We start from the raw sequence: 72,089 nt of genomic DNA on the forward strand, positions 1-72,089 counted from the left end.
AAAGGCAAAGGCAGTTTTCAGAAACTAGAGACTGGAAGGCTTGTGGTTCGTTGTTGGCAAGATTCCAGAACAGATGGAACACTTATTGGTCAGCTCGGTCTTTCCTTAGCATCTTCATATATTCTCACCTGGAAAGCACCAACAGTTGAGAACCTATCCTAAGCTCTTACAGCCTCAGGTGACCATTTCTAAGGAAGCCGCTTAACACACTGCATGCTGGAACTTTTATAACCAAGCCATTGGACTACCTTTTAACATCTTTGCTAGAGAAGACTTCTGGGGAGAGACAAGCATGGACAGTGTAGAGATAGTCTAGCCCCAAACTTAAGTGAATCTCCAACTCTTTCTCTCTATTCCCACCAAACTGGGTATCTGTGGGTCAGGGCTGTTGGCCTTGGAAAATGCCAGTACCATAGCCACACTAATAGGAAATTTGTCATAGAAGGCCTATAAAATAATACAATCTTCTAGGTTTATAACCTTGACATTCTCAACTTCCCAGTCTCCTTCATTCCACATATCCAATCAGTTGCCAAATATGTGACATCTCTCATATCTCTGTTGACATGTGAATACTCATTACCTCTCATCTCAATTATTGCATTGGTCTCCCAGTTGATCTCCCTACCTCTGGTTTCTCCATACTTCAATCCATCTACCACACGGCAACCAAAGTTATTACTACTAATGTCATCTCAACTAAATTAACTCCAGTGGCTCCCTGTTACCACTAGGATAAAACGTAACCTTCTCTGTTTCACTTTTAAAGTCCTTCACAACCTAGACTACCTTTTTTCTAGCTTCACTGGACATTACTGCCCCTCCCATGCTCTACAATTCAACCAAACTGGCCAGATCTCTATTCCTCACACTTGACACACCATCTCCTATCTTTTTGCCTGTGTACTGGTCATTACTCAAGTTGAAACACACTCCTTCCTTATTTCTGCCTCAGAGAATCCCTCTCTTCCTTCAAGGTAGAGTTCAAGCACCATCTTCTGCATGAAGACTTTCCTGATCTCTACCCCGACCTGCAACAGCTAGTGTGTTAACTCCCAAACTACTGTGAATTGAATTACTTTTGTAATTATTTAAATATGTTTCTTTATATGTATTCTGTATACACATTGATGTTGTCTCCCCCATTCAAACATAAGCTCCTTACAAGAAGGGATATTCCATTTATTATATTTGCATTCCCAGGACCTAAACCAGTGCCCGACATTTAACAGGTGCTTAGTAAATGCTTGTTGGTTGATTGATCCATTCCTCTCCAAGCAGGATCAATGAACTATCCTCCCTTTAGCTGCAACTTCTTTTTTATTTAACTTCATTCATAAGGAAAATGTCATTTGATAAAATTCAGTTCCTTCATAAGTACACTGATTCATTGATTAGTAGAGTCATAAACTTGTACCTCGAAGGAATCTCAGTGATATCCTGTTTAGCAATCTTCCATTTTTTAAAAAAAATCACATACCCCATTAATAAAAAATAAATAAGCAATCCAACATATTTGTGTTTATTTGAAAATTATAAACCTGTACTAATAAATTGTTTATATGATAAAATATACAAAAGACATTACAAGAATGGAATAACTATGAAATAAAACAAATATTTTAACTTATTTATTCATCTATGAATGGTACAGAAACCTCTTTGACAATGAGACTGAATATGTTTCACTACTTTTAAAAATTCAGTGGTCTGATTCTAAGTTCAGTTTGTTCTTCTACCTGGTCTTAATGACTGTCAAGAGCTGAAAAAGATAACTCATGAAGATATGTAGAACCAAACAGAAGAAGTGAATGATTGTCTGTACTTATTAAATCATGCTACTCATTTTTTCCAAGCCCATTTATCAAATGTTTTTGATAAAATTCAGCTAATAAATTTTCACCTTCCCCTATGTCAATCAATTGTTCTTATAAACTAGTCAGAAGGCATTGCACACATAATATAATATAATAAAAATATATAATATGTTTATATATGTATATGTGTATTTTCATGTGTGTAAGTATATGTATATAGACATATATACAGTGCCTTCTGACTAGTTTACAAGAACAACTGATTGACACTGGGAAAGATGAATACACACACATATGCACGTACGTGCACACACACACACACAAACATATATACATAAAACAAATGAGTTTAAAACCAGCAGAAATTAATGCTTTGAGATAATTTCTAAAAAAGTTAAAAAATTCTATTTCCAAGTTTTTAAAGCACAAAAATGTGGGAATTTTTACAGTTGCTACACCACTTTTGAGAACAAAAGCTTGGTTTTTTAATGCCTCATTAATCATAATGGCTCATTATTATCACTGGCTAATTTCTCAGGGTTCAATACACATATAGGGTGAGGTTATCACTGATGAGAGTGGATAAAAATCCATATATCAAATTATCTTGATCACTTCAATTTGGGGAGGCCAACTTCTCTGCTCTGATTAGATCACCTTTGTTTTTACAGTACTGTGTAACTGACAAAGAGTCAACTTATGAGGGCATAAGGAAAGTATTGCCCATTTTCTTATTTGCTTGGGTTCACATTATTAGTAGTACCTTCAATCCATGGTTGGGTTTTGTTTTGTTTTATTTGTCTTTGCTGGATTCTCCTCAGACCTCTACTCCATTTTGTGAGGATTAGTTTGCTACCCTTGAACTAGTTAATAATTAAGGCTATTTAACTGGGCACATGTAAATAAAGACTAAAAAGAAGTGAATGAGGAAGGTGTTTGATGTCAACCCCTCCACTCTGTGAAATTCTAAATCTTCCCTCAATATGACTAAAGTACCATATATAATGTGAAAAAGAGACTGAGGCAAACAAGGTTAAGTGACTTGCCCAGAGTCACATTACTGGTAAGTGTCTGAGGCCACATTTGAAGTCCAAAAACATGGTAACTATTTGAAAATGTTTAAAAAAAATATCTTTTCAAAAAATAGTCAAAATCTAACATTTTCTTCCCACATGCCAGTGGGTCATCCTGTGTACTCCCTGTGTAGTATGTATTTGATTTTAGTGACCACTAATCCTTTTATTTTATGGATGAAGAAACTGAGGTCTAAGGAAGTAAAAGGTCAAAGCGATGCTCTCTTAGAAATTTAATATTAGAGTTATAATGAGGACCTGGGTCTCTTTCTATCAGATCTGACTAATTACAACTATATCTAAATCTAAAATCCCCTAAAAAGCAATTGAGGAATATTATTTAGTATTACAACAAACCTTCTCATTAGTAGGTTACTGCTGGGGAGGAGGGGGTATCCATTGTTCTTTTACTTCACCTTTCTTCCTGAATATTACTCAAATACCAGTAAATGTGCGGGAGGTAAAATTAGAAATCAGAAACACTAAGCACAATCTTCAATACAAAAAAATCAAGTATTAAAGGATAGTACAATATAACTGTAATCACATCCCATAGCAATGCCTCTCTTACACAAAGAAAACTCCAGGTCCTTTCATTCTGAATGGGTAACTCAAATGGGTTCCGCTAACAATCCTGGTAAGTGTGCTGCATGAGTCAGAAGTATGACCTCTCACTTTACAATACTCTACCTGGAATTCTTTATGTATTTTTAGATTTTTCAACAGCAAGAAAAGCATTTGCCAAAAAAAAGGGGCTTCAGGAGAAAGTGAAAAATAAGGCATCACTATTTAATTAAATGCAACAAAGATTTATTAACGAGCTTCTGTGTTCAGAACACTGAAGTAGGCATTGGGGAAATAGTTTATTTAAGTCACAATTTCCAACCTCACAGAGCTTATAGTCTAGTAAGCTAAGACTTCACAGATCTTTCTTATAGACATTTTAAAAATAGAATGACATTAAACGATTTTAATCTATCACTAAAAATATGTGACAATACCCAGGTCAAATTTAATGAACATAAAAACTTGGAAGAGGAAGCAGAATTATTAAAAGGGGTGGTCCTAGTTATCTAGATTGTGCACTAGGTATACAATTTAAGACACAAAGGCAATTAATTCAATCATCCACTCAATCTATCAATCAACAAGCTTTTACTAAGTAACTAATATTTGTTAGACATAATATTAAATGCTGGGGATACAAGCAAAAAATGTGAGACAGTCCTTCCCTCAGGAACCATATATTCTACTGGTAGATATAATGTGTTCCTAGATTAGAATGAAGAAGAAATGACTGGAAAATAAATAAAGTGATAGGAGGTGGGACAGAACACTAACAACTGAGAAAATCATGAAAGACTTCTTTAAAGAGGTGGCTGAGTCTTGAATCCAAGAGGAAAAGAGAGCAAAGGGGGCAAGATGGAATATCATATAAGAGAGACAGACATAAGCCACGTTGGCTGTAGCATAGAGTACGCAATGGAGAGTAAAATGTAATCAGCCTGGAAATATGGGAGGGACCCAGACTGTAAACGGCTTGAAATATCAAACAAAGGTTTCTGTATTTAACCCCAAGGGTAATTGTTGTTCAGTCATCTTCAGTTGTATCCAGCTCTTCATGACCCCATTTGGGATCTTCTTGGCAGGCTTATTAGAGTAGTTTGCCATTTCCTTCTCCAAATCATTTTACAGATGAGGAAACTGAGGCAAACAAGGTTAAGTGACTTGTCCAGGATCATATTGCCAGTGAGTGTCTGAGACCAGATCTGAAATCAGGAGGAGGAGGAGTCTTCCTGACTCCAGGCCTGGCACCCTATCCACTGTATCATCAAGTTGCCCCAAGGGCAATGGAGAGCCATTGAAACTTACTGAGTAAGACCTGGGCTTTAGGAAGATCATTTTGGCAGTTGTTTGGAGGATGGATTGTAAATGCGGAAAATCTGGATTCCAAATCCATTTTATAAGGATGGCTTTACCTCTACACCATTGGGAAGTCTGAAGAAATTGGAACAGAAACAATACATTGTCCAGTAAGTGAAAACGATTTCAGTCTGTCGATCTGTGTGCTCCCGGGAGACCTTCCTCTGTTAATCCTGCCTACATTTTTTCATTTGATTATTGATTTTATTTTACCTCTCATTTTCTTCTTCCCCTCACCCATTCTATTTCAAAACACTCTTCTTGTAAAGAGGTGCTATGGGCTAATTCCAATCCTACTAAGTAACACTGGATGACTTTCCAATTATGGTTATTCCCCACACAAAGACCACCACACTCATGTTCACATCAAAGACTAGCACTTCAATTCTGTTACACCAGTGGATTCCACAAAGAGATACCACTGACAGATCAGGAGATAGCTGTGTTTCTCGATGAACACCCTCTGAGAATTATCCACTAATACTTTCCAAAAACTCTACCACCAACAATTACACTGAATTGAATTTGATTGCCCACTACTCTGTTCAAGGCATTGAACCATGTCATGAGAACATATCATGCTGAAATAAGATATAGAAGTTACCCTCAAAGAGTTTAGAAGCTTGTAAGGATTACTAATGCAAAGATATGACCATCAGAACATATTATTTAAGAATACACAAACATAGAGTAAAATTTCAAGGAACTTAAAAGTGCCATGAGAAATTTGAGGAAGGATAAATCATTTCTAATATGATCTATGACCCTATGATGTTTTTTTAAAAATTCTATATTTCTTTGCTCAGGACTATGTTCCAAATGGATAAAGTTGCTAGAAACATTACAGCTAGATACGTGGGGTGTTTCAGTCTATAATGATGCATGAGTACAACTCTGTCATTCTAACATGAGCTGGTGGCAGTATAGATAGAGCACTGGACTTGGAGTTTGGGAAGAAATGAGTTCAGTTCTATCCTCACAGACTTACCAACTGTGTCCCCCTAGGAAAGTCACTTAATGTCTGTTGGCCTCAGTTTTCTCAAAGGTAAAATGGGAATAATAATAGCACAGAGTTATTGTGAGGAACCAATTTGTAAACTGTTTTGCAAACCTCAAGTGCAATATAAATGCTGACTATTGATAAGGAAACCCAATAAGACAGATGTTTGTCTTCTACCCAAATAATCATTATTGCAAGATTTCATTATAATATACTAAAAAGACCTGAGTTTTCTCATTCTGTTGCTCTGGCTCCTTACAGTACAAAACACTGACCTTGAAATATAAACGTATCGATCCTTATTTTTGCTATGTCAAATACTCATAATTAGTGAAAGCCTTATATATCTCAAATACTAGGCAGCTGCTGCCAGGCAGATAAAATCTATGAGGTTAAAAAAAGAAAGCCCTCCTCTAATTAAACTCAACTCCGCCCCTGATCCTTTCCTTCTATTCTCTGTTATTTCCTCAAATAACCACCGGTTTACATATGTAATCTACCAGCTGAATTTTTTTTTTTTAACACAACACTGCTGGTTTCACTTGCAACATTGAAATTCAACTCTTTTAAACCACAGAGTAAATGCTCTGTATTTAAAAAAAAAAAAAAACATCCTAAGTTAGGTGATCATGGGTTTCTCACTGCAGGGAAAATGTATATTTTTCAGGAACATGTGAAAGTGTTTGCCAACAAGCATGTGTAGGAGAGCACCCTCAGGCAACGGCTACTTGGATTGGCAACACCACACCTTCCCTGATCCATCACATGGAGAAGGCCTACCAGGAGGGGCTCTCAGGGCAGACAGGTCAAACATGGACAAGAATAAAGAAAGGATGGGATGAACACATACAAAGAACTAACAAAGATGGACATTCAAGATCTAAAATGGTGAGGAAGAGAGGGGAAAATAGGGGGAAGGGAATGACATCATCTATAAAATGAAGGACTACATTAAATGACTGCTAAGTCTCCTTACACCTCCAAAATGGGTCCACTCCCTGACCACAGCCTTCAGCCACACATATCTTTGGTTTTTAGAACGGTGAAACAGGAGAAAGAAAAAAGAAGGAAAGAGGCCTTCTTTTGCTCTCCCCAAAGCAAATACTGAGTTACATCACCACTAATACTCCATTTTCCTCTTGCTAATCACATTATCAGGACGTGGTTTTTTTTACCAGAAGTTCTCCTCACAGCAACTCCAGCAGACAGACAGCGAAAAGTAATGAAAGTAATAAAAAGTAGTAAAGTAATATTATACTCATTCTATAAATGAGGAAACTGATTCAGAGACAGATTAAATAACTTAGATGATAAATGTAGAGTCTTTGGGGAATCACTTATTTTATAGACGTGAAAACTGAAAACTAGGGATGAGTGATTGATCCAAGATCTCATAATTCGTAAACATTAGAGACAAGATTGAACTTGGGCCCTCTGCTTCCAGAGGCATAGTACCCGGTATGTAGTAGATACTTAAAAAAGGCTGATTGATTGATTGATTGACTTATGCCAGGTTGGACTATCCTTTGCCTTTCTTCTTCTACCAGGCATAGAACTGGAATTTAACATATATATGAAAATGCTACCAGCATTCTTAATAAATTTTTATTGACAAACTCACAGGTCACACAGTTCTAGAACCCAGGTCTCATGACTCCAAGTTTAGAACACATGAAATCATATGGTTTCTGTATGTGATAGCCAAGTGAAAATACCTGCCATCTTGTGGTCTATCTGGTCTAGCTACCATTTGAAAGGCATCATGTATTCCCAAGAGAAATTCTAGAAGTTTTTTCTTTTAAAAAAAGTTCAAAGATCATAGGATTATAGAGCTACATCATTTAGTCCAGTCCTGTCATCTGACAGATGAGTAAACTGAGGCCCAGGAAGAAAAGTGACATGCCTCAGTTTAGGCAGATGGTACATGACTAAGATCTAGGTGTTCATGCTCCAAATCTAGCGTTCCTTTCACTTTTCCCCGCTGCTTCCTTAATGAAACAGTATCTCAATTTTTAGACTCAATAAGAGTGCTTATTTTATTATTAAATTCATCATTTGCTAAACCCTAAATTAAGCTTTTCTTTATGCTTTGGCAGGTCCCGTCTAATGACAGGCCAACCCCATTGCAATTGGACAACTATTCCCACTTGTGATATAACATATACCTAAAAGACGCACTAGTCAAAGGGAAAAAAAAAAGTTTCAAGCCACTTCTATATTCAATCAATGAAAACATGCCTGCTGGCTCCAGGAAAGGAGAGACCAAAAGTGGTAACAGCAATGATTGTGAAGCAATTCCTTTCCAAGAACCAAAATAAGTTTTCTCTACACACACACACACACACAGACACACACAGACACACACAGACACACACAGACACAGACACACACAGACACAGACACACACACACACACACACACACACACAGACACACACAGACACACACAGACACAGACAGACACAGACACACACACACACACACACACACACACACACAGACACACACACACACACACACACACACACACACCCCTACAGTCCATCAGTGAGAGGATGCTCTTTCACTTTTTATCCTACTTTGAGATCTGAGTCTCCATAAAGTCATGCTCAAAGTTCACAGCATCACAGATTCAGACCTAGAAGGGATCTCGGATGGCCTGCTGCTCCAACCCTTCTTATTCTATGGACCATAACATCATACAGATGAAAAGGCCCTCAATAGTAAACAGTCACAACACTCTCAATTTTACAGACAACAAAACAATCCAAAAAAAGTTGACTTGTCCCAAGTCATGCAGGTACTAGCTTATTTCCACTCTATCATTCAGTTTTCTCTATATCTCTCTGGTCACTGAATAACTGCCTTCTTCCTTTACAGCTCCACACAGAGAAACAGATCTGAATTCACACTCCCTCTTTCCATTTACAGCTCTATGGTGCAAAATGTGTGTGTGTGTGTTTGAGGAAGGGGTGGGGAGCAGTAAAGGGTTTACAGAATACAACATTAGTGTGTACCTTTCCCAGCAGAGTTTTCCCTTGCATTATAGAATGAAAATTTAGAGCTTCTTCTCATTTCATTCCAATAGATCTCTAAACCAAAAAAATTAGCAGGCTGACAAAATGCCCTCCCCATCCCTTTTAATAATAGCACTTTAAAGAAAATACTATAATTATGCTTTTATTTATGACTGAAATCCATAAGTATGAACCCTAAATCTCTGGCTAAAACCTATATTTTGAAATGATGGTTCCCCGCCCCTTGCTACTTCTACCCTCTCTCCCATTTGCTTCAGCATATCCAATTGAATAAAAAGTACTAGCTCACTGTGATTAATGGAGAAATTTTGGCCGCCTTCTCATAGTTGTTTAGACTATAGGAACATCTGAATGTGGGTCTCTAAAAATAACTCTGCTCCGTTGTCTGCATGGGTGTTTACCTCTAGTGGACTAGACATGCATAAAGTTGGTTTATTAGAACTGTGCTGGGTAAGTACTATTTACATGAGTCTATATTGTATTATGCTATACTGTATCTTCTCCCCATCCCCCTACCCCATCTCTTATTTTTCTTCCACAATGCATAGAGTTGGTTGAAGGTAGGTGGTGGGAGCTGCAGTTGGCATTCAAACAAGGATTGAACCTGAATGGGAGCTACAGGACCCAACTCTATAAAACAGTTTAAAGAAATCAAAGCCCCAAAACACAGGCAGAGCTGAAGTCACAGACAAAACCAAAAAGAAAAAAAATATGTATAGATCCTCTCACCCCACCCCTCAGCCAGAGGTACCCATTGCAGATCTCCTGATGCCCACCAAAGAAACATAACGTAACATAACAAAACCTGAAACCCACAGGGAGCCAATTAGAAAAAATCCTTATTTTTTGTTCAAAAATATTTGAAAAAAATGAACAAGAGGGTACTTCAAATTTTAAAATGATATTGTAAGTCTCTGCTGAGAGCTTGTACAAGTGACTCTATATGCTAGTTTACTTGCCATGCTCATAACATAGGCCTCAGATTTAGAATGCAGCAGAATCTAGTCATTAACCAATAAAACAAACAACTATCCAGAGAGAAGGCAAGACATCTATTTCAAATAAGATGGCATTAGCTACTTCATCCTTCATCCTTGAGTATGCCAGCCAAAGCATGATAAATGAGGCCAAGGTTAGCAGCACACACTTGGTAGACAAGTACTCATTAGCAGGTTTATTAGATATCATGTATATGACTATATATGGTAGGTTGTACTACTTTCACAATTCCTGGGGCATCCTGGGAGTCCTTTTAATAGGAGACATAGGAGGCAGGTTTCCCCCAGCCAGTTGGGCTTTACTTCTACCAGTGTCATCTGTCCTAAAAAACTGAACATCAGCCTATAAGAGGAAGAGATTGAGGGAGGGACCAGCTATGCAGGGCCAGGCTTGAGAGGATTATAAAGAGGCATCCCCTTCATAAATATAGAAGTCTATGTTTCATACAAGGCTCAGAGGAAGTTCTCAGGATCACACTAAATAAAAGCCATCCAATGGTTCTTTTATGAGTCAAGCATGACCTTTCTAAAATTAGATGTCCAAGAAAAATGCCAAACAGATTGGAAGCAAATGAAAAGGCAGAACCACAAGAACACTGGGCTAAATGTGGCTGTGTCTCTGGTGAGCTGTCCCCTAGTCTTGTGATGAAGCACAGGCATTCTCCCCACAGTGGGTGACTTCCTACAAGCAATCAGATCCTCCAACTCTTAACTCCACATGTAAAACATCCTCTGCCTTCTGCCTGTCAGAACACAAAAACAGTTAGGTTAGAAAAGGTCAGTGGAGAAAAAGTTGGCTATTTAAAATCATTCTGGTGAGCCATTCATCTTGTCCATTTTATGGAGGAAGGTTACACCTTCCAAGTCCACCACATAATTTAATCTTCCAACTACATCTCCAAACCCAGTATTACCTGTGTCAGCACACTCTTTTCATCTCACTGCCTCTGGCTGGAGTTCATGGCAAATCAGTAAATATCCATGAGGTAGTCTATGTGCCTTTCTAGATACTGTAAGAAATATGATAGCAGGGGAAGGTGTACTCCTTTCTCTCAAGGAATTTACTCTGCAGTTTGGAGAGGTCAGGTTTTCTGAAGGCAGCAGTTAGAGAATAATACTAGGCAGGATGGAATCAGGTGCTAGATTACATGGTACAGATGACAGAAGATAGAGTCCTTGGGAGTGGACTAAAATAGTCAGGAAAGGCTTTATTGAGGTAGACCTTAAAGAATAAGAAGCTGGATTGCTGTAGAAGAGGTTGAAGGATAGCTCAGATGTGGGGAGCAGTGGGAAAAGAAAGAAATAATAGCTAATCTCTAACATTCATAGAGTGCTTTAAGGTTTGTCAAGCACTTTACAAATATCTTCTCATTTTATTCTCACTCACAACAACATCGGTAAGTAAATGCTAGTATGGCCACCATTTTATAGAAGAGGAAACTAGGGTAGACAGAGGGATTTGCAAAAGATTAAGTGTTTGAGACTAGGTTTGAACTTGGGTCTTCTTGACTCCAGATCCAGCACTCTATCCACTGTACCACTCAGTTGTTTCTGTCCAATCTGATTCAACATGTATCCACATCAACATACATCCATAGTTCTATCTATAAATATGTATCAAATTCCTACAACATGCAAGATACTGTGTACTCTTCTTGAGGCTGGGTATACCAAAACCAAAACAAAACTCCCTCAAGGAGTTGACATTCTACTGAGGAGGAGGCAGATGGATCCAAGCAGGTAAGTGGCATAGTAGACAATGACTGGGTCTAGAGTCAGGAAGACCTAAGTTCAAAATCAGCCTCAGACACTTACTAGCTAGAATCTAGTCATTTAACAAGTGATCCAAGACACTTGATTTAGGGCAAGTCACTTAAACTCTCTCTGCCTCAGTTTCCTCAACTTTAATATGGGGACAATACTAGCACCTACCACAGAAGATTGTTGTGATGATCAAAGAAGATAATATTTGTAAAGTGATTAGCAAAACTCTGAGCATATAGTTGTCACTTAAATACTTGTTTCTGGCCCTATGAATAAAGTAAACTATTATAATGTAATTGTACATAATGTAAATAATAAATAGATGAATACAAAGTCATTTTAAGAGGGAGTGGAAAATAACAGCTACAAAAATGGAGACAGGCCTTCTGGTTATTCTTAGGCAAGGCAAGGCAAGGAAAGAAACATTTACCAAGTGCTCACTATATGCCAGGCAATGTGCTAAATGTTGAAGACAAAAAGAAAGTTACTTCCTGCCTTCAAAGACCTTACATTGTCATTGGGTAGACAACCCACAAAAGAAAGCTGAAAAGGGGAGGGAGGAAGGTGCACAGAAGGCCAGAAAGTCTGAAGCACAGAACACAAAATGGCAGCCTCAAGAGGAACTCACCAATGGGAGGAGGGGACCAGCATGACTGATGGTTATTCCAAGGTGATGAGGCCCCTGGCCCTGAGGGAGCTTCCAGGCTAAGACTTCAGTGTTGAAGTCCAGAAAGTCAGAACATGGCCAGGAGAGAAAAGGCAGAGGTGAAGAGGGAATGCATTCTAGATAAGAGATGCAGAAACATGGGGACAAGAGATGGAATGATATGCATAGAGAATATGTTGTAGATAGTTTGACTGGAACAGAGAATTGTTAGAATTACCTTTTCTTTCTTCTGATGCTTCCAAAACATATTTTCATGAATGTCATGAGACTATAACAATTGGGCCATAATGATGGTGATCAATAAGACGAAACTGAATACATACATTACTTCCAAAATATAATGATTCAAATGAAGCATCTTTGGCATGCATCAGTCAGCATTAAATCATTTGGCTCTTCTCAGAGAACCATCAATCTACAGAGACTAACTGAACCTTCAGAAGTGAATGAGTTTGTAACTCCTTTACCAACCCCTTTGGAAGATGTGGACCCTTGGGAGAGAATGAATAACCAATAGATGATTAGGCCAATGGCCCTTTACACATAATGGTCACAGCTAAACAGAGATAGCAATACCATGAAGCTTTTGGGGACATTGATGATGGCTAAACAAAGAACAGGCATGTTGTACTCAGCCGGAACCATATTAGAGATGATGATGTTGAGCTCTGATCCGTCCAGTAGCTTTAAACGAATGGGAATTTAACTTTAAAAATATAAATCAAAGGGAATTTATATCTGTTCCCCTGGAGGGGCAAGTTTGGAGAGATAACTTTTGTCCATTCTCTACAGACATTTCTAAAACCTAGCTACTTTCTATTTATGGCCTAATTATGTAAGATTCTGCAGCCTTTTTTGCTTCAGTTTCCTAGGAACCCTAATATCTTTCCCCAAGGAGTTCGCTTTATTCACTATTTGTTGCCAAAGAGTCTTTAGTTTTGAGAGGTCACTTGAACTAATACTTTCCCACACAGTTTCTCTCCATATCTCCCTGCCCCCAGATCCAATTAATTTGCTTCTTCCAACAAACGTTTACCTTCCCAGTGGGAAAAAAAAAATGTTGCCTGGTTTCTCTAGCCCATTTTCTTCTAGGTTGTTCACCACCCAAGAGTAACAAAGAAGGGGTGGAGTTCTTGGATGCTAATGAGGCCTCTGGAAAAGAGTGACAAGGAATAATACAGGGAATTCCTGCAGTGGGCTGGCTTCTGTTGACTATCAGCCTGGAACTGGCTTGCACAAGTGTGGAGTACACAGCTGAGAGACATTTTTGCACCACAGAGCCACCAAAAGCAGAGTTTCTACCTATTAATAGTTTACATAATGAAAGGGGAGTAAGGAGGAGGACTGAATGAGATAATGTACTTTGCAATTCATATCATTAACTACATAAGAAGGTATTTTTATAGGTTTTTTGTTCACTCTCTCTCTCCGGGCTAGTAGTAGTAAAGGGGAGCTATCTAGATTTTCTAAGGGTGAGTGATACAATAGGTAACGTGCTTTGAGTCAGATTTCAATCCCAGCTCTGGCTCTGTGTGACATTAGACAAGTCATTACACTTTTCTGAGCCTCAATTGCCTCATATGAAAAATTAGAGGGTTAGACTAAGTGACCTCTAAAGTTCCTTTCAGTTGTCCACCTAGGATTCTATGGGGTAATGGGAAAAAGAAAAAAAAAACTAGATTTTTTTGGACTTAGTTGTGGTCAGTTAATACTTCAGGGTTTCTCTTCAGGACATCTTATAAAGAAATGTAGGAAAGAGAGAGAATAAGAAAAAATAAAGAACTCCTCAGAAGTCCTAATTGCCTTTCCTTGTCTTGATATCCCAGCTCCATCCCTTTAGTAAATGTTCTAAAGTAGGTGAATCATTGCAAACTAAGCCTGAGATTTGCTTTTGGCCAAGAAGGTCTGTAGTTAGATCATGGTTCCTATCTCAATTCAGAGTTCAATGTGGGTACTGCATACACCTCCAGCTGTGAGTTATCCCAATTTGTCCCATGTAAGTAGCCAACACCCAGAGCCTCAGATGTACCAATTGAATGCTTCCTAGCTGACCCTGGGGAGGAGGGGTGACATCATGAGAACTACCCTTGCTGTTCTTTCCTGTGACTCAAATTAGCATGTCAAGGAAAAACCACTACTGATATTCTGGCAGAGATGAGTAAGCTGTCCCATCTGTTCAACTATCCTCTAAAATGAATCCTTCCTTCTTCCCTTTCTCCCCACATCACTCCAATTGCCCACCCCCTGCCTGAGAGAAAAGTCAAAAGCATAGAATTAACTACATCTTTGTACCAAAGGGTAGAAATTAGTATTACCTACTATCACTTCTCCCCCTATTCAGGAAATAGAAAAACCACCCACTCTTATCAAAAGATAAGAAAAGCTGGTGAAAAGTGAATTCAATAAGATACTGATCATCCTCATCTTAGGAAATAGCTTGGTCTTTACTATCTAAACCTCCTTCTTTACTTATCTCTCCCTTGCCTGGAAGATGGCTTCATCTGTTTCTCATTTTAAATTTGGGTATACAGTTACTTTCTATGTTGTATTAAGTATCTTTAGGTATTCTGTTAATATATGAATATCAATACACATATCTAAGTACATGTGTAAATATATGTAAGTATAAACTAGAAAGAGGTTGTGCATGGGCTTATGTAAGTATCATTCAGGTGCCAGCTTATCTAACTTCAAAGAGGGTCATCAAGGAAAGAATGCCCCCAGTACATTGTGGATCAGGTCTCATTCCATCCAATTCATTGTTTCAGGTTTGAGACTGGAACAAAATGAGACTGCATAGACCATCTGGCAGTCAACAAAAGAGAAATTTACTTAGTGATCATATGGAAAAATATTCCACAAAGATGGAGTGCTAATTCAGTTGGGTACAACCTCCTGTACTATGAGCTGGCCTTGCAGCGGAGACTGGCCATGTTGAAAAGCATAGACCTATGGACTTATCCTGCTCTGACTTCTCTATTACACACATAATACCACCAGGAAACTATGTCAGTAGCTTAGTTTTAGCCCCCCTAGGAAAATTAAATCTCAAGGACAGTTTTTAGGGAAAAATTATCCTAGCCTACATGGCAAGGGCCTTAATTATATGTTACTCATAAGGTACCAAGTGGTGAAGTTTTATGAGAACCAGGGTTCATAAGAAGTTCACTGAGGGGTCAGAGCCAAGATGGTGGAGTAAAAGCAGGGACTTGACACAGCTCTCCCCCCAAACAGTGCCAAATACCTATAAAACTCCTATGACTCCAAACACATTCTGGAACTGCCGAACCCACAGAATGACAGGGTGAAGCAAATCTCCAGTCCAAGACAACCTGGAAGGTCCACAGGAAGCATCTATCATACCACGCTGACAATAGAGCACAGTCCAACATAGGCTGCTGTAGCACTGACAGGGGGTAGGGGGTAGGGGTAGGGGGTAACTTAATCTTGAGCACCTGTGGTGGTTTCCAGAATTCATAACCCCAAAATGCCAAGGACAGACTGGAAAGTCAGTGGAAAAAGCCTGTCAGAACTGTGTGAGAGAGTATAGTGGTTGGGCCCCAGACCCAGAGTGGTAGAGGGGGGGCAGAGAAGCCCATGAAGCAGGGGCCTCAGAAGCAGGGGCAGGGGCTGCTGCAAAGGTAGCTGCTGTTTCTGGAACTCTAGGCCCACAGTTTGGTGGGGGGGTGGGGGTGGAGAATCAAACATCTGACAGTACACCCCATAGAAGCATAAAAAGAGCTCAAAAGTCAAATAAATGGCTGGGGAAACGAGCAAAAACTGGAAAAAGAATCAGACTGTAGAATCTTACTTTGGTGACAAGGAAGACCAAAGCAGACAAACAGAAGAAGACAAGAACTTCAAAGCTCCTATACCCAAAGCCTCCAAGAAATATACAAATTGGTCTCAGTCCATGGAAGAACTCAAAAAGGATTTTGCACATCAAGTAATAGAAGTAGAGCAAAAATTGGGAAGAGAAATGAAACTGATGCAAGAAAGTCATGAAAAATGAGTCAACTGCTTGCTAAAGGGACCCCAAAAATACTGAAGAAAATGCCACTTCAAAAAATAGACTAACCCAAATGGCAAAAGAGATTCAATAATCCAATGAGGAGAAGAATGCCTTAAAAAGCAGCATAATCCAGATGGAAAAGGAGGTCCAAAAGCTCACTGAAAAAAAGATTAGAATGGAGCAGATCAAAACTAATAACTTTATGAACAATCAAGAAATTATAAAACAAAACCAAAGAAATGAAAAAATAGCAGACAATGTAAAATATCTCACTGGAAAAACAACTGAACTTGAAAATAAATCTAGGAGAGACAATTTAAAAATTATTGGACTATCTGAAAACCATGATTAACAAAAGAGCCTAGATATCATCTTTCAAGAAATTATCAATGAAAACTGCCCTGTTACTCTAGAATCAGAGGGTAAAATCGATATTGAAAGAATCCATCAATCGTTTCCTGAAAGAGATTCCAAAAAGAAAACTCCTAGGAATATTGCAGCCAAATTCCAGAGCTCCCAGGTCAAGGAGAAAATATTGCAGGCAGCCAGAAAAAAACAATTTGAGTAGTGTGGAAACACAATAAGGATAACACAAAATCTAGCAGCTTCTACATTAAGACATCAAAGGGCTTGGAATATTATGTTCCAGAGATCAAAAGAGCAAGGATTAAAACCAAGAACCACCTACCCAGCAAAACTGAGTATAATACTTCAGGGGAAAAAATGGTCATTCAATGAAATAGAGGAATTTCAAGCATTCTTGATGAAAAGACCAGAGTTGAATAGAAAATCTGACTTTCAAACACAAGAATAAAGAGAAGTATGAAAAGGTAAGCAGGAAAGAGAAATCATAAGGGACTTACTAAAGTTGAACTGTTTACATTCCTTCATGGAAAGATATTTGTAACTCTTGAGACTTTTTCTCAGCATTAGTGTAGTTGGCAGGATTATATGTATAGAGAGAGGGCACTAAGTGAGTTGAATATGAGGGGATGATATCTAAAAAAATAAAATTAAGGGGTAAGAGAGGAATATATTGGGAGAAGGAGAAAGGGAGAAATAGAATGGAGTAAATTATCTCTCACATTAAAGAGGCAAGAAAAAGTTTTTTCAATGGAGGGGAAGAAGGAGGGAGGTGAGAGGGAAAGAGTGAACCTTATTCTAATTGGATTTGGCATAAGGAAATAATAACATGCACACTCAATTTGGTATGAAAATCTATCTTACCCTACAGGAGAGTGGGAGGAAGGAGTTAAGTGGGTGGTGGTGGAGATGATAGAAGGGAGGGCAAATGGGAAGAAGGGGTAATTAGAAGTAAACACTTTTAAGGAGGGACAGGGTCAAAAGAGAGAAAAGAATAAATGGGGGGTAGGATAAGATGGAGGGAAATATAGTTAGTCTTTCATAACATGACTGTTATGGAAGTGTTTTGTGTAACTACACGTGTATAACCTATGTCAAACTGCTTGCATTCTCAGTGTGGATAATTGGGGAGGTGGGAAGGGAGAGAAATTGAAACTCAAAATTTTAAAAAGTAATGTTAAAAATTGTTTTTACATGCAACTGAGACATAAGATGTACAGGCAATGGGGTACAGAAATCTATCTTGCCCTACAAGAAAACAAAGAGGAAGGGGATAACAGAAGGGAGGGGTATGATAGAAGGGAGGGAAGATTGAGTGAAGGGGTGATCAGAATGTATGCTGTCTTGGGGTGGGTGAAGGCGAGAGGAGAAAATTTGGAACTCAAAATCTTGTAGAAGTGAATACTGAAAGGTAAAAAAAAATTAATTGATTAAAAAAATAAAAAAAACTGAAGGAAAAAAGCTCACTGATTAAGTGGTGGAGAGATCACAGCAATTTGTATAAGGTGGAAGGAGTCCCCACACCAATAACACAGACTTCAGATATATATATATATATATATATATATATATATATATATATATATATATATATATATATATATATATATATACACACACACATATATATACACACACATATATATACATACACATGTATGTATATATACACACACATATATATACACACACATATATACATACACATGTATGTATATATACACATACACACATATAACATGCATAATTCCCAGTCCAATTTGAATAAATTTTCCAAGTTCACTCATGCTAACTTGCTTGGTGAACTGGCCAGTATGGTCAATCATAGTGAGACAAACACTCAAGGAAGTAGATCAAAATAGGATTGAGTTCATCCATAAAGCTTAATTTCCAATTTGATTTACTTAGTGACTGCCATGATTCTTTTAAGTTTTAAATTGTCTTGCTTTAAAAAAAAATGGTAAGGAATAAATTTATGCTGTGTATAGATGGTCTCCCTTTCCACAGACCAAATTAAAAAAAAACAATCACTATTCTTTGAAGCAAAAAAATTAGGATACCATCACTATGCACAACTCTGACTTTAACATGACCGTGGTGACATTGTTTCTGATCCCTCTAATAATTATATGAAAGCTCCAAGCAGGTTTGCCTTTCTCATGCACTGAGAAAATGTGTCAGCTTAACAAGATGATATTCATTGGCATGAAAGCATGATACTTTGAATCTAAATAATATTGTTTTGGCCTTCATCTTCTTCCATGTCCATAAAGCTATTCAATTTAGATAAAATAATTTTTGCACTTAACATTTCATAACCAAAATCACCAAGGATATAAATATACATAGGGAGATATACTGCCAAGACGGTTGCCAGAATGGGAAACAGATTGCCTAGTTCCCACATACCTACTCCAGTAAAACCCTAAAGTTTACATCGGACAAAATAATAACCAAAAAATCCACTGAGAGAAACTATGGTCAAATGACTTCTTCCATCCTTAAACTGCACAAGGCAGCAAAAGCAAAGGACTTCCCCTCAGAAACACTAAGGTGAGGGCTCTAGAAGTACCAGAAAACAGCAGAAGGCAGTGACCAATGTAAGGTCAATCTGCATGGGGAACTTTTGCTCAGAACAGGCCAGTCCAGGCTCAGGGAATCTGACATCTCTAACATTCTGCCCTGAAATGCCAAAGAAGGTTGTGAATACCCAGTGCTCTGAAGTTCAAAGATTCAGGGGGGCTAACATCAGAAAGTAGAAGTCAACACAGGAAACTCAAGTGAGAACAAGCAGGGACAACCACCACACTCAAATATATAGCAGGTGGTAGAGATGTACTCAGACACAAAGCCCCAATTCAGGAGACAAACGTAAAAAAAATAAATAAATCAAAGAAAACATCACTAAGTATCAAAAAAAACAATTGCAAATGTAGAGATCCCCCCCAAAAAGAAAGAGTAACTATGACAATTGCAAGCGTGACCAAAATAGGGAAAAATACATTTTCCACAAGGATTACATATATACCTAGCTCAAATAAAGCATAAGACGAAAAACGAAATCAAAGTTTCTGGAGAAAAGAATTAGAAAGACAGTAACTAGTTTAGAAGAGAAAATGGTAAACCTTTCTGAAGAAACGAATTCCCTGAAAACTAGAATATGCTGAAGAGAAATCAATGACTCCATGAGACATGAAGAAGTATTAGAACAAAATCAAAAGATTAAAAAAGTAGAACATGTAAGACATCAAAAACAACTAACCTAGAAAACAAGTCAAGGAAAAAATAATTTTAAAATCACTGGACTCCCCGAAAGCTATTTTTTAAAAAATGCTATGTTTCAAAAATTTATGTTATAAGATATATTATAAATCAGAAGCAAAGTGAAGATAAATAGAATACATCAATCATCGTCTGAAAGAAACCCCAAAAGGAAAAGTCCCAGGAATGTCATAGCCAAAATTCAGTCTCTCATATCAAAGGAAAAAAAAACCACTGCAAACCAAAGACAAGATCACACAAGATCTAGTAGTTACAATGAGAAGAGATCTTGGAAGACAATATTTAAAAAGGCAAAATATATAGGTTTAAGACCAAAAATAACATATCCTTCAAAGCTAAGTATGATCTTATAGGAGGAAAAAAAGAGAACTTGAATGGAATAGAGAGCTTTAAAGCATTTGGGATAAAAAAAATAAGATCTGGTTAGGAACAATGAACTGCAAACACAACAATCTCAAGAAACCAAGGTGGAGAAGGAAAATAGTGTAGCTTTGGAAAGCTAATGTTCTGAATGTTCTTAATAGGTGAGTTAAAGAAAAAGAATGGAGAATCTTGGGATAAGTTGATTATGTTCTGAAGGTGTGAAGAAGCACAAATAATAAGAGTATAAAAGGAATATACTAGTGTAGAAAGGAGGAAGGTCTTATTGTTTCTCATATCCAGGGTGCATGAAATGAAGAGTTTGTAAATATGGAGAAAAGGGTGAAGAGGAGATTAACCTCACTGTTATATGAAATAGACAAAAGAATATACACACCATGTGGTGCAGAAATACATCAAACTCAACAGGGACATAAGTATAGGTAGGTGGGAGTTCATGGGAGGCAGTCATTAAGAGGATAACACCACAGGGAATAGTTAAAAAACAAAACAAACTTCCTGACACTGAAAAAGGGAGTAGGAAAGGAAAGAAAATAAGAAAACAACAAGGACCTAAGGGAGTAGCTTAGATCTTCTAGATAAGAGAGAAATAATTTTAAGATTATATGTGAATGTAATAGAATTTTATTGCATCATAAAAAATGACAAAGGAGATCATTTCAGAGAATCCTGGATAAGTATGACCTGACACAGAATGAAGTGAGCAAAATCAGAACAACGTAAGTTAAAGATAGCAATACTGTAAAGGACAAAGAAACTCTAAAAGACTCCTACTTAATACTTGCTTTCTGGGTTGGATGGTGAGATTTTCTGACCCTTGTGTTTCTCATCTATAAAATGAGGTGGCTTGAATAATGGCTTCTCTGGGTCCCTCTTCCACCTCTAAATCTATGATTCTTTAGAATGTAAACTCTTAGAAGGTAGCAAGATTTCTTCAGTGTTCCAATTTGCAAATCCAGTACCTAGGACAATACTTGGCACACAGTAAGTGCTTAATAAACACTTGATTGGTTGATCTTATTTATTTTTCCCCTGTTTTATTGCTGAGGGCATGTAAGTAGCAGCTCAGTGCTACAAAATATGTACATATTCATTCTTCATTTATTCTTCAATTGTGTACAATCATAGTTGTGAATATGACCAAAGCCAATAATGTCCTGATTAGCAAATTAGTTGTATCTTTGATTTAGGAGACATAAGCCTGGTAGAAATGAGAAAGGTAAAACTTGAGACCTCTATTTCCACACTTCTGCCTCAGCTTCTTTGCTGATGAGTTTTTTATTGGCTTCAACAAGTCTTTCTTATTGCCATTTTTATAGGGTCATCATTATTCAAAGTCTGCTCATTTCAAATATCATCATCTGCAAAGCATAGCTTGGAATTTAGCTGCTGATGCAGATAACGTAAGAAACTGTGAGGAAAAAAACTTCAACTTGTTTTTCACTGATGGAGTGAAATTTGCACTTCTCAGAGAAACCAATTTATAGAAACTCCTAAGGGGATAGAGAGAGAAAAGCTCCCATATACAATGCATGGACTGAAATTTAAGCCTCTGTAGAGACAATAGTAAGTGTTCTTAAATAATATTTAGATTAAATATTCAGCCATCTCTCAGTTATCATCAAGTAAGAGACACCCAAGCTATAGAAATATGCAATGACAATTCAAAAGAATTAGTTTCCAAAGGGAAGAGAAATAGCAGGCATGGACAAAGGTTGGGAGAATGAATGTCCAAAGAACTAGATCTCCAAAGGAGAGCTGAACTCATCTAAAAGTCTATGTTCTGATTTAGCTTGCTCAGTTCAGTGATTATGCTGTCATTCTATTAAGCCATAGTGGTGGAGGTTAGGGTCACTGTTTCTATCCCACCCATCCTACACCCTCCCTCACAGACACATACCTCACTGCTGTCAGTATTTCCTATACTGGAAATAGCTGTGTTAACTGCAGTGGACTCTAGCAATGGTTTAAACTGGTTTATGGAGCCATCTCCAGTTGTCCTGATCTATATCTGGCCACTGGACCCTGATGAGTCTGGAGGAGAAAGTAAGACTGGTATACAAAGGCACAGCTTTCCCTTACTTAAATCCAATTCAATTGCAAGTCATAGCATCACATTCCTAATGCTGCAGTCCTCTTGGAAAATGACTGACAAACCACACATACACACACACACACACACACACACACACACACACACACACAAATTGGTTTATATTGTTGTTGGCTGGGTTGATGCTGATTGATGCTAGATACGTCTTCCCCTTTGCTGTCCCTCCTGTTGACTAAAGGCAAGAAGAATAAGTATGCCAAAGTGACCACTGCTCATTTCATCTCCAATCACTGCAGCAACAATGATTCAAAAGACTTTTTTAATGCCTCCCTTGTAGTGCCATTAAAAATAGAAAGAAGAAAACAGGCCTTCAAAAATGGTGCAACACCTCAAAATTCCCCAATGTGGTTATGGTCCTAACTTAAATACTATATTCAAATATAAGTGGATTGAGATGTTACAACAATGGTCTGACAGAATAGCTATTTTCAACTAAAAATATGCCAAGTCACTGTTACAGCAAAAACTTCAGAGGGTAACTACACATTCCCAAGAAAATAACATATTACTGACTGACTTTGGAATTGGCTCTAGACTCTGTATCATCCAACTAGACTAAATTACAAAGAAAAAAAAACACCTTAAGATAGAAAGTGCCATAGATAATGAATAATGTCAATATGTAATATGTATGCACCAAATTTGAGAGCATTTAAATAATTAAAAGAAAAGCTAATAGAGTTAGAGGGAGAGAGAAAAGCTTTAATAGCTGGGTACTCTAATGTACATTTCTTAGATCTCCCCTTTTCCTATTAGCTACATTGCTTTTGGACATCTTTGGTCCTCTTCATCATGCCTTTCTTTCCCAGGAAACTCATCATTGGGAAATCTCATTATCCTTTACAACTGAATCTGACTGGTACTCATATCTCATCATGCCCCTTTGATTGGACCCTCTGACTGGAAAGTCGAGGTCATTATCTCCAGAACCTCTATTTAGGTTCATTGATTGACTGACCACAGTCTTCTCCCCATTTCCCACCAGCTACTCTACTATTCAACTTCTGTGAGTATCTTCCCCTTCTTGCTCCTTTTCAATTTCTTTTTGCATGTTATCTTCCCCCATTAGATTATAAACTCCTTGAGGACAGGTACCCAGGCACTTGTTACTTATACTTGTATCCCTGGTACTTAACATAGTGCCTGACACATAGTACGTACTTAATAAATGGGTTTTGGTTTGGTTTGGTTTTCACTATTAACTATCTTACATAAATCTTACATAATTTTATGACAAATGAAAGCAAATCTTACATAAATAAATAAGAAAGAACTTAGACCTGAATAGAATGTTTGAAAAGTTTAATATAATATACATCTGACTACTGCTGAATGAGAACAGAGAGTTTTATAGATCTAAATATATGCATATGTCTTTTCCAAATGAAAATGGCACCTAAACAAAAATTCATTGTGTATTGGGGTGTAAAGAAACTGAAACAAATGCAGAAAAGCAGAATTAATGAGACATACTCTTACTGACCACAATACAATGAAATTTATCATCTATAAAGGGCTTTTAATTACAGAATTCAAAATTTAAAAGAAACTGAACAACTCAATCCTAAAAAATTAATAGATCACAAAACAGATAACAAAAACAATAGATAATTTCATAAAAAATGATCACAATAAAGCAACATATCAAAATTTGGGAATAGTGCCCTAAAATACTTAGAATAAAATTTATATCACTAAATATATTCATCACAAGAATAAAGAAAGATGCATCAATAAATATGTCATGCAACAAAAAGAAAACTAGAAAAGCAAAAAATCAGAAAATTCTACCTAAACACAGAAGGGAAATTCAGAAAATCAAAGAAAAGATTATCAAAATTGAAAGTTAAAACACTGATCTGATAAATAAGATTAGCTTTAAAAGAAAGAAATGAAACATATGAAAGATTAATTTTGTTTTTAAAGTAGAGGAAACCCAAGTTACCAATATCAAAAATGAAAAAACAGCATTTACAGCAAAAGAAAAGGAAACAAAGTTGATAAATAATATGTGTATTTTTAAAATATAGATGTCCTCAGATTAACAGAACAAAAAATAAATCTCTGGGGAAAAAAAAGAACACACTTCTAAGAGGAGGGAGGGGCAACCCAGGACTAGATGGATTTGAAAGTTAATTTTTTTCAAATATTCAAAGAAAAATTAATTCCAACATAAGATGTTTATAAAATCAGAAAAAAACATAGATCTTGACAAATTCCTTCTATGATTCAAATAAAGTTTTTATACCTAAACAAAAGAGAGAAAAGCAAAAAAGAAAACTATAGAGGAAGGTATGAATTGAATATAAGTTCAAAAATAGTGAATAAAATATTAGGAAAGAGGCTGCAACAACATATTAAAAAGATGATACACTCTAATTTGACTCGATTTATACTGGAAATTCAGGGTTGATAACTTATGAGTTGAACAAATCACTTAATCTGTTTGGCTCAGTTTCCTCAAACTGTAAAACAGGGATAATAATAACACCTATTTCCTAGTAATGTAAGGATGAAATGAGATAATATTTGTAAGGTGCTTGGCACATGGTCAGTGCTATATAAATGGTAACCATTACTATGGCTCAAATACATAAGAATCTGAGACATTTCCCAATAGACAAGTGATAAAAAGGATATGAATGGCAGATCTCTAAGGAAAAAATATAAGTATCCCAACAACTATATATGAAAGAATGCTTTACAACATTAATAACAAGAAAAATGTAGATTGATACAATTGGGAATTATATATTACACTTATCAATGGGCCAAAAAAAATTAAGGGAAAATAGCAATTTTTGCAAGGAATGTGGGAGGACAGGCATATTAACATGCCATTGTTGAAAGCTATAAATTGATACAACCGTCTTGGAAAGCAATTTGTAACTAAAAGTCACTAAGCTGTGTATACCTTTGATTCACAATACCACTAATAGTCATAAACCCCAAAGGGATCAAAGAAAGGGGAAAGGCAAATATATTCACAGAAGAATTTTTTGTTGTTACAAAGAACTGGAATGGGGGGGGGGGAGAATTCAACTGGGAAACGGCTAAACAACTTATGGTATACAGATACAATGTAATATTATAGAATTTTCCAATGTGGTACAATAAATAGACATTTATTAAGTGTCTATTATGTGCTAAGCACTGGAATGATAAAATGGGATAACCCACATCCTTTTTAAAATAAATGATGATGTACTATAATTAGGTGAGCCTTCATAGAGAAACCTAGAACTCTGGTATGAACTGATGGAGAGTGAAGTAAGCAGAGCCAGGAGAACTATTTACATAAGTAGAACATGATTAAAAGACGGACATTTTTGAATGACTTAAGTCCTCTGATCGACACATGACTTCAGAGGAGTGATGATGAAGCATCTCCTAACAGAGAAGTGACAGACTGGAAGTACAAAATGAGACACTTTTTTTTGATATGGCCAATATATAGATCTATACTAACTTGTTTAAAAAAAGAAAGAAGGAAGAGTTGGGGCAGAAGGGATTGGGGGAAGGACTGAAAGGGAATAATATGATAGGAGCAATATCCTACCCCCCACTTCCATGTAAATTAGGTTAGTTTTTTTCTGAAAAGATATTGGGATCATCCTCAAGATTGGCTGGCTCAGAGGACTAAAGGCTGTCATTATCATTTCCTTATCACTGAGTACAACATAGTCATGAAGACCTCTAAGTGTTCTCTTCAATTTTTCAACTGAATCAACTTGAAGTATCTTCAAAATCTACTCTTGCTAAATATCCTTCTCTTGCTATAGCTAAACTTCCTTTGGTAAACCTTTGAATGAATGACTGTAAGTTTCTCATTTTGTTCCAGTATCAAAACCTGAAAAACCAGGGTATCGTCATGAGGCAGACCCTCATGTGAACAGACCCAGAACAAGTAAGCAGTGATAGATATTGGAAAGAGGGAAGGAAGGGGGAAGGGAAAGAAGGAAGGGAAAAAGGGAAAAAGGGAGGAAGGGAGGAAGGGAGGAAGGAAGGAAGGAAGGAAGGAAGGAAGGAAGGAAGGAAGGAAGGAAGGAAGGAAGGAAGGAAGGAAGGAAGGAAGGAAGGATGGATGGAAGGAAGGAAGGAAGAGAATGAGGGAGGGAGGAAGAGAATGAGGGAGGAATGGAAGGAGGGAGGGCCAATCAAACATTTTTTAAATGAAGAAAAGAGAACACAAGATTCAGAGGAAAACACAGGCAAGCAGTATGCTTTTGGAACTAACATTTTAAAATTTGACATGTACTTTTAACAGCACCCTCCCCCCAAAAGAAAACTACTTGTCCATAATGAGATTTGCAATTTCATAAATAATACTCTTTTTCTGTTGGTTAACTGAGTAAATCAATCAAATAACCCCCATCCTGTTTAAAATAAATGACAACATGCTACATCTTGATATATTTATTAAGTGAGACTATATATCAGTTGTTCCTCCCAATCAATAAGGGCCTGGGCACCTCCCTAGGCATGACAGTAAGTCTGTTCAGATTGGCGGAGGGACTTGGTCAGACATTCTGGGGCTTGTATAAAACCATCAACCTAGTTGAAAATAAAGCTTCTGAGTAAATGGTGAATCAGGAGAGAGCACTCCAGCATAACCTCTGACAAGGAACCTGTTGTCTTGGGCTCCTACTTCCTCAACACACACACACACACACACGCGTGCACACACACACGCACACACGCACGCACACACGCACGCACACACACACACACACACACACACACACACACACACACACACCCTATTGATAAAGGGCCATTTGAGCTTAAAAAAAAAGGTCAGGAGGATTTTAGAATTCTCATGGTCCCAGTGGTATCCTAAAAATTTCCTGAAACAGCTTGCATTGGGAACAAAGGACAGACTAGATGAAGATTCAAGACTTTACAAAAAGTCTAGCAGAAAAAAAAAGTTACAACATACTTAGAGCCAGTGGTGGGTCAGTTTAACGAAATCTCCATAAAAGAAAAAAAAAGCCTGATATGCTTTTAAGTTTAATCTGCATTATCTTCTCCATCACTTTCTTAATTCTAGACAATCAACAAAACAATAAAATAAATCAAGCCCTAATTTGTACCATTTGCCAATTTTCTGGGTATATATTGCTCACATCAATAATTTAACAATTGTCTCTCACAGCTCCAGCTCACCCCAGTATGAGGTGAAAATCTTGAGGAGTTGAGAAAAACTGCCAGGAATTGTTAATTATCCTTTTGCCATGTATACTCTTTGTATTTGAGCCCATTTTCCCCCTGGATTTTGTATGTACCGGTAGAGAATATGTTACAGACTTTTGAGAGTAGTTTTGAACCAATTATACTTCCTATATCATGTTAATAAATTTGTTGCTGTTCAGTCATTTTCAGTCATGTCCAACTCTTAGTGACTCCATTTGTGGTTTTCTTGGCAATGAAATTGGAGTGATCTACCATTTCCTTCTAGAGCTCATTTTATAGATGAGGAAACTGAGATAAACAGTTCTAAGTGACTTGCCCAGGGTCACACAGTTAGTAAGTGTTTGAGGTCAGATTTGAACTCAGAAAGAGAAATCTTCCTGACTGCAGGCCCACTACTCTATCCACTGTGCAACACCGCTGCCCCAGCCTAGTAAATGCTCCTTTCTATATATATCAAACCTCTCATCAATCAACTGACTGATATTCATGAAAGGAGCATCAGTGGGGGCTCATGAGATAATAGCATTAGAAAGATACCCCATTATTCCTTCAAGGGGACTCCTAAAGCCCCGAGGAGAGAGAACATCTCTTCAGTGCAAGCAAAAGTTGGAAAAGTCACCCCAAAACATTTTGTTTGCTATGTCTGTATAAGGAAATGTTCTCTTGGATTTTTTGGTGTAAGGTTCAAAGAAATAAAACTATAAAAATCTGAAATAATTTTTTAAAATTATAAATTTTTAAAAAAAATTTTAATAAAATTTTTAAATTATAAATAAATAAATTTAAAACATAGACAACATAAAGTATAGATAGCTACTTTTTTTATTCTTTCCTCTCTTGAATTTTTTTTGTGCCTGGATTCAAAGGAAGGACTAGATAAGAGATGGCCAAACACAGCCACAACATTTTCAAGTGAAACCCAGCAGCCTGAAAAGGCATAAAATGTAACTGGGAAATACTTAACAAAATGAATTAAAATAAAATAAAAAGATAGAAAATATTACATTTTAAAACTATATCAATATATGGCCTGCAGGAAACCTTTCGTGTGAATTAGTGGTCCCATCTCTATTTGAGTTTGATGCCCCTCCAGCCCCAAAAGCTTTGATACTAGGAACATGGTATTAGATACCTTAAACATTTTCTAAGTCTATGCATAATATAGCCCCATTTCTGATGCATTTCTGAGTTATAATTGCAGAGAAACAGATGGGTGCTAGAAGATAATTAGGAAAATGCAACAATTGAAAATACAATCTAACAGAGTTTTAAAATCCCACTGCTTTTATTATCCTGCATTAGACTACGTTCATTTTAAACAGTATTTATCAAGTTTGGGGGGGAGGTGGAACAAGCTCTAGTTAAGTGACTCTAGGGTTTCCAGGAACAAAGAAACTAAGAGTTATTGATAGTGACCTTTAGATGTTTACTTTACAGCTGCTAATCCAATACAAAGTGTCATTCCACAGATATGCATAATCAGCTTTATTCCCTTTGCTAATAGAGGAATGAAGCTGTTAGTGTCAAGAAACATTTGAAAAGTATACCGAGTTTTCTCAATAGAGAAGCTCTTCTCATTTTTCACAGTTTCCATGAGGTAACATCATGGAAATCAAGCTTGGAAAAGATTTTATGCCAAAGATACCATTGTATAAATGGTACCAGTGCAAAACAGGTCTCAAGAGTCCCCAAAGAGATACCCACTTTTAAATGTCTAAGACAGGATCAATTCAGTTCCTTTGTGAGACCATAGCCTAATTTATTAAATCTCACTGCTCAGAAGTTTTTCCTAGGACAGTGGAAAAGTCCATGATTTTATTCCATTTCCCTCCTATATTGTCCTAACTAATTACGGGGCTGCTTGGTTGTCAGACTTCTTCCCAAATGTTTTTGTTCACTGCTGCACTTCTACATACAACAAACCTTCCTGTGGTTCTTCTCAGAGCTTCCTTTAACACAAACCACTCCATGCCAGATGTGTCTCGGCCCAATTATGGAGAAAGAAGGTTTTGTTTTGGACACAATATATACACTCAAGAAAACCATTTCCAAGACTCCTCTAAGGAGCGGCTTCACTTCCTCATACTGGATTTGGAGCAAAATTACAAGGGCTTTACAGTTGTAGTTTATTTTTAATTCTGGAGTGTGTGTATATTTAAGATGCCAGATGGACCACCCCTGGCCACAGGCTCCTACCCAGCAAAGGAAAGAAAGCATAAAGAGAAATAGAACTCCCTTAATTTTTTTCAGCCAGGTCCAAAAACTACAATCAGCCCTTACGGGGCACATAACATATCAGAGTGCATGGCAAATCGATCTATACTTCAAAATCAATTCAATTATTATTCATTAAAGGCCTCACAGCCTACCAAAATTATTTCTGAGGTTAACTTATACTCTGCTGGAGGGAATGAGTCTGTTGTTGCACTAAGTTAAATGTGAACAAGCTGTTTAAGGACCTAGGACAGAGGATTTGGAGCTAACAGGAACCTTGACACTCATCTAGGCCAAGTTCTTCATTGGAGAGATTTAAGAAATTGAGCACTGGAAAGGTAAGGCTACTTACCACTGGTCACATAGGTAGAAAAATTAGGAGAACTTAGACTCAAACTCATCTTCTGGGTCTCTCTTTCCACTACACCAATGGAGGTATTACTACTCTCCAGCCCTACATTATAACATTATCAGAGAAGGTACCACTCTTTCTCATAATTAATTTCGGACATACAGGTAATAGCACAAAAGAGCATTCTTAATGACTTAATTGTAAGTTCCTTGAGGGTAGAAACTGTCTTGTGCCTCTTTTTGTATCCCCAATGCTGAGTAAGTGTCTGCACATACTAAACACTTAATAAATGTTTCCTGAATGAATTAACTTATTGTCATTCAGTTATTTTGGGTTGTTTTTTTTTTTACTTTTCGTGACCCCATTTGGGGTTTTCTTGGAAAAGATGGTGGAGTAGCTTGTCATTTCCTTCTTCAGCCCATTTAACAGATGAGGAAACTGAGGCAGAGTTAAGTGATTTCACACAGCTAGTATGTGAGAATGGATCTGGACTGAGGTCTTTCTGACTTTAGGATGGGCATGCTATTCACTGCACTGGTTGCCCTGAATGGATAGATGTATACAATCATGAAGATTTTCTAAATTGTACCAAGTACACAATATTGTTCAAGGTACTTACTACCTACTACATATGAGATCAAGGTAGTTTCAGGGTTACCAAATGGTCAACAACTGAAAAGCTGTTGTTGTTGTTTTTTCAATCTACAAAAGCTGAATTCAAGTAATTATAGTAACAGTAATTCCTTGACACAGGCAAACTGCCAAATATCTAAAATCTATGGAGAGTGCAACTCCAACAGACTTGGCCACATTGTACAAATGCCAAATACACGTTTGCCTGAAAGACTCTCTTATGGAGAACTCACACAAGGCAAACACTCACATGGAGGTCAGAAGAAGCAACACAAAGACACTCTCAAGGTCTCTCTGAAGAAATTTGGAATCAATCATATGACATGGGAGACACTGGTACAAGACTGCCCAACCTAGCATGCCCACAACAAAGAAGGGTCTGTGCTCTATGAACATAGCAGAATTGAAGTAGTTTAAAAGAAACATGAGATGTAAAAATTTAGAGAATCCACTCCAAATGTTCATATGGACCACGTGTGCCCCATCTAAGCCTTCCAAGATCTTACTGGTCTGATCAGTCACAGTCAGACACATTGCACCTTGACTCCAACATAGTGATGTCATTTTGGTCCTCTTCAAGAATGAAGGACAACAACCGATCAACCAACTAAGGTAGGTAAAGTACTTTTTCCTCAGCACCTCCCCTATGGAGTCATCTGGACTGCTTGGAATGTTCTTTTCCCTGATTATCTACCTTTTAAAATACAATCCATCCTTCCAGGTTCTGCTCACATTACACTTTCTCTCAAAAACTCTTGAAAACTCTCTAAATGGAACTCTGTACTATATTCATAGTGCATATCCCATTCTGACTTATTTTGTATAATTTGTATAAAGGTGTCTTTTCCCCTTTGACAGGTCAAAACAAGATCTTTTAAATTTCTGCAACCCACATTGCCTAGCAAAGTGACTTCCATGTGATGATAGCTCGTATTTTGGGGTAATTAACAATCATTTGAGCTAAGTAGTGCGATGCAATAACTGAACTGTTGCCCATGCTTTACAGAGAAGACTGAAGCTCCAAAAAGATAGTGAGTGTTGAACTAAAGATTAAAGTGACTCTCAAGTCCAGTGTTTATTCTATTATACCATGTCCCTTTTCCATACAAGAACTGCTAAAATAGTAATAATAACTGGAATGAATGTAGAGAAATTAAAGGTCAAATTAAAGTAGCATTAATATCTCTCTCTCTCTTTCTCTTTCACACACACACACACACACACACACACACACACACACACACACACACACCCCTCGTCATACTGAGATCTGCTACCTCCAAAGACAATGAAAAAATTGACAAATAATGAATACCAAGTCTACTGGCCCCCAGTTCTGTGCTAGATGTCATGGAGGATACAAGGGAAAGACACATAGTTCCTGCCCTCAGGAAGCTCACAATTTAACTGGAGGAACAAGGGTAACATTTATGAAATAATTAGAGAGCAATTTAAGACAACATATCAAGTGCTCAATGGAGTGAAACAGATCACAAATGCAATAGGACTACAGGAGATGAAGAGGTTACCTGAAATCAGAACAGCTGGTGAGGGAACATGAGCCATGATTTGCAGGATGAAGGAGATTCCAATAGGCAAAGATGGAAAATGGACATTCCAAGCCAGGAGAAGTGTATTGAAGAAAGATTCAGAATCAATAGCTGAGAAGATCAGGAAGTGTTATATTGTGGGCTGTTAGATATGAAGGAAATGAAGCTGGGTAGGCAAAGTGGGGAAAAAATTGGGAGAGTGTCAAAAGTGAGGCAGTTGAAGTTTAAACCTGATAAAGTGGCAAGGGAGGAGCATTAGGTTTTTAAATGGAGAATAATCCATCAAAGTAATGGTTTTAGGAAGCCCAACTGTATGGTAGGAAAGGCTGACTTCAAGGGAGATCAGTTATGGAACTGTTGTTAATATTCTAGGCATGAGACAATTAGACCCTACACTAGAGGAGTATGGGTGAAAACGGAAAAAAAGTATTGAATCTGAGAGAAATCTTGAAGAAAGAATTCACAAGGTTTGGGGGTAGACTGAATATAGGAGGGGAAAGAAGGGAAGGGTCCAAGAAATGAGTAATATTAAAAGAGAAATAACTTTAGGGAGAAGAAGAAGGAAGATAGATGGGAAGGAGATGACCAGTTCAGTTGATGATAGACGCCTGAGGAATGTCACATTTTGTCGATAGACTGTAATGAGGATTAGTACAGAGACCCTACTAATGCAAGAAGTGCCAAGCTGGGGAAAATACAAATGCATCAAAGGAAATGCACTGGCTTACTGCCCAAAAGGCCATATAAGACATTAAGTGACCAAAAGAATCAATCAAGTAAAAACAGTCTTCCTCCTACATTTCCCACAAAAAAATAAATAAGACAACACAATGGACCATTAGTCCTTGAACAACATTCCCTCCTACATGCCTTCAGTTCCTTTATCTCTATGTGTGTGTATATGCTTTTTCTTTTCCCCAGAACCCTTTCCTAGTTCCTTAGAACTTTGATTCAGCTACTACTTTACTCCCTTCCTCAGAAGCTAAAACCTCTAAGCATTCTACCAAAATACTCTTCCTTGACATAGGGTCTCTTTATTGGTATATATCACTGGTCATGTCAGAAATGAAATGACTTGAACCCAGGTCCTTTGACTCCAAAGCCAGGATTCCATATATAACAAAGCTGCCTCAAACAGACTTTATTATGTACCCTACTCAGATCTCATCAGTACTGCCTACAACTGACCCAACTAGATAGTTATTTTCAATTGCCTCATCATGGCAGTGGAGGTAGAGGTATTCTTGTCTAGCAAATGAGATTTCTTACCTTCCTCCTCTTCCTTTGGAATAGCCCCTCCAACTTATTCCTTTCTGGGTTATGAATGGTCCAGAAACAAATATGTGGCTATGAATACAATTTTCATATGATACAACAGTATGAGGTGGGCACAAAGTTAATAAGGCTTTTTTGAGGCTGGGGGGGGGGGCGGGAAGAGATTGTGGAACAAGAGGATGCAATACTCAAAGAATCACAGAGGAAAGAAAGAGATCTTTGCAAGACAACACCAATGGGTAGAATTTACGTAATATAGCTGAATATTAGTACTGTTTGAATATGGCCGATTTACTTTAGTGAGTTTTCATTGGTTTTTTTCCTCACTATTTTCAGGGCTGGTGCTGTGTTATAAATGATGGCTCATTTGTCAAGTGAATGAAACTATTTTCCCCTTGTTTGTTCTTGCTAGCCAATCAGTGAGAGTGGCAGCCCATAAGATGCTTCTTAATGGAGACATTCAAGCTCTGAAAGGAAAACACATTAAAGAAGACAGAGGAAAGACCAATGGTATGAAATTGGGCTAAAGACCCCCAAAGGTCCTATCTCCATTTGTAGCTAACAAAATGTCAAAAATTCTATTGGACCCCAAACCATATCATATATATTAAAAGGGGCAAAAATCAATGACAATGCAATAGTGAGCCTCTGAACTGAAATTAACATTACCAACCTAGAGATAACATTGATACTTTCCAATTCTTTGTCAGAAAATGTTTTCAAGTACATCATCAAGATACAGAGTTTGGATAAGTAGGTAGTGGATTTGCTCTTCCTCAGCAAAATAGGGATCTTGATTCTAATACCTATCTTGAGGGATTGTTATGAGGGAAGTGATTTGAAAACCTTAACAGACTTCAAAAATCTGAATCATTATTAAATTACAAAAAAAAGCAAATTATAATTCATATGATAATGAATTTGGAGCTGAAAAATAACTTTGGAGATTACATACTCCAACGGCATCATATTACTTATGAGGAAACTGAGGTCCAAAGAAATCAAATGACTTGAACCTAAGTTCTTTGACTCCAAAGCCAGCATTCCATATTTAACAAAGCTGCCTCAAACAGATTTTATTTTTAACCACAGACTTTTCACAGGTTTTCACGGGGAAAAAAAATCAATCTAAATGGAACTTTTGACAAAATTACACAAGACTGAATATTAGAGAAATATGACATCTGCACACAATCCCAGTTATGAACTATTTGTACATACAAAAGAGACAAAGGCTCACCCAACATCTTGCTATCCAGCAAGTCATGTGAGGTAAGAAACTCTTCCTGGAGGTTTTGTCATTTGAAAAAAATGATAACTTTCTACACGTGCATTGTAACTGGGTGAGTAGGTTCTGAGAAGTAAAAACAACTTTGTCCTTCTAAAAGGCAAGGATCCCTTCACCACTCATGTTTTGCTACCTAGCCCTTCAGATAAAGCAGAAAACACATCCCTTTTTATCACTGCCTTTTCATTTAGCAAGGCAGAAATATAATGACTCATACTGGAATTTACTCAGACACTGGGACAAACACCACAAATCTTGTGGAGGATGGAATAAGAGAAAAGCCCACGAGATCGTAAATCCCCACAACTGTTCAAACCCTTTGCTTAACATCTCATCCAACAGTTCTAGTATGCCCCCCTTCCCTCCCCATATCACACAGGGGCATCAGTTCAATAATGACTCAGAGGGAAGAATGCCACCTACTGAATGATCAGCACACCAAACAAAATCTCTCATGTTTACATACAGTAGCTTATTGTTCAGGATACTGATTTCTGGCTCACTGCTTTACCACATGTCTCCCACCCTTGGGAAAACAATTCTCTCTCCTCCTCCAGCAGTAAGGACCCTAGGGAAACTTCCCTTGTGGAAAGAAGCTGTGTTCTTGGACTGTTTAAAGTTACTTCCTTTCCTGAACAGTGAAGAACTTTACACAGGCTTTTCTGAATGTGCTGAATACTACTTTTGAAAGACAAGATATTAGAACAATATCTTTGGGGAATAAGAACACTGGAGATTATTTACTTTGCTCTAATTACTTCAGCACATTGGGAGATTAGCTTTCAAAGGCCACTAGGTTTTCATAGAGAGATCTCAAAACTGAAGAGAAAGAATTCACGTCTTGAATACTTAGGGTTTGCTATATTTCTCACTGTTGAAGAGTGAACTGCAACTAATAGGCAGGGAATAAGAATTAGCAAACTCACTAATTGTTCTCAAGTTTACACTTGTCTTCCCAAAGGCACTCATCCATTTAATAAAAGCCTCTTACCTTGATTTTAGGCATTAATGAATAAAAAAAAACCCTCATATTTCCACAAGTAAGTTTGAATTTCCCATCTCAAATTTTGAATGAGAAAGCAATGCTTAGTCAATACTAATTAGTCAATCTAAAAAAAAGCTATAATCACAGTAAAGGTCTTTTTAAGTTAATTTTTGGAAAGATTCAAGGACAATTCATGTTAATTGTTTTTCCTCATTTTGAACATTGCTAAGTGTTTCATCTTTAGCTATGATATATTACATTTACCTGAATATTATTATATATCTTTTCTTCCCTAAATTTTAAGGAGATAATATGATAATTTTCTTTGGTTTAAATTCTATCTAGAGAGTTGCTGTGCCTGTCAACAGTAGCAAGAGCAGCTTTTTCCTGAAAATAAACAGATTACTTAATTACTATTCACATCTCTTTAATTTATAATCCCTGCTGCTTTGATATTTAAATAAATGCAAAAAGAGAGGAGATAGTCTTTCAACAAATAGAGTGCAGATGATATCCCATCAAGTTTTCAGCTTACCAAGTGAGAAACCCCCTATCAATCAGGCTGTGTTCCTTCCTGAGTTATTACTGTTTCTGTGCTAACAGCGTTGATTCAAAGCTCTCTAGATGCCATTTAGTGGAAAATAGGCCAGGAGGTCACAGAGCTGTAGCCCAAAATCCAAACTAAAGACTTTTCAAAGTTTTGCTTAAAACTTTTGCATTGAAAAGACATCTCAGACAAGCAAGAAAATGCCCTTTGTAAACCATCTTTTGCCTCATTTTCTTAACTGGGAACAGCCACAGGCGTAAATTAAACATCTTCTGTGTACCAGGCACTGCATACTAAGCGCTTTACAACTATTTTCTCATTTCATCCTCACAACAACCCGGGAAGGTAGGCGCTATTATTATCTCCATTTTACAATTGAGGAAACTGAGGCAGTTTTTTTTTAAATGACACACACTGCTAGTATGTATGTGAGGGTATATTTGAGGTTGCCTGATTCTAGACCCAGCCTTCTGTCTACCTCTAAGGGAAAATACCTCATTCAAAACTGCTACCACTATGTGTTTGCTGTTGTTGAATCTAAAAGAAGACTCCTAATGATTCTCTGAAACTAGAAACGGACCCCAGAGTTGTGACCATAAACCTCACAGCCTCATTTGGACTGTTCCTTAGTAAGTCCTTAGAAGGTGAGGGTTGGACAGGACCTCAGAGAATGTCTATTTCAAGCTCCTAATTTGACAGATAATAAAACTGAGGTCCAAGAGGTTGACTTACCTTAAGTCTCAGAGTTAGTTAAGTAGCTGAGATAAGAGAAGTACTTAAGTCTCCTGGTCCAGTGGACAAACAATTTTCCAAGTTGAAAAATGGGCTTAAGGCACTCAGTGGCTACTGTATTTGTGATTAAGGAAATCACACAAAGATTTGATAACATTTCCAAAATGTCACTGTAGCTAGTGACTTTATCCCCGCCTTTCATCAGAGCTGCTAATTAGTAGCAAAAGAGATGAGACTGAATTTCATCTCTTCTCCCTTCCCCATGGAAAGTTAATAAAAAGGCAAGGTGGCAATTTGATTAGGAAAGCAAACAAACAAGAGGTCTGTTTAGTTGAAGGTGACAAACTATAATCTCCAGGATAAGGGAAAACCTGAGAAAGACAAATACTCCTAAAGTGACAAACTGAGGCAGTTAAGTGGCAAAGTGGATGGAGCACTGCGCCTGAAAACAGGAAAGTGAGCTCAAACCTGGCCTCAGACAAGTACTAGCTGTAGGACCCAGGGCAAGTCACTTAACCCTGTTTGCCTCAGTTTTCTCATCTGTAAAATGAGCTGGAGAAGGAAATGGCAAACCACTCCAGTATCTTTGTCAAGAAAACCTCAAATGGGGTCACAAAGAATTGAACACAACTAAAAAAAGACCCAACAATTTAGCCCAACAATTTAACACTAGGCAAGTCACTTAATTTCTGTCTGCATGTGTCCTCATCTGTAAAATAGGTATATTATTAATACCTACTATCCAGGGTTTGGGAGAGCATCAAATGCTATATATGTATACATATACATATATATATGTGTGTGTGTGTATACATATATATAAATGTGTGTATATACATATACACATATATATATATGAAATTCTGCAAACCTCAAAGCACAATATAAACGCTTATTATGAAGCCAAGAGATAAAAGCAGGGAAGGGATGATCAGAAACATGAAGAAACCCAGAAACATAACAGAAGAATTATAACAATTTGCACAATAACAATGACCCTAAGTCCCCTGTATTAAATGCTGCAAGATTTATAAAGTTTCTTTTCTCAAAATTGAGTGCAGCAAGTATTATTATTAACCCAGTTTTATACTTTTAATTCAATTCAATTCAACAAGTGTTCTTTTTAGCTATATTGGCCTGATCCAGGGAAAGAGACTTAAAACAAGGTAGCTTCTTTCTCTCCATATTCTACAACTCTATATTGCGAACTTACAAATCTTTGTGATGAAAGTGTCTATTTTTATAAGCTACAGCATACCACCACCATATCATAGGGTCAACAAAAGATTTTGGAAATTATTTATATGATGACACATACTTATGTAACTCCTTTCAGTTTGTGAAATGCTCTCCTCCCAACAATCCCGTGAGTTAAACAGTAGGCAGTAGAATTTTTGTAAATACAATATTAAATCAGATTAATAAATTGGAACAGGAACATCTCTGAGTTACTAAAATAAGATTCAAGCATGAAAAATCTTACAATTTTAATCTGTATTTGTGGTCAAATTATAGTCCCCAAAAGGGGGAACTGGTTAGTTCAGCTCGAGCAAGGACTTCAGTGTCTGGTACCTTATCCTGCCAGGTGATCCTCAGAACCTTCCTAAGACAGTTCAAATGGAAGCGATTCAGTTTCCTAGCATGGTGTTGGTAGACTATCCATGTTTCACAAGCATATAACAATGAGGTCAGCACAACAGCTCTGTAAACTTTCAGTTTGGTAGTCAGTCTAATACCTCTTCTCTCCCAAACTTTTCTTTGGAGCCTCCCAAACACTGAGCTAGCTCTGGCAATGCGTACATTGTCAATGTGTACATCCCTGGAAAGTACGCTACCAAGGTAAGTGAACTTATTCACAGCATTCAAAACTTCTCCATTTGTTGATGGTTCCACGTATGGATGGTGTGGTGGTGGCTGATGGAGCACCTGTGTTTTTTTGGTGTTAATTATTAGGCCAAAATTAGCACAGGCAGCAGATAATTGATCCATACTTTGTTGCATCTCAACTTCAGAGGCTGCACTGAGTGCACAATCATCTGCAAACAGAAAATCATGCACTAACACTCCCTCCACTTTGCTCTTGGCTGGTAACCTTTTCAAATTGAAGAACTTACCATCAGTATGGTAGTTGACCTTGATGCCGTGTTCATCCTCACTGAAAGCATATGTCAACATAGCTGAAAACATCATGCTAAAAAGCATGGGAGCAAGCACACAGCCCTTTTTCACTCCATTGGTAACTGGGAAGGCATGAGAGCATTGTCCATTATCCAGAACCTGGGCAAACATACCGTCATGATATTTATGTACAATATTGATGAACTTCTCCAAGCAACCAAATTTTGACATAATTTTCCATAAACCCTCACAATTAACAGTGTCAAAGGCCTTGGTCAGATCTACAAACATTGTGTACAGACCGTTGTTCTGCTCCTGGCATTTCTTCTGGAGTTGTCTGGCAGCAAACACTATATCGACTGTTCCTTGGCCCTTTCTGAAGCCATACTGGCTCTCAGGTATATGACCATCTTCCAGGTGAAGGATCGGCCTACTAAGAAGGACTCTAGCAAGAATTCTGCCAGCAATGACTAAGAGAGAGATTCCCCCTGTGATTGTTGCAGGACAATCTAATTTTAACCTGTATTTGTGGTTAAATTATAATATAAGGATGATATCCTCCAAAAGGGGGAATTAGACAAAGTAACAAGACAAAGATGTAATGTAAAGGTTGTCTAATTAAAGAGAGCAATGATTTTGAGAAAGCAACAGAATTGGACTGTTTTCTATAAGAACTATGTACGTGATTGATTCCCAAATATATCTAATATGGAAATTCAGTGTGTTATTATGTTTCAGTAGTAAGTTCTCAAAACTGGATTAAGGATTTTTTGTATAACATTGCATTGATAATTATAAAGAGAGTAAAATAAGTTATTTTCCCATTTTTAAAGACAAGGGGGTTCATTTGACAAATTAGACTGATGAATTTTTTTTTAGATTCTTATATCATATATTGCGTTTAGTTAAACAAAGAGCAACTGGAGCTCTCTGGTTTCAGGTTTCGAAAACCAAATTTTAGAGATTGTTCTAAATTTTATTATCCTGTTACTGGCAGAATTTTTAGCAAATTCATCTAGGAATCTTTACAAGTGAATTGGAACCAGAGAAGCAGGGTCTCCTTCAGAGTTATCCTGAAAATAAAGCCTATTCCAGAATGTCCTAGAGAAGATATCCAAGGACAGATGACTACTTGAGACATCTGGAACTGAAGACAAAATTTGGAGGGTGATTCTGTAGAAAGACTACTAGATTTGGAGTGGGAGAACTTGGATACAAATTCCAGCTCAGAAATTTACTGCCCTTGTGACCTTGGACTAGTCCCCTTCTCTGGACCTCAGTTTCCTCATCTATAACATAAAAGGTCATTATACTAAAGGATCTAGCCATAAATGGTCTTAGATTGACAGGTAGAATGATGTACTGGCATCAGGAAATATGGAATTGGAGATGCTTAAACGGACATTGGGACTGGATTATTAGGTTAAAAGGAGACCTGATGTTAGTTAAAACTGATTGATCATTATTGTATTGCTTTGGCCTTTTGTTTCATAGTGTTTATGTTTAAGTTTTCATGGTAACCTTGGTGAAATGTAAATCTCCCTTCTCAGATTCAGTCCATTATCAGCCCTCTAAGTATTTTGGTCTCCAACTTGACTTGGGAAATTCTGACAGTGCATATATATGAAAAACCTTATAGATTTAGCTTATGGATAAGTGACCCATGGGGGGAGTAGGCTACCACTTCCCCATGAGTCAAATTCAGAAGAGCAAGTGGTTGTGGGAATTGAGTGAACCACACTGACTCCATCTTACGACTCAATTCTGGAGCTAGCTCAGTTCCCTTTCTTTTTAATTATGGGTCTAGTCTAAATTCTCTCTCCTGAGAAAATTTTATTCAATTGTAGGAACTGTAAGAGGCCTTTGTTGATTTGTTTAAACCTAGCCCTGCGTGGCTGGAAAGAGTGACAACCTCTTAAGTCCTGCTTAGAGGCTCTTAGCCAAGACCTAGGTTATGTTGACCAGAAACCTAGTCAGATTCAAAGTTTGGAAAATCAAGGAGTTTTCTCACAATTATATACCTCAAGCAACCCATATGTCTTATCCGAAAACAGGCCTTGGTTATTGTTTTCACATTCCCTTGATTGAATATAGACACTTGGAGGGAGAGGGACACCTCTTTTCCTGTTTTCAGGAAACTATCTTTTTTACTCTCCCTCTCCCTACTGTGAAAGTCCCTAATCTTTCCTCCCATTAGAAATTAGATTACTACTCCATGGGCAGAGTAGGTTACAGATTGCTTAATTTTTTATCCTAGTTAATTATTTTTTTAATTAATTGGTCTTATTTGACTAACTATTTTTAATGTATAAAAACATGTCTCCTCATGTATTCAGGGTCTAGTGTCAAAGGTGAGGAGGTCTAGTCCCCGTTTATTGAGAAATCAGCATGTATTGCTTAATAAATTGATATGCTCTGAAACTCAAAACTTTGTTTCATCAATCATTTCATCTTTTACCTGCCACAATTCCACAGAATGAGGTTTACAACTGGTTCCTCACTCTGTTACCTGCCAAGGTAATATGGGTAGGATGAACATTAAAAATTGGTAGCAGTTCCCCTCGAATCTCAGGTATTTGAGTTACTCTCCAATTAAATGCAATAATAGCCTATTTTTTTAAAACTCAAATTATGCTTGTTCTTCATGTACGTCCTCAATAGTTATTTGCCTCCATTACCCCACCTATAAAATCAGGATGATAATAATAGTATTGACCTCCCAGGGTTGTTGTGAAGATCAAATGAGATAATAAACATGAGGCATGTGGCACAGTACCTGGCACATCATAAGCTCCATATAAATGTTAGTTATTATTAAATATTATGACTACTACTACTATACTTTTGCTGTCATTTGAGAGGAAGGGTGATTCTGTAGAAAGAGCACTAGATTTGGAGTCAGAGAACCTGGGTCCAAATCCTAGCTCAAACACTTACTGCCTTGGTGACCTCGGACTAGCCCCTGCTCTGGACCTCAGCTTCCTCATGTATAATATAACATAAAGGTGTGATACTCTAGCTGTAAATAGTCTTAGATTGAGAGGCAGAGTGATGCACTGGCATGGAGAAGTGAAAGAGTAGATAAAACCTAGACTTGGTGTATAAAAGTGAGCTATTATTAGATTATAAATTTCTAGAAAGAAGGGAGCTATTTGGATCACAGTTCCAAAGCCTATTTTTATCATGTGAAAGAAGAAGCCACAACTAAGAAATACAACATAGCTGGCCAAGAAAGAACGCTAGGTTCTCCACATTTCAAAAAGTAGATGTGCCTCTTGGCATCAGACTGTGCGCCCATCTGCAAGATTAAACTACGGAAGGCTGCAAAACACATTTCTTAATGTGTTAAAACCTAACCTGGCACTCACCATCCCCCACCATCACCTGCTGCGCTGGAAAGAAATGTGATCTCTGTAGGAGCTTAACATTGAACACTGTGAGTGTGCCAAACATGGTGATGCAGGAAGGAAACTTAGAGAGGGTTCATACCAACCTGCTTCATTTTGTAGATGTGGAAATTGAGGACCAGAGAGGTTGACTTGGTCAAGGTCACATAGGTACAGAGATTCAACATAGGTCCTCTGCCTCCAAAGCCAGAGACTTCTGCCCCTATGTTCCTATCACTTACCATTTAGGCTGTCTTTAAGCATGGCTGACATACCTCTGCCATATCTTCTAAGGTCATTTTGAAATGTTACTCAATAACACCAAGAATCATGGAGCAGGCCCAAGAGTCAAGCATGACACTTCTGAGTTCCCAGACTTTCCACAACCAGGATCCACCCTGGCCACCACTCCATAACAGTCATCAGAAGCTCCACGTTGCTGCCCCCTGACTTGCAAGGGAGCCCAAAGCACAGATTGCTGTTTCAGGAAAAGGCATTAAGCAGCTACACATGCTAAGGTGCATTTTATTTTCATGCCCCTGGCCCTCACTATAAGAAAGCCACATTTAGAAACACAGAAGTAAAGTGGGGGCAAAGCGTGCCTCTAGGAGGGATGAAGTCCCCTTTCTACAAGCACTAAAACCTTGAATTTGAGAAAAACAAGGTTTTGCCAAAGCAAAAGTTCTGCTGCTCATCTAAATAAATGCTTCTGTTTCCAAACCCACTTCTTAGGAGTCCTATAAACAACCTTTACTCAAACTGTTAGGATGGCTTTGGAATGACATCACTACACAGTAAGAGGAAAATTTATGAATTTAGAAGACAGCCCACTTTCCTTGCTATTCCCTAAGATACTTCAAACCTTTAATCTTCCTGCATTCAGATCAAGTAGGTAACAAAGTACTGTAAAAATAAGACTATGTTATTATCCCACTTTTACCAATAGGAAAACTGAGACAAAAAAAAGACACTTGTTGAAGTCACTCAATTTTAGAAGTAAATTGGTACAATTGCAAATGGGATCAAAATATCTTTTTCTACAGGTGCTCCTCCTCCTCCTAACTCCCCCAGAATCACCATTTACATCTAGAAGAGACTTTTTAAATCTTGTAGTCCAACCTCATCCATTTAAAACGTGAAAACTGAGGTCCCAAGAAATCACACAGCTAGATAATGTCAGTCAGGAAAAGGTTCATAGAACCATGGAATATTAGAGTTAGAAAGGATCTCAGAAATTGGCCTTACTTGACACATAAGGAAGCTGAGACCTAGAGCACAAAGTCATATAACCAGTAAGTATCAGAGGCATAATTTGAGCCCAGATCTTTGGCTCCCAGGCTAGCACTCTCTCCACTATTCTCCCAAATTCTAGTTCAGTGCCACACCTTTGTACCAGATTGCCTCCAGCTCATTTTTTAACATATGTTCAAGAACAGGTATTTGCATAGAGGGATAGACTAACCTCCAATACTGGAAATAGGAGCAAAAAAAAAAAAAAAAAAAAGAGTGAAAGCACTTGCATGTTTTTTTGGGGGATAAGACTGTCCAAATATATGCCTTTTCTCTGAAAACAGTTATTCTGGGATATCTGATCACTGGTACAACACCTTTATCTCCTCACATCACTACAGTATTTTTTTTTTAACATTTGAAACTGCATAATATATTACACTCTAATATCTCTCTGCTCCAAATGCAGTAGAAAAACACCTACGTAGCATAAATCATACATGACAGCACATTAGGTCTTTTAAATAATGCCGTGAACACCAGGAGAAGCTTCTGGGGGCCCATTTTTCATGTTGTCTTGACTCTAGTTAAAGCTGGAGTACCTGGTTCCTGTTCCTTGAACCCCCTTCCATTATACACATCACCTGTCTACACATCAGCTGTATACACGAGGCCTCTGAGGCACCAAGGGTAATGTAGACTTCCTTAGAAATTAGAATGACCTACCCTTCCCCAGTTTTGACACAGTTGCATGAAAGCAGCACCAGCTGGACAAATACAACTACAATTGGGATAAAAATCTCTTTTTCTGCAGGTGCTACCTTTCTGACCTAGAGCCTTTCTGGTACCTGATATTTTGCATATATAATGTAGAAGGGAGATTAGCAATCCCATATTCTCATTCCTTCATTTTATCAATGAGAAAATTGATTCTCAGAAGCATAAAATAACTGCTACCCAGTACCATCTTCTACAAGATCTCATTTCAGTATTCTCAGACACAACTACACATACATGTTAGGAGCACGTGCCTTCTTACTAGCTATGTACTCATTATATTTCCCAATTTCATCCTATAAACGTCATTGCCTTCAGACAGGCCACAGGAGAGCAACATCTCTGTCTGCCTCACCATCGTAAAAAGACAGACCCATTGGGAGGAAAGGGAGTAAGTCTCACCCCAGCATAAGTGTCTGTCTTTCAATACAGATGCTGCAGGGCATTGAATGATCTGTGGTTTTCTTGTTGCTGTTTGGCACAAGGGGTACTCAAAAGTTATTGCATATTAACAATAATAATTCCATTTAAGTCATCTCCCTAGACTTGTTTACAGGGAAAATCACTTCTTCACAGACTCCACCCATTCTTGTTACCATGAGATCTCCCATGTACAAACACGAACCCCTTTTCTAAACACCCTCAGGCTTAGCATTAAATTCCCAGGTGTATCATTCCCATACAAATATAATACTTCCTTGATCACGTCTTCCTTCTTGTTGGCCTGTTAATCCTAATATGTCATCTTCCTATAAGAATTCTTTCTCTGCACTGCTCTCCAGCATCTCTAATGAACAAGGGAGGAAAAAGATTCTCTAAGAAGTTACTTCAAAACTTACCATTTATGTCTTTTTCTCCTCCCCAGATCCCTTAAAAAATAGCACATGCAGGCTGAATTGTAAATGGTTCATTTTGGTAGTGTCAGGTGTTATAGGCAATCAGATGTGGACTTTGTATTGGCAGGTATTAGGTTCTGTGGGTTGGTCTGAAATGTTATGGGCTGCACAAAATGAATTTGCCACTTTTCTTGATGATTAGGTTGTAATTCAAGGGCAGTTGACCTTGGCAGAAGGGAATTAGCTGTTTCTCTTTTTTCTGACTGGAATCTTTAAGCAGAAGAAGGGGAAAATTTGGCTTTTCAACCCTGCCTCAATGGGAAATATGAAACATCTTCTTTCCCATGGGCCATAGGCAAGAATCAATTTATCATATGAGGCCAATTTTAAGGCTTGACAGGATTCTGGATTCCCACAAACACCAAGGGATAGAGATAAGTGGGTCTGGGAAGTGCCTTCTTTGCTAAAATGTATGAACTGCAAGGAATGGGATGCCATCAGAACCAAAACTCTTTACCCAAGGGCAGATGACAAGCCCGTGTGTTTCTGTAAATCTTTGGAGCAAAGCCGGGGGACCCGTGGGTATGTAACAATGTAACAATGACTGACATGCTAGTTAGTTTCACTGAGTCGCTTTTTTGGTTTTCCTCTATTTAAAAGAAAAAATCGTTGCACAAGGAATTGTTTGGGCAGCTCAGTGGCACAGTGGGGTTGAGTGCCAGGCCTGGTATCAGGAAGAGTCATCTTGAGTTTAAATTTGGCCTTAGACATTTACTTAGCTGTGGGACCCTGGGTAAGTCACTTTACCCTGTTTATCTCTATTACTAACCTATAAAATGAGCTAGAGAAGGAAATGGCAAACCATATCTTTGCCAAAAAAACTCCAAAATAAGGTTACAAAGAGTCAGAAATGACTGAAGTGGAATGAACAACCATAAACAAGAAATGGGAAGGGGAATGGAGGAAGACTATGTGCAAAGACATCAATAAAAGCTAAAAATAAAAAAAATCTGAGAAGACCTACACAATATACCGGAGCTCTTTCTCTGGTTCTCTTAGTGTTTTGTGGCTGCCCAACACTCAGGCTCCCCAGTTACGATTCTCTGCTTGCTCCATGTCTGGCTAACCTCCTCTTCCTCCATAATCCACATTTTTAATGATGCTAGTTCTACACTCTTTTCCTGCAGTAACAGCTACTGGCATCAACCCAAGGCTTTTTCTGGGGAGTATCATAATCCAAGTGAAGGGATCTAAAGAATTATTTCCAATGATGGGCTTTAGAATCTGGCCTCAGAGTGGACGGGAAGTGGAGGAGAAAGAATACATTCTCAGTTCAAATCTGAAAATAAGATTTGATCCCCAAATACAATCTTTAGGTACAACTGACCCAGAGCAGCACTTTTCTTCTCCAGCTATGAAATTCTACAACACTGACAGCTACTCTCTGCTCCGACTAGCCCTGAACCTACTTTCTTTCCCTGCCAAGCTATGATGATGCAATCAGTTCTCATCACTTCAGAGACGGCTGTGACCAAGAATAGGCAGAGGTCAAACCTGGCCTGGGAACATTTTGAATACATATACACATGTACATATATATCCAATACATGCATATATGTGACTGTGCCTTATTTGATGTGAAAACAAAGAGATAATATATTTTCAATATAGGCATATGTTTTAAAATACACGTTTATATATTAAAAATGCATTTATTTTGCATCTATTTAATATATTCCTATTATACTTAATATGCATTTATTATATATATTTCTATATAATTTTATGTATTTACATGTAATTTACATACAATCTATATTTTATATTATATATAATTTAAATATATGAACTATATATTTACATAACAAAAAATATATTTAATTTATAATATATTTATAATTTATATAATATATAGTATAATTTATATGACGTAAATATAATATATTTTCACATTTCTAAACCTATTTATTTATATATTTATATATGTATATATTAAATATTCAGCATGCATTTATTTTTATATATTAATATATTCTTAATATAGAGAATATGTTTTTAAATGTTGCTTTTGTTTTTCAGTCATATCCAACTCTCTGTGATCCCATTTGGTATTTTCTTGGCAAAGATACTGGAGTGCTTTACCATTTCCTTCTCCAGCTCATTTTATAGATGAGGAAAATGAGGCAAATAGAGTAAAGTGACTTACCCAGGGTCACACAGCTAAGAGTCTGAGGCCATATTTGAACTTAGGTCTTCCTGACTTCAGTCCCTGCACTCTACCCATTGAGCCATATAGCTGCCTATATTTTAAAATACAGTGTAATATATTCTTTATATTATAATATATTCTATTTATACATATTTTTAAATGCCATCTTTTTGTCTCAGAATCAAACAAGGTGCTGGTTTATGCCTCTGCATAAAATTAAATGCCTAAAACAAAACATATTGAAGGATAAAGAGAAATCTTAGCATGTTTAAGTCTGACTCTCCTTAACAATATTTTTCTTTTCCCTTCTAATGGTCACTTGATGACCATTCCATTATTTAAATGTACCAGCTTCAAAAAGAAACATCAGGGGAACACTGGAATCATTCTCTCCAGCACTCCCACATACACAAATGCTTTAAACAATTAGGAGAAAGAGGGGAACGTGGGTTGTGGAGGGAAAGAGAAGATTCCCTTTGATCGGAGCTCAGCACTGGAAAATAGATGGAGAAAACAGATTGTTTCTTTTAGGCAGAAGTATCTGAATTGTCCTCCTTACTGCCAGAGTCTCACACTAAAGTTTGCCCTGAACTTCAAAATGTTTTATCACCCTGTGAGTGACAGTTCTGATGTTCCAGGTGTTTCCTAGAACACTTATTGCTATTCCTAGGCACTAGAGCATAAAGATTTCCCCCAGATCATTTTATCAACCTCTAGTTACTCCCATCCCTCTCTGTATCTTCTGTTAATTCCATACAACAGATGTTAGTACATATGAGATCAGATAAATGCCTTCCTTTAAATCAGGGAACAAATGCTTGGTTTTCATTCATTCCACTCTTAGCTAAGAGTTGCCTTTGCAACTATGACCCCTGAAATGCTATTCCTCCTTGTCCATGAGTGGAAAATGTAGGTAAAAAATTTTTTAATTATTTTTATTTACGTTTTCTGTTTCATACATCACCATAGTATCCCGTGTACCCATCCCTCTCCCTCTCCTACAGAGCTATCCCACGTGATAAATAGTGGTTTGGGCTTTTTGAGAGAAGGAAAAAAGGTCAGTACAACTGACTGATACAGTGAGAAAGTCCAAAAACAATGTAGATTAAAATTAATAAAACTTCAATTCCTTCCTAGTCATCTAGCACACATCATCACCATCTCAACATAAAGTTGCCACCTAATACATATATCTTCCAAGAACAGATAAGAGTTCTCCTCTTTATGACCTGTGGATGAGTACTGTGCATGTGAAAGAGAGGAGACATTGGGGCTGATCCCTAGGTCAGACTTTTTCATATTTTATTGTATTTTAAATTGCCCATAATAATTGTTTGTTGTTTGTTCATAATACTTTCATTTAAATTAAGAGAGGAAAGGTAGACACAAGACAAGAGAAAGGTGAAGACACTGAGAAAATCCTCAACACATTTACTTTTCTTTTTAGAGCTTAATTAGGTCATGGGAATCAGTAGAAAAATGAAAGATAAAACTGTGGTACAAACTCATGCCACATAAACTCAGAAGGTCCCTCTGGCAATTCTGTTAGTCTGTTCTTATCAACATCTTATCTCATTCTCAACAGCCAACAGCTAACAGTTCCAAACACTCTTTTCTCCTTCTGTATTTCTCCCAGGGATACCAACCTCAGTCCTAACCTCCACAAGGATAGCATATAGTCTACCATTCTACTTCACTGGAGCCCACTTGGCCTGACCACTCCCAATTTCCCTGCTCCATTCCTCAAGCTTCAGGCTATCACCACCCTATGTCTCTACCTTCCCTCCTATTTTCATTAAGGCTAAAAACTCTCTGCCTTCCCCACTGACCTGTTCCCTCCTGACTCCTCTGGATATAGCTCCAAGTATTTATTCCCTCTCTTCCATATATCTTCAATCTGTTCCAAACCAAACTTGACTATGCCACGCATACGTCTCTCCAATCCAAAGCAAAGCCTTTCCTTGAGCCTTCTACCAACCTCACCCATGGTCTCATCTGTCTCCTCCCCTTCCTTGCTAAGGTGTCTATATCTGATTTCACCACTTGTGTGATGCCACCCCTTGAGTCTTTTCCTCCCCTTGTTCTCCTTGCCCCAGTCATTTTACAGAAACTTCCTTATCAAAAGGATCTCTAATCACTCCAAAAGGAGTTTGGCCTATCAACGTACACAAGAAATATCAATTCAAAGGTTCTTTTTGTAATGTGGTGCCCTTTGACAGTCTAAGAAAATCTATAGAACTCTTCTTAAAATAATATTTTTAATTGTATAAAAGAAAATACATAAGATTACAAGGGAAATCAAGTATACTAAAATCATCAAAAATGTTTTCAATTTAAAAATTCACATATCCCAGATTAATAACTTTGTTACATGGCCAAAGAATGTTATTACCCAGGGTTTAATATGCACAGTGCCGGGTACATAGTAAGGGCTAAGGAACTGCTTTCTGACTGGTAAGTTAAAATATGAGGGATATCTTATAGAGTTTGTATAACAGTTTGTATATATAGGACATAATATAGATAGTAGGGTTAAGTTTAAAAGGAGGAGGGCAGATGTGTGTGTGTGTGCACGTGTGCATGTGTGTGGTGTGACAGAGAGAGAAAGAGACAGAGACAGAGACAAAAATAGAGAGAGACAGAGAGACAGAGAGAGAAAGGAAGAGAACAGAGAGAGTCCCCAGTCTCAAGCAAGAGGAAATTCCCAGAAGTCTCTAATAAAGCAGGTTAAGACACGTTTAAGGTTCCCAAGAATCTGTTATCCTGTGTGAACTCTCTCAAAGCTACAAGTCCTGCCTAAAATCTTTACTGTACCAAGTTCTTGTCAACTTCCCCCCTCCAAGGAAGGCACAAAGCATCAAATAATTATTCTCCACCAATGATGAGAGTTTCATGCAAAAGAGTTTGAGTTCTGGGTTACATGAAGGATCTTTATAATCCATAATCAGTTGGAAAATGTAATAACTGAATCTTAGCAGTTTAGAATTGGAAGGGACTGTAGAGATTGTCTAATTAAATTTCATAGGATCATAGATTTAGAGCTCCAAGGGGCATTAGGAGTCATCTAACATAGGTGATTTATATGATATATAATATTATTTTATATGTTAGAAAACTGAGGCTCATACAGCTTAAGCAGTTTCCCCATTGTTGTGGTAGTTGTTGTTCGGTTGCTTCACTCATGTCTGATGCTTCGTGACTCTATTTCTTGGCATAGATACTGGAGTGATTTGCCATTTCCTTCTTCAGCTCATTTTACAGGTGAGGAATTTGAAGCAAACAGGGTTAAGTGACTTACCCAGGGTCACACAGCTAATAAGTATCTGAGGCCAGATTTGAACTCAGAAAGATGAGTCTTCCTCCTTCAGGCCCAGGATTCCATCCCCTGTGCCACCTAGCTACATTTTCCCCATAGTTCCACAAAAATTCTATACTATCTCACATTCCCCTTAATTATTTTTTATCAACAGGCACTGTGGCCATGCTTCTATGTTCTGTGTGAAGTAGATAATTCAGGCTCCAAACTCCTACATTTTTACCTAAACTGCAATAAAATTTCATTTAGATACCATTTATTTAGAATTGGTGACAATTAAATTAGCCTTGGTTTGAAGTTTCCCTTAGCATTATTTATGGAAAAAAATGTTTTTACTAAGTAAGTAAATAGAAAAAACAATCAAAGAAGGAAATATTTAAGCTACTGAAGAGACTGTTTCTGAACACTTTAACAGTAGCCTGAAAAAGTGTTCTAATTCTTAATGAATCTTTTCTGTGAGTCATATAACAAGCCCAGATATCTAGTTGTCAATAGTTTGCTAGCATTTTGTTTGATCTGCTAAAAAAAACCATAATAAAACTACTTAAGGCCATTCTTAAGGGGAATCATCACAGTGTCAGGTCAGCAAGTATTTTTATTAAGTACCTACTTTGTGTCAGGCAACTATGCTAAATGTATACCTTCTTACCTCCATCTCCAATGCTTTTACTCAGAAGAAAGCTGGTCAAAGTGAACATTAAAGGAAGTCCCATGTCCTTTCTCATCCTGCCCCCAAGGCAGTGATCACTCTCTCATTTCTTTCTCATAACACTTGATATACCTATTACTTGTTTAACTATACTGATTTGTACATATTACGCCACATCTGCAGAAATGCAAGAACCATGAGTCATTGTATTTTTGGTTTTTTTCCAAAGATGAACATATCACATGGCATAACAATGGTAGGATCTTAAAAATGTTGTTTAATGGATGTCCAGGTGGCATTCCCATTTGGTGATGGAAGAAGAGTTCATAGCAAATGTACTGAACACATGCAGAGGAATTGTGGGTGTATGTAAATGGGGGAAGGAGTGTTTGCTAATAGCAATGAATTAAGCTAACTTTTTCCCTCATTGGCTATTTTCTTGAGTTTATTGACCAGAAGTTCAGGTATTCCTCATAATCTGGGGAAGCAGATTTCAATATGCAATATTCTCAGAAAGGCTGTGTTTACATTCTAAATGTTTAGCAATTCAGTTTGGGATCAAGCAAAGAGGAATTATTATCCAGACAAATGGTTCCATTTTCCATGGAGACTGAGAATATCTTGCTTTGGGTTCAACAACAGAACTTAGAATCAAGGAGGATAAGGTAGAGTTATCTATAAGCAGAAAGCTACACTCACCTGTTTCCACTCAAGAATAACTTAGTTCCTTAGCCAAACTTTTTAAAACCTGGCTTCAATCCATTTTTTTCCTTTCTTCTCTGTGAAAGTCGGTTGAGAAAATTCTATTCTGGAGTTAGGAGTGAAAACGATTAAAACATATATTTTACACTGAAGTAGTATAGCTGCTTTTGGCTCACAGTAACCAACATAACTCAAAACATATTCAATACACGTTTTGATGTTTAGTACAAAACTCAGACCCCCTTAAGGAATCACTGTCCAACAAGTTTAAGGGGGAATACATGGGGTTTGAGTTATAAAGACCTGGGGCAATCACTTCTGAGTAGATGCACTCAGTCTAATATTTTAGAAAGACCTCACTGTTATTACAAATAATAAAAATGTTTTATATTATTTTACAGTTCTATAAATAATTTGAAAATAAACATTTTGCCATTAGAGTCCTTAGCACTGCTAAGGGGGGAAAAAACCTTTCTTCACTGCTTTATGATCTAAATTACACCATCAAGATGAGTCACAATTTCTACTGGTTTGAGGTAATTAACATTTTATTTCAAGTACAGCAGGGGAGGGGCTAAAAGGGAAAGAAAATTAAAATCAATATTTACCTGAACTTTGTACCAGGATCCAAACTTTACACTTTTCAGGAGCCTTTGAAATGTGGTTACAGTTTTTAATGCCTTATCCCACTTCCTATACTTGTTCCAGTACCAGTCCTTGGCCTTAAACACTGGTCACCAAGACTACCCCCAGTCAGTCTTTTCAAGGGCAAGTGATTTTGTGATCTACAAAATGTTTCCCTGGGGCAGGTCTCTCATTTTTTGCATGAGATAGTTTAACCCAGGAGTGCAGCCTCAAGGTCACATATGTCCCTCTATATCCTCAAGTGTGGCCCTTTGACTGAATTGAGTCCAACCTATACACCTGATTAGAGGTCATGTTCTGGGTTTAGCTAAACCCCAAGAGTCTCTTTCAGCTATAGAATTCCTAAGTCTCCTTAAATTTAAGTTTCTCTAGCTTTGCTTCTTAGGAATTTGCATTCCAGGAGAGGATACATGCTATATCTGCATATTTAAGTTTCTATGTGTTTATGTATAAGCCTAAGTCTTAAAATTCTCTTTTAGGAAAAAAGGTTTTCGTCAGGCAAGCCATGAAACCTCTTTAAGCCTCTAAAACCCTATTTCGGTTCTCATAAACTGGTTATCACTTAATACCAAATCATTGAAAAAAACATGTGCCAAATGATAATGAAACACCCAAAGTAGCCCCCTACTATTCTGCACAATTTAAAAGTAAACTAACTTGCCTCTAATAGGAAGAATTCCCACTGCTAACCACTGAAGAACTATTACTAAAAGAGATGAGTCAAGAACATAGCCAATGTGCTTTCTATTAAAGAAAAGAATTCTTACGAAGATAAATACTCCTTAAATTGCTGCACTCCGAGATTCTCCAAACAAGGCAGGCTTACTATCCGTATGAAGGCCTAGCAGTAATCAGCCAAGCAGACTTAATAAGCTAGGTTGAGAGCAATGGTGTGTGTGTGTGTGTGTGTGTGTGTGTCTGTGTCTGTGTCTGTGTGTGTCTGTGTATATGTAAGTCCAACAAAAGTCTTATAGGCCCTCACTCTACCCTCCCTGTTCCAATAGTCAGTCTGATGGATGAAAGCAGAAGGTAATCTTCCACCTTCCCATCAGCCTCCTCCAGCTGTGTTACAACCTGAGCCCAGGTCACTAAGCAGGGACTTTACTGACATAAATTACATTTAACTGCACAGGGACATGCATGTGGAGTAAAAGACAGCACATATCTAATTGACTTTGTAAGTCTGATGAAGCACCTTGCTTCTTAACTCTTCTTTTCCTGACATGGTGTGGTACAGTGAAAAAAATGCTGGCTTGGGAAAAAGAGGTGCTCAGCTGAAATGGTGCCTTCAACATCATTCGGTCATTTTGAAGTCATGTCTGATTTTTCATGACCCCATTTAGGATCTTCTTGGAAAAGATACTGGAGGGTTTTGGCTTTTCCTTCTCCATCTCATTTTACAGATGAGGAAACTGAGGCAGACAGGGTTAAGTGACTTGCCCAGGGTCACACTGCTAGTAAATGTCTGAGGCCACTGCTGTTACTCAAACTTTGTACCAGGATCCAAACTTCACACTTTGCTTTTGAAATGTGGTTATAGTTTTTAAATGTCTTATACAACCTCCTAGCCTTGTCCTAGTACCAATCCTTGGCCTTCCTTCATTCTCTAAGAGGATCAATGACAACAGGAGGGTGATGTCCCGACTTGCAAGTGATGTGGATTTAAGTGAGGCATGAGTGTGCAAAATCACCAGCCTCACTTGTCTGCTCCAGGGGCAAGATATACGTCAGGATGACTGACAGCCTGGGACGCAGTGGGAAGCCTTGGCATTTGTATGCTATTCTCTAAAGCTACATTGGAACTCAGGAAAATTAGTCTTCCTGAATCTAGGCCCAGTGCTTTGTGCACCATGGCATCACCTAGTTTCCCCTGCTTACTATTCATTTTACCTTAAGTCACTTAAAACTCCTTGGGTCTCAGTTTCCTCATCTGAAAAACAGAAGGGTTGGTTGGGCTAGGCAGACTCTGAAATCCTTTCAAGTTCTACATCTATGATCCTCCTCCTGGCACAGGTAGCTGCTCATTTACCTTAATCAAATATAAGCCACAGATAGAAAAGGTGGATTCCTCAGATCTTAACATCAATAAGGTTTCTATCTGTCATCAGTTATTTTTATGCTAGCAGACTATGGGAAGGAAAAAAATATTTTTTAACAGTACCATAAACTGTGCAGACATCTTTGAATACTCTCTGTAATGCCATCCAGCAAGGGGACAAACACAAAAAGGAGACACATCCTTTGCTCTATGAAGGGTATAGGCTTGGGCTACTGGAAAACAAGAGCAGTCTGGTTATTTTCCACACAACTAAAAGATAATAACCTCCATGCACAAATGAATCCTGGGCTTTACAAACTTGTCAGAAGCATCAAAAGGCATTAAAGTAAACCACAGCCGGTGGTTGTTTTATCCTCTACTTTGAAAGCTGCAGAGAGAAATAGAAGCACCAATTTCTGAACACTGTGAAAGCATTGTCCCTTGTTACACTTCCTCATCTTTCCTTGTATTGGATTTGTTTTCCAAGTAGATGGTTCAGAGAGCTGATTTTGAGGGTGGGGTCCTTCCGTGTGTCTGGTCACGGAATCTTAGGATTAGAAACAACCTTCAGAAACTACCTTTTTGATTCCTTCTGGTAAGACTTCCCTAAATGAACTCCCAACAAATGAGCAGTAGGAGATCTCAGTCTCTATGCCTACTTCCAAGTGTCTAAGAAACTCCCTTTTGGGAAATTCTCATCTTTAAACCAAGGAAAAATGGTATCAGCATAAGGCTTCGCTTTTACAGTCAGAAGCATTTTTTGGATATTGCTGCTTAGTGTGCCAACCACCAACTGCTAGGCACAATCCAGCTTTTCTTCTCTGGGGGAAATGCATCCAGGAAGAAGGAGAGAATGAGATAAATCTAGAAGCACTAAGCAGTTGCTGACTTTCAGATTTCCATTTCTTTTCATACTGCCCAGATTTAAAGGTAAGTGCCTTTGATAACATGCCATTTTGACATCTGGATGCATAGGCCCATAAATGATCATAGCTCTATGTCATTCAACAAAATCACATCACATACCACTCAAGTGGAAAACTAGATTTAGAAAGGTTTTTTAGAGTGAAAACTGTGGCAGTAAAGTATGTTAAAAAGTTGATTCTAATCAACTTTGTTTGAAATAGAAGAAGGAACATGTGCATGATGGGTTTAATATAATTCTGGAAATTATTGAATCATGGAATTTTAGGGCTGAAAGGACCTTTAAGAGATCATATAGTCCAAGAAATAGGTCCAATCCATTCAATTTACAGTCAAGAAAACTGAGGTATAAGAAAGTGACGTTTCTATCCCTAATTCTGAAATGGTCTTGTCATAAGATCATGAGACTTTCTCTTTAATAGAAAAGACAGAAGAGGAGGAGGAGAAGGAGAAGAAGGAGAAGGAGAAGAAGAAGAAGAAGAAGAAGAAGAAGAAGAAGAAGAAAGAGGAGGAGAAGAAGAGGAAGAATAAGAAGAGGAAGAAGAAAAGGAAGAAGGAGGAGGAGAAGGAGAAGAAGGAGAAGAAGAAGAACAAGAAGAACAAGAAGAAGAAATGGAATACGTATTTATTAAACATCTACTATGTGTCAGGCACATAGGGCTGAACTATACAAATATATCTTATAACTAGCACTTGTATATTGCTTTAGGGTTTGCAAAAGGTGGGTACATGTTGTTGTTCGAGTCATGTTTTAGTCATGTGTGACTCTTTGTGACCTTCTTGGCAAAGATACTGGGGTCGTTTGCCATTTCATTCTCCAGCTCATTTTACAGATTTGGAAACTGAGGCAAATAGAGTGAAGTGACTTGATCAGGGTCAGTTAGTAAGTATCTGAGGCTGGATTTGAACTAAGAAAGATGAATCTTCCTGATTCCAAGCCCAGCACTCTATCCACTGCACCACCTACCTGTTCAAATAAAGCAGGTACAGTAGCATGCATTCTAATGTGCTTTGAGCATCTCTACCAGAAACCAGTTTTGTCCAAGTCTCAGAAATAACTACTGAACTACTAACGGGTCATCAGGTCCAGGAACAAAGTGGAGCAAACTTTTATAGGCTGAACAAAAAAACATCGTAGGTTATTAAGAGCTGGAGGGGGCCTTGTAAATACTCTTAGTCCAACTCTCTCTTTTGATAGATCAAGTTCAGAGAAGTATACAGCTACTTAGAAGGGCATGTACTGTACCCCAGGTTTTCTAATCCCTAGTCCTATGCTCTTTCCAGTATATGATTAGCTATTGCTACTGCTGTTCAGTAATTTCAGTCGTGTCCGACTCTTCATGACCCCAGTTGGTGTTTTCTTGACAGAGACACTAGAATGGTTTACATTTCCTTTTCCAGCTAATTTTACAGATGAGGAAACTGAAGCAAAGAGGGTTAAGTGACTTGCCTAGGGTCACACAGTCAACAAGTGCCTGAGGCCAGATTTTAACTCAGGAATTTGAGTCTTCCTGATTCCAGACCCAGTATACTATACTGCTTCCCAATCAAGAAAACAAGCAGTTAAGCATATTTTTTAAACAACATTTAAAATTGTGATCTAGTAAAAGGGCATTTGAGAAATGGAGTCATATATTTGTGAAACAAATTTCCTAAATAAAACCATGATTGATCCACTCACGTACCTAATAGAAGAGTAACGTAATCAATAAGACATATATGTCTATATCCATAATATATGTCTATATGTACAACATGACTATCACCACCAAACAGAAACAAACAGGTGATACTATTTATTAATATTCACTTTAAACCACTGTTGGGTGGGAAGAAAAGTGAGAGAGCAGAGGTTCAAAGAAGGTCAAGTTTAAAAGGGGAAAATCTCATGGTCAGAAAATACAGAGTTCCAACCCAAAGAGCTTCCTGTGAAGAACAGTTAATGTACTTGCTGTCTAATCACCCAGGAAGAGCAGAGTTTTAAAGAAAAAAAAAGCAGGCCTGTCTATCAGCACTCCACTCACCTGCTTATGCAAGGTGACTACAAAACAGAAAATGACAGGTAAAATCATTTGTTCTTTTGACTTCTCTTAAAATTGCTACTTTAGGGCAAGCAAAGTGAACCACAGAATGATGATCAAAACCCATTTCCAGGACTGACTCTTTCCATTTCCCTACTTTCATCGATTTTTTTTTCTTTACAGAAACCACTTTGCTATCTCTCAGTCATTTTGGTTATAGAGCACATCTTTTAATGTTCCTTATTGATTCAATTGTACACAGTTAATACTGGCGCAGAAAGTTTTGCTAAAGTGCATTTAATGATCTTTTAATTATTCATATAGGCCACAAAGCCCAGAAAAGCTTCTGACCAGAACCTGACTATTAAAAAAAACCTAAAAGAAAAAACTCAATCAAATACCTAAATGATTATTCACAACCCAGTGAGATACACAAGAGTTTGTTTCATAAAACAGACTGCTGGAAAAGGACAAGACATCTTCTGATCTAACTCTCTCTGTTTCACAGAGTATTAAAATGAAGCCCAGTGGGGTAAAGTTAATTTGGTCAAGGTAACAGAACTATGTAACACCTTAGAAAAATTCAGTGCCCTTTTTGTGTGGTAATTATCTATCAAGTTACAGTCTGCCATCGAATAATAGTTTTCTCCAAGTGTGTCAACTACTCAAGCTTGTCCAAACCATGCAACCAATATATTCAGCTGGGCGATACCACGGTACCTGGTCAAAGCAAGAATCATGATGCTGTTGCGGTCATTCAGTTGTTTCCAGCTCTATCATGACCCCATTTGGGGTTCTCTTGGAGATACTGGAGTGCTATGCCATTTCTTTCTCCTTCATTTTACAGATGAGGAACCACTGAGGCAAGCAGGGTTACATGACTTACCCAAGGTCACACAGCTAAGAAGTATCTGAGGCCACATTTGAATTCAGATCTTGCTGACTCAAGGCCCAGCACTCTATCCACTGCATCCCTTAGCTACTCTAGTTTTATATGATAAGTCGCTGTTTTGCAAAAATGTTTAAAACTAACAGGCTGGTTGAGAGTAGATAGGATGTCACCAGTCATCTAGTTCACCTCCTTGGTTTTACAGATGAGAAACTGACCCCCAGAGAAGTTGTGTCTTCCTTAAGGTGATATTAGGTAATTAAATGGAGTGTAATGCAATCTCTACATATTTATACAATTACAGATTTAGAGAGGGAAAGGATCTGACAAGCTGTATCACCAATCCTCTCATTTTTCAGATGAGGAAATTCAGGCTCCTAGAGATTAAGTGACCTGCCCAAAGTCACAGGGACTGAAATACAATTAGAACCCAGGTCCTCTGATCCCAAATCCAGTACTCTCCATATTGCTATATGCATTACCTGTGAAGTACAGTAGCCTGTCTTGTGAATGATCATTACTAACCAAAGCCAGGGCTTGAAAGTTTGTTAGAGCTTGGAACACAGAACTCCTGTTCTAGGCCTAGAGATTTTGTATCCAGGAAATGACAAAGACAAAGGAACCCTCCTGGACCAATTCTCCAGATCTTCTCTCCCAGAAATAAAGCAAGAAGGCTCAGTCTGTGGATTGTAGTGAAAGGAGAAACATACCTTTGACTTCAAATTCAGCATTCTTACCAGTATACTATTTTATTTTCTGTCTGTGCCTCAATTTCCTCATCAGCCAGGGGGTTGAATTAGGTAACCTCTAAGGTTTTAAATACCTTATCCTATGATTTTCCTATGTTCCTCGTATGGCAAGTTCCTAATATACAGAAGTTAAAACTATATCTTCCAAGGGTGTTACTCTGGAGCTCCAACCAAGTTTATTCAACTATGCAATTATTTGCTGGTGATAAACTAAAAATATCATCTTTCCAACCCAGATCCAGTAATAAATCTATGTGGTATACTAGATAAACACTAGTTCTGGAGTGAGGAAGGCTTGAATTTGAATAGTCTCAGACTCCTGATGGCTATATGACCATGGAGAAGTAATTTAATTTCTTTCTACCTCAGTTTCCTCAGCTGTGTAACAGAGATATTGACAGCACTTACCTCCCAGGATTGGTACAGGAATCAATTGAGTTAATACTTTAAAGTGCGTTGCACGTAGTAGACCAAACTTCATACACATGTGTTTCCTTTCTCAAAAAAAAAAAAATAGGAGAGACATAGTTCACTCACTTATTCCATGACTGCACACATATGTTCTTCTCTCTGTCAAAGACACCTAGCTCAAGCTGAAGTGGAAATGACTAATCTTCTGCCCACTCTATCCCCTCATTCTCTCTCACTATTCAAGGCTGGCTTGGGTAAATCACAAGGACTGAAAACCAAGGATGACTGGTCAATGTCTACTTTGATTAGGTCACACAGGTCTGGCCTAAATCAGTCTTTTTATTATGTAGGGAAAATGATATAAATAAGCTTGAAGTAAAACACAGCCTATGAGGTAAAATGTTGAGGCAGCTAGTACAGCAGATAGACGACTAGAGATGTAGTCAGGAAGAATTCAAATACTGCTCTAGACACTCACTTAGACAAGTCATTTAACCATTCTTAGCCTCAGTTTTTCCACCTATAAAATGGGGATAATAACAGTGCCTACTTCACAAAGTTGTTGTGAGAACCAAATTAGATAATTTATGTAAAAAGACATGGGTCTAGAGAGAAAACTTTCCCTCAGATACATTTACAAGAGCACGTGTTTGAAGCCAAGAAGCAGCAGTATATCAGCGCATCTGCACGTCACTCAGCTTGGCTGGTTGGTTGTTGTCTTTTGTTCTAGAAGAGGACCAAAATGACATCCCTATGCCAGAGTCAAGTTTCAGTGTGTCTGACTGTGGCTGATCAGACCAATACGAGCTCAGAATGTTCTACCACAGGTTGGGCACAAATCGCCTGTGGGAACATCTGGGGTGGATTTTTCTTGTGGTCTAATGGGATGATATCACTGACATGCTATCAATCAAATAACTGTATGGTGTCTATGGGAAGATTATATAAAGGCAGTTGGGGTCATTCCTGACAGGTATGCATAATTTTTACATCATAAGTTAGATATTAAAACTTTTGCCCAGGAGGCAAAACATGGTGTAGAATACTCTGTAAGAAGAGTCAGGATATCAGGGTCTGCAACTAGGGAATTTCCTTGGGTGGATGGGTTTACCTACTCATGTAACTCCCTGCTGTTGTAACATTCTGTTCAATTGTTTTTCAGTTGTGTCCAATTCTTCATGACCCCATTTTGAGGTTTTCTTGGCAGAGATATTGGAGTGGTTTGCCATTTCCTTCTCCAGCTCATTTTACAGATGAGGAAACTGAGGCAAATAGGGTTAAGAGACTTGCCCAGGGTCACACAACTACAAAGTATCTTGAGACCAGATTTGAACTCAGGAAGATGAGTCTTCCTGAGTATGTACCTAGTCCTCTATCCCCTGCACCACCTTGCTGCAGCAACTCCCTACTAGGTTTTTGTAAATAAGTACTCATTCTCCCCCATATAAACTGCATACATTAGTGAAGACTATGATCCAGGTTTAGGGGTGGACTGTCATATATTGATTATTTTTGTTCTGGTCTTTTATTAAGTCAATCATTATGACTGATTTTGTTATGTAAATAGGAGGTCTCTGCAGAGTCTTAGGAGTTATATTGATAAGTAACAAAGTATGTCTCCCCCATATCAAAGTTAATCCTAGGATCCTGAGAGAGTTTCAGTTGTAGCCACATAGTGGTAGGCCATGCTTTGCCCTCCAAACTACAAAAAAAAAAAAAAAAATACCCAGGCCAGACTTGCAAGTATGAGGACAAATTAGGGTGACTGAGCCAACCCTGAGAGAAATAGAGAAGGAGAGGAGGTGAGGGTCAGAGAGAGAGATACAAGGGTGACAAACTGGGTTCTATGCTTGGTCCACACTTGAAATGAAAAAAGAGGTTTTTCTAGCCATGAGATCTAGCACCACTCTATCATGTTAACCACAAAAAATTAAATGATTTTCAGGAAAATAGGGGGACGGATCATCTTTCATTCACTGCCCTGAATATCCTTTGCAGAAATGTCCAAAGAACTCAGATGCATATCTGCCATGGTTTAGAGCAAAATTACTAGAGTAAATATTGTTGCAAAATGGCAAGGTTATCTATCATTTCTAATACCCTTTGGGCAGGAAATGGGCAATTGATAACACAACCAGACTTGCAAAATCTACAAACAAGTGCCTTAAAAAAAATTCTGACCAAGTCTTCCACATTATCCCTGCTGATAAAATTGACAGATATGAGCTGAGGGATAACAGATTGGTAGAGCTGGGTTCTAGCTCTGGCACTTAGAAACTATGTGACTGTGGGTATGTCACTTAAATTCTACAAACTTAAATTCTTTTTCTATTAAAAAAAAACAATATCTACCTAATCAAATTATTGTGAGAAAGGTGCTTTGTGAACTTAACACTGAGATAAAAATGTGAAATGTTTATTACTAAAAAAAAATGAGATTCAAAGAGTTTTGATTAATTGATTCATGTAAAACGCAGAAAGGTCTCCAGCAATCCAAAAGAGTTTGTCTTTGACCCTTTTCAGTTCAAGCTTTTTATTGATGACGTGAATGAAAGCACAGATGACTTCCATCAAATTTTAGAATGTTATAAAACTCAGAAGGATCACAGATATGCTTGGTGACAGAATCAAGATCAAAAAGATTTCAACACGGATGACAGATTGAATCCAATAAAATAAAATTTAATAAACATAAATGCAAAGTCCTGTATTTGGGTTAAAAAAATCAGTTTCCCAAGTGGGGAAATGTGACCAGATAGCAATTCTCATGAAAAAGATTTTGTAATTTGAGTGGCTTACAAACTCAATTTGAGTCAACATTATGCTATGGCAGCTGAAAGTTAAATTTATCTTAAGCTGAATTACATGGTATCTAGAATGAAGGCATCCAGGCCAGAACGCAATATTGTGTTCAGTTCTGGGCAATCCATTATAGAAAGGATACAGACAGACTGAAGCAATTTCAGAGGTGGGTCACCAGGACAAAAAGAAGAAGGTAATTTATGTCATATGATGATCAGTTAAAGAAGTTTAGGAATGTTTATCCTGGAGATGGGAAGAATCCAGATCATGAAGATATAACCTGTCTTCAAATCCTTGAAGAGTTCTTATGTGGGAGAAAGATTAAGCATATTCTGTATGGCTCTAGAGGATAAAATTGAGGGAGAAGTTATACAGAATCATGGAAGGGAAGCTAGGTGTGCGACCCTGAGCAAGTCACTGAACTCTTTGCCTGCGTTTCCTCAACTGAGCTAGAGAAGGCAATGGAAAACCACTCCAGTATATTTGCTAAGAAAACCCCAAATGAGGTCACAAGGATTGGGATATGACTGAAAAATGACTGAGAAACTAAAGGAAAACAAATGCTGACTCAAGTGAAGAATTTTCTAACAATTAGCAATGGAATAGGATGGCTTATTCATTATTAAATGGGTCTCATCACTGGGGTTCTTTCAGTAGAAACCAGGCAGTCACTTGTCAAGTACATTGTAGAGGGGATTCATGGTTATTTATGCTGGTAAATGGTTAACAACCAGCTCTTCAGGAAAAAAAAGGCACAGCATACTTTTGCATCTGATTTGCATTTAACACTTTTTTCCTATCACTTTCTTAAGTCTAGACAATCAACAAAACAATAAATCGAGACCTTATATATCACATTGACTAAAGTGCAAGGTATAAATGCTCCCACTGAAATTAGCACATCCCTGGATCTATGCCTCAATGTATGCTGGCCTCAATTTGTTCTCACTTTCAGTGAAATGCTAAGATTTGATTATTTATGATTCTGTGATATTGTTTGTGTAAGAACTTTTAAGAGGCTGCCGTGGTGGACAGAAATCCAGCAATCCATCAGGAAGTCTAGTGTTCCATATCTGTCTCTGATACACACTAGCTTTATGATGCAACAGCAAGTCACTTAACCCCTCATTGCCCCAGGCAACTCTCTAAAATTGCAAATCATAAGAGCATCAGTGAAGGAAGAGACTGTGTGTGTACATCTAAACACCCTTAAGGTGGGGTACTGAAGAAAATCTATAGAGCAAATGTTGTGGAGTATGGCAAATCATCCTGAGAAATGGAATTCCACCCAGTACAATGCCCTCTTAGCTTGGGAACAGATGGAGAATTAACCAGAATTTGGGATTGGGGAGCTAGATTTTGCAGTTCAGGGAGCTGGATTAGCAGGCTATGATAGGTTTAACAGCCACCTAGGGAAGGGCAGCAGCAGTAGCTGAGATACAGGTTCCATCTCAAGCCCACAGAAAGAAAGGAAGACAGTGGAAGGTCCCAAAGAGGTATAGATGACTCTGATTCATGGCAGCACCTCGCCTGCAGTTGCTGAAGCTCACCCCCAATGCAGGGGCTTTGCAGAGAATGCAGAAGAACCTAACTTTATTTATACCTCTCCCTTTTTCCTATTTCAGCTCAAGTGTAGTTCAGCCCCCTTTCTAGAAATGTCCTTTTTCTTTCCTCTGAACTTGGTTTCTTAACTGATCTAATTTTAATTTTCATAAACATCTGTGCTTCACCCAGACACGTATTTCCTTATACCCCTTACTTTGAGATATAGGCAAGTTGGTGGGACAGGTGTGGTAGTTCAGAAAACTGACTGGAAAAAAAGTTTCTAGTTCAGGGCTAAAGTCCTAGTCCTTGGTTGTTATTAGAGATTTTCTAACTAGGACCATATTTTACTAGTTATTTTTTCCTATATTTTGATTACAGTGTTTTAAGCTCTCTAGAGCAGAGCTTTACAAGGGAATTTGGGACATTTCACTTCCCTATCAATAAAAAGCCTAAACTTCCATTGTAATCCTAACTGAGTGAAGCTCATTAGGAATAGTGGGGGACTAACCCTATCCACCTTGCCAGACACTGCAGGCAAAGCAAGTTTAGGTGACGAGCTACGTCTGGTGTTTGCATTTATAACTGTCACCAAACAAGCCATTTCCATGAAATATCAAAAATACATTTTGACATGTATCTATATGCCAAAAGCCTATCCATTTTAACCTAAAACAGACAGGTAAATGTCATTAAAGAAAAGCTATTCATTTGTTTTGCAGGTATAGGAATATTAAACGTTCCAAGTGCTAAATGTGTTGTTTTACAAGATAAACGTCTTCAAAAATCTTTCACTCAAGTTCAAATTATATACGGTAAGTGATTTAATCTGAAGAAAAACCATCTTATAACTTAGATGAGAGGATTCTTTAATTTGACTTTGACAAAGCAGGCTTTAAAGTAAAAAAACACAGTTCCCCAGTACTTCACAAGTAAATGTGAAGCTAAAACATATAGTAACTGTAAAGAAAAGGCACTATGAGATTAAATGTGGGGAGAAAAAAATCTATTAGATAAAAAAAGAGTTGATTTTGAATAAAAACAATTCCTTTCCCCTTATACCAAATATACAATTACAGGGAAAATAGTTCTTAAATTACTAACTAAAAAAGATATATTGGCAAAAACAATATTTACCCTCACTGTTTAAATGACCCACTCTCAATCACATTTAAATAGAAACAATGTTTTCATTAACTCATTTTCAAGGAGAAGCTTCTTCAAAACAATAATCCTTTAATTGCATTTCATTAGAGATGTTTGGGGGGAAAAACATAAAGGGAATTAGTGTCAAACAGGCAGCCCAAGATGGCAGATAGATTTCCTAAGGGGTGTACACTTAATTTCTTGTTCTCCAGCAATCTAGTCATAGATTGCAATGGTAGAATATGCTAATAATGACTGTGTGGTTTTAAAAAAGAACAAAAACACTAGGATTAGGTATCCAACTAAACTATATTTGTTCTGTGAGTATAAGGACCACGACTGATCTAAGCTTTCTATCTCCCTCGGTGCCTAACATATAACTATATACACAATAAATTAAATAGGAGTTTAATAAAAGTTGGCTAGTTGAATGAATGAATAAATGAAGCAAAAGATCTAGAATCCCTCCTTGGCTCCACTACCTATGAGCCTAGAGAGTGCCACTTAACGTTTATGAACTCCAATTCTTTCACCTATAAAGTGGGAATAATGTTAATGTGTCCTTTATAACTTTCAAAGACCTTCATACTTTGAAAACGTTGAAGTACGAGGCAAACAAATGCAAAGTATGTCATTGAACTTCTATATCCAGAAGTAGCTTGTCTTCTTCCACAAGGTTTCACATAATAATAGTCCATCAGTCAATATTTCAGAGAATCAAAGAATCTTTAAGACTTCAAAGGAAACTCTGAGATTATCTCATTAGGAGTTCTTAATCTTCTATGGGCTTGGACCCATCACTCTCCTGATACTATTTAGATACCTTCTGGGAGTTAGGAAGATCAAATCTAGCCTCAGACACTTCCTAGGTGTGTGCTCCTGGACAAGTCACTTGATCTCTATTTGCCTTAGTTTCCTCAACAGTAAAATGAGGGTAATAAGAACATCTACTTCCTAGTGTTGTTATGAGAATAAAATTAAATATTATTTGTAAGAGGTTTATCACAGTATCTGGCACATAGCACATTTATAATAAATGTGCATTTCCTTCTCCCCATTTCACTAGATACTCGGGACCCCTCCATTATGGTACCTGATTTAAGCCTAAGGTAGTCTTCTCAACTTTTCCTCCACCATGTTGCCTTTTTTTTCAATTCCTGGTGCCCTAGCAAAACTTACCTGACCTGTCTCCCCTTCCCTTAGAATTCAGCACTCATTCAGGTTTCAGAAAACTGCTCAGAAAAACTAAAAGCAATTAAAATGTTTATAAGTAGTAAATGAAAAATTAATCCATTATCCCTCAAGGTATCACACTTGCATTTCAAGGGGTCTTCTGAGAGACAAATGCCTAAACCCAAAGAAATTACTAATTCCAAATGAGATACTATTGAGCAGGTGGGTCATTGTAAGCACCCACTACCAATCACAGCATGGAACCTGACTTGTGAATTCTAAGGAACTAAAAATAGTCTCTGCTTTCAAGACATTTGACATCTACAAACCACAGTGGTGACAGCACCATGAAAGAAGACCACCTCAAACTTACCCAAGTGGTCCTGGCACTGATTGTATTATCCGAACTCAGAATGTGTACCCCATGTGCAGGGCGTTATCCCTTTGAACATGGCACAAGGACTACACTAACACAAGCATCCCAAGTCCAAATCTATGGAATTCTAAAGGAGATTAACTACCTAGCTTCTAAGTCATCTCTGAAAATCAGTCCTATTCTTTTACAGAAAAAGAGACAGAAATAGATTTTACATGAGTGTTAATAATCAAAGAAATAAGAAGAATGAAAGAAAAATAATGTCTGTGGTGACTTGTATCAAAGCCAATCTGGAAATATTTCATGGAGGTGACCCTTGAACAAAGTTATTAGCCAACAGCCAACAATCATATATTGGTGCTCACTATAAAAAGGACATTTGAAACAGAATAGGGAAAGTGGTTTTGGAATGTGTGTGTGTGTGTGTGTGTGTTTTAATGGAAAACAAAAAATGTCATATCACAAAACTATACACATTCAATTTATTGATTCATTTGACAAACATTCAAGGAGGACCTACTATATAAAGCACCAGGCTGCACAGTGTCACAGAATCCAGTGATGTACAAACCAGGGTCCCTTCCATTTTCGAATTTACTAATCTAGTTCAGAAGTTTATATATGATTTTATATATATATATATATGTATACATACACACATACATATATGCATATGTGTGTATATATATGAGCAACTGAAGACAATATACAAGTATAATAACAGAGGTAATTGAACAAGTGCTTACTACATACAAGACACTATACCAGGCACTGAAAGTATAATTATGAAAAAGAGCATGGTTCCTACCACCTCAAGAAGATGAGTTAATTCAAAGAAGAGTGGAATTACTGCTGACTGGAGAGTCAGAGAAGGTTTCATAGAAGAGACAGAATTTGAAAAGATCTCTAAAGGATCTCACACAAGGCAGGCACTCACATGACAGTCAGAAGAAGAAAGGTAAGGACCGTCTCAAGGTCTCTCTGAAGAACTTTGGTTTCGATCAAGAGACATGAGAAACATACTGGCACAGGATCATCTAGCATGGTCTGTTTGCATTAAAGAAGACACTGTGCCTGGGCACCAAAGCAAAATTGTCGTAGCTCAAAAGAAACATGAGACACACAAATTTACAGACATGTTCCTCCAAACCATCACACAGACTTTTTGTGCCCCACCTGTGATAGAACCTTCCAAACTCATTTTAATCTGATTGGCCACATCTGGACACACTATACACTGAACCCAGCATCATGATATCATGTCATTCCTTTTCAAGCATGTAGACCAAACATCAAGGGACTGAAAGGCATATCTGAACAATGCAGGAGGGGAGGGCTTTCTAGACAGAGGTAACAGCTTGAAGAAGGACAAAAAGAGGAGAATACTGTCTAGTAGTTTCTGAGAAAGGCTAATAATCCAATTTGTTTAAACCATAGGGGTGTGAGAAAGAAAACAGTAGGAAACAAGACTAAAAAAGTAGTTTAGGGATAAAATGCAGGGGGGAGGGGCTTGAACCCCAGCAAAGCCTAGTTCTGTATAGACTGTATTGACTAAAATCAGAGCTTAACAATTACCTTCCCACCTGGACCTTGGACAATGAAGAAAGTGAATTCTGAAATGTGAGGGGTATATTTCAGCGAACTAAAAGCTTCAAAACATGGCTAGAAGCTATAAATAAATGAATGGGAAACAAAAGATATCAGTTTTAAAACAGAGAACCAATCCTCTTCCCAGAAGGAGAGGCTAAGGGAAAAGTGTAAATGGTCTAAAGAATGTAGGAATAAACGGATTTGGCCCAACGTCAGCCACTTTATTGATTCACACTCCATCTCCGTTTTAGCCTGTCAGCACATTCATCTCTATGCACAGACCCTCTAAAATAATACAATATATGACATTTTTACTGAAGGACCAGAAAGTACCTTGACTCCATTAACTCAGCAACTCTTAGGAGCATTCTTTATATGAAATTTTCTAATAAGGACTGCTGGGGACATTTCAGGCATCTGTCCCAAAGCCCTGTTCCACCTGCGTGAAAGGATGGTCTAGACAAAACTCAAAAGGCCCAGCACTTCTAGTGTCCCTTGAAGAGATTTAATCTGACTTCCCTTACCTTAAGAGAGGTACATAACACACTTGAAGTAGAAAGAAGACTGAAGCATACAGAGAGAAAATGAGAATGAAAAAGAACTCACACATACTCACATATTAAAAACTCCCTCACACATACAAAAAAGGTGCTTTCCCTCTGATTTTTAGTAATTTTCCAATCCCTTTCATGCTAGTCAAGATTTCCATATCAACTGACATTTATTGAGTGCCCATGGGGTGCATAGTGCATACTAGGCACCAGATATACTAGCTGGCTAGCAATCCTTGCAACTGAAAGTGTAAGGCTTTGGGGCTGCCCAGAAAATCATCCCCCAATGTATCCTGAATTGGCTTCAATGGCTGTTTTATGCAGATAGATCTAGAAGGTGCCTGTATGTATCATAAATGAGCACCTCAGGTCACTCTTTTAGTAAATTGCCAGGCAGTGAAAGCACTCTATGACTAAACCCTAGAGACAGTCAGAGGAATAGATGCTAAGATACAAAGACAGAGATTTCCAAAGGGTTACAGAGAATGTTGCAAATCTGCCTCAAGGATTTGGTGACAAGACAGAGACTAAGTGAAACTGTAGGAGAGGCACTTAAAAGATGTATCTGTTGAAGAATGAGAGGCATGTGAATAAGCAATACACATATATATATATATATATATCTGTATCTATACGTGTATATATACACATATATTATATATAGCGTATGTGTGTGTGTGTGTGTATATATACACACAAACAAACTACATTTAATACCTAGACCATTTGCTTCAATGAAGCCTAAGCTACAGGAATATGAACTTTAATATTTCTTCACTGTAAGGCTATGCCAGTGTTTCACCATTATTAAAGTGTGTTTATACAGGGTTTGGCTTTCCATCTATTATGGAAAAATTACATCTTGCCAACAGCAAAGCAGAGGCCTAAACACAGTAAATCCTCCACTGACCTTGAACCCAAAGGAAAGCAAATAATCACTCTCCTTGGTGCTGAACTGCCTAAATAATGCACTGTGTAAACTTCTGTGAATATAAATTACATCTAAAATGCATCTTAGCATTTATGGATTACCAACAGGGTACAAGCTTATCCAGAAGGCAGTGTTTATAGAAGCAATGTGGAGTCAGTTCTCAAAGAAAGAAATGGGAAAGGACTCCCTCATAAATGATTACTATTTATTTATTAAGTACTAACAGTATGGGTGTTAAAGTTTGAACATACCACAGGAGGAGACACAGGGTCTAGTCTCCTTGGCAGCCCCTGATGAGAATGGTTTCACAAGACTGAAGAGAACAGAAGCTGGTTAAGAGCAAGTCTGGGAAGAGCCAAGACAACAGCAACAGGGGACTTAAAGGGGGAGGGGAAATAGAAGCCAATGTATAATACAGGAGGACAAGAAAAAAATAGCTAAATTGAAGGATTGTGGAGAAGTATTTAAAAAAAAAAAAGGTTTCTGGAGTATGAAGAAAAGGTCTCAGAAAGGATGTCTTAGGATAGTAAATGACATTGACAAGATTTTTGAAAAACAAAAGAGAGGGATGGAGTCAAGAGAAAAAAATGCCATGGATTGGAAATGCAATTTAGGGGGAAGGGGTAAGTGACATTATATTCCTGATGTGTCTTAAGTAGGTCAACTTGTTCTGTGAAATGACTCAAAAGTCATTCACCTAACACTAGTTCCCTCACTCTTCAAACTGAGAGTCTGAACTTTCCACTCCAGTTTGCCCTTAAATAGAGGAATAGTCATTGAGGCTTTAGATTTCTGGCTATTCTACATGAGTACATCTCAGAGATGTCCCTGGGAGCTGGAAGATCTGGAATGGTTCTGTTCTGCTCTCCCCACCAGCTCCACATAATAAGGAAAACTGAATAACAGAAAGGGTCTAGAGCAATACATAACAGTCATGCTAGAAGCTGTGGTCAAATTAATAGTGTGGTCTTTAGAAGAATCTTTTTTTGATGCTTTAGTTTCAAATTTCAAAAAGATCACCTTGTAAAACTAGAAAAAAAATAATATTCATCTAGAAGAACAAAAGGCTGAGAATCTCAAGGGAAATAGTAAAAAAAAAAAATGGGGGGAGGGGAGGTAATAGGGATCTGAGAAGCACCAAATCTCAATCTATATTATATATTGGCAACTATCAAAACTATTTGGTTCTGGTTTAAGAGTAAAGAAGTTGGTTGGCAAAACAGATTAGGCACACAACATACAGAAGCATGAACATAGGAGCATAATATTCAATAAAATCAAAGACCCTAACTATCAGCTATCCCAAAAGTAGGTAAAGATTTACTATTCAATAAAGACTTGAGAAAACTAGAAAACTAGAAATTAACCTGCTGAAATTAGGTTTAGACCAATATCTCACAGTATATACCAATATAATTCCAAATAAATTCATGACTTTAAATATAAAGGTCACATCATAAACAAATTAGGGGAGCAAACAACTAAATACTTATCTCACCTATGGATAGAGGAAGATTTTGTGACCAAAGAAAAGAGAGGATCATAAAATTTTTCTTTTAATTTCAAACACATAAAAATAAAGTTTTTACACAACTAAATTTAGGCATTTAAAATAAGAAGGGTGACAGTTAAGTAGGGGAGGAGGGGGAATCTTTTTAAGAAATTCCTCAGTAAAAGCCTGATATGCAAAATATATAAGGAAACCACATATTTCTTCACAGAAAAATTGCCAAATAAAATGAACAAATATTTCTCAAAGTTAAAAAAAATTTAAGCTATCAATAGATGTATGTAAAGACGCTCCAAAACACTAATAATTAGAGAAATATAAATTAAAGTAACTCTGACATTCTACTTTATATCCATCAAATTGGCAAAA

This window comes from Notamacropus eugenii, chromosome 6 (genome assembly GCF_028372415.1).
Source record: "Notamacropus eugenii isolate mMacEug1 chromosome 6, mMacEug1.pri_v2, whole genome shotgun sequence".
NCBI lineage: Eukaryota > Metazoa > Chordata > Mammalia > Diprotodontia > Macropodidae > Notamacropus > Notamacropus eugenii.